The sequence below is a fragment of the Diospyros lotus genome, chromosome 12, assembly GCF_014633365.1.
Source record: "Diospyros lotus cultivar Yz01 chromosome 12, ASM1463336v1, whole genome shotgun sequence".
Taxonomy (NCBI): domain Eukaryota; kingdom Viridiplantae; phylum Streptophyta; class Magnoliopsida; order Ericales; family Ebenaceae; genus Diospyros; species Diospyros lotus.
Window position 1 is genome coordinate 26866666 of NC_068349.1, and position 72089 is coordinate 26938754.

A 72089-nucleotide genomic window follows, 5' to 3' on the forward strand; every position below is an offset into this window, starting at 1 on the left:
CGGAAATAATACCCAAAATATCAAAATATTTGCTCATTTATTTATTTAACCCCATTTTTTTTTCAGACCCATGATCGAGTCGTTACACAATGACACACCCACTCGGTCATTACTGAGTAGGTCCTCGACTGCACTAGCATTCTCACTCTGTCACTTGACTGAGTGGGTATATATCCCACGCGACGAGACCTTGAAACGCACTAAGACTTTGAAACGAGCTGAGAGTTAAAAATGTGACGAGACCTGAGAAAGCTTGAGTTTGGAAGCCACCCATAACTAAGATTGCATGTGAAACAAATAAGAGTCTTAGGCCCTATTTATAAGGGCTCAAGGGACAGAAAGGCACCAGAGATCACATGCGGGCACAGAAAATAAAGAACAATTGCACGCAAACAGTTTATAGAAGGCAAATAAAGTATGGTAGAAAATACGCAAGATTTTGCAGGGCCATATACTCTCTCACCCGACTCCCTTTTCCGAAAGAGCAGGGAGCAATTGATATGCCTTAAAAATTACACCTGTATCTGGTTGAGGGTGGGTCCAAGCGTTGAAGAAGAAATAAGATCGAACTAAGAAAAAAAACAAAAGAATACACTCAAAGCCAAGTAAAAGATGACCCACTCAGTCATGATCGAGTGGGTGGGGGACCAACCCTCCTCTCTTTTCATTACTCACTCGGTCATGACTGAGTGAGTAGGGAGACTCCTCTCCCCTTTTTGTTGCCTCACAAAGTGACCCAAGACATGATATTTTCATAAGGGGTGCAAGTGATACTCTTGGCGCAATCACCGCGCGTCTCCCCTCTCCCTCATCTATAAATAGGATGCCATGCCTCCAACACAACGAACGCACTCTTGGGCACTCTTAATATGTTTTCGCACTCTTGCTCTTAAGAATTGACTTAGGCATCGAAGGGTTTGTGCAAGGACACCTACCCGTGCCCCTAACGATGCTCTCATTTTGTAGACTCACTCAGTCATCAGACTCTCCCATTCATCAAAACTCACTCGATCATCAGGCCTCTCGTTCATTAGACTTACTCGGTCATCAGACCCTCATGCTCATCAGACTCACTCGATCATCTTACTCTCCCGTTTATCAGACTCACTTGGTCATCACACTCTCTTGGTCACCAAGACTCTTAGCGCATTGGTGATGAGACTTAGTGCGTTGGTGACGAGACTCTCATCTCGTTGGTGACGAGACTCTCAACGCATTGGTAATGAGACTCTCAGTGCATTGGTGATGAGACTCTCAGCACATGTTGACAAGACTCTCAGCGCCTTGGTAACGAGGCCTGAACGAGGCTCTTGTGGTTAACCACGCATAATGTATTCTCCTACGATTAAAAATAGATTGTTGTATTTTGGTAACAACAACCACCCATTTGGATGTAGTTAAGTTGGCGTTGTCATGTTCTCCATTAAAAACTGCATCCTAAACTGGTAGAGGGGGAATCTTAAGCCCATCCTTAGGCTATCCTCGTGAATGGATACACATCCCTGTGCTAGGTAGCCACAGAGCAAGAATATCAAAGGCCTTGTTTATTCTCTCCACATCCTTGTCGGGTAAAACTAAGAGCTTACACCTAGCAGTTATAGCCTCACTCCTTTTGTCCTAGACCTATGAACAATCTTAATCCTTACCATTTAATTACCTTAGTAAAAAATAAGATAGGGTTCAAAGTTCTTTGAAGGAGTTCCTCAAGGAAAGTTCTTCGAGGCAGACTTTTTCAGAGCAAAAATGGGATCCACGTATGGGGGACCACCTACTATATATTTATTTACCTCATCATGGAAGTTGAATTAACATTGTAATCGTTATGCTCGTGACTCTTAGAGGCAAAAAAAAAATCCGTGACTCTTAAGAGTATTCTCAGAACTCTCCCAAATCAAAGACTCACAGCATCTCCAGACGACTCATCGTCTCACAGCCTTCTTTTGACCATGTTATTAAGTCATCTTGCGTCTTTCTTCCAGCCATGCTACTAAGTTTTCTTTGGCAATTTTTCTCGCAATCCTTTTTTCAAATGTTGAAGCAATCGGCCTCACAACTTCTCCAGGACTAATTGATCCTAGACAATTGATAAACAAAATTAGAGTAGGTCTCGACTTATTTGGAACAACTCCCCCAAATTTAGTATACTATTCTCCCCAACTTTCAGTCAAAACAAAAAGTGGGGAGCCATTGTTGTAACGCCCCGTTTTTCGAGCGCGTTATAACTCGGGACAATTCTGGGATAATTTTTTTTTTCTTAAAAACTATTACTAAATCATATCACTCCTTATATATATCCCAAAATTTCCATTCATTTATCTCCAAGGAGAATTATCATAAATATCAAATGCGGAAGCTAAAATCGAACCTAACATCATAACATTAATTATAAATCAGTTCTTACATCACGGGAACATAAATTTCTCAACATGACTTAATACATAACATGAGTTTTCAACTAACATTAACCCTGAATAGGGTCTACATCAGCATTCCTCAAAACGTTCAGACTTTGAAGTAGCAGAATATCAATACATGAGCTACATAACATACATTCAACTCATCATACAACTCATCATGCACTTTGCTAAGTGCCATTTCATACCTCATTCATCTAGTTTCTGCTACAATCTCCATCTGGAACGTTTGAATATTCCAGGGGCAAAGCCGAAATTAGATGATGAATCATCTAAGTAAGGGAAACAAAACATTTAATGCTCATGTATGTATGCAATGCACATAACATCATAACTCTCATATTTGGATCGACTGCACCTTAAGATTACCCGTCATTTTTTCAGTCTCCCTGCCAGACCAAGGTGTATGGGTGCACCCTTGGCAAAGTAACGGAGCCAGTACCTAATCCCAAACCCATGCAACGTATGACCGTGAATCTCATCATGCTCATATGCATATTTTATCATCAAACATGTAAATGCAAACTTCATGACATATTCACATCAAGGCATGATAACATGATAAAATCATTTACTTAAAATCAGATTTTGGGGTCGAACAACTTACAAACCAAATGTTTTCATAAAACTAAATCCAGTTGGGAAGTACCACTCACCTTCTCAAGTTTATCGGGCTACCTCGATTTTCGCGCATTCCTCAAAATTCGCACATCACCTCGATTTGCGTGCCAACCTAAGAATTCGCACAGTCACTTCAACTTTAAGTCTCAAAGTATCCTAAGTACCATATTTATTTAAATAAGTATTAAAACCTATTTTTTATAATTTCTTGCATTTTCTTTATTTTTCTTTCTATTCTTCCTATTTTTCCTCAATAAATCCAAACTAAATATTTTCCTCACTAAATAATTCCTTAATAAACCAAACTAAGCATTTCTCAATTATTTCCTCAAAATTTTCTCTATAACCATTCATAAAATAATATTCCTAATTTGCTAAAATTTTCTAAGGAACTTTTACTCACCTTAACTTAGCCTCTCAGGCTGCCTCGGCATGCGTGCCCTAACCTCGAAACACGTAACTGACCTCAATTGTTGAGTAAATCCTTGATTCTCGCACACCACCTCAATTCTTGAGCATTATCTTGATTCTTGCGCATTTACCTCGATTTTTGTGCAACATCTCATTTTTCGTGCACCACCTCGAAACGTGTGCCTGAACCATTTTTCTTACCAAAATCTCCAGAATATTAATACATCTCCCTTATCCATTTTTCTAGAATTTTCGGGAGCTTCCTCATATTTTTTCCTTATTTTTCTTATTTTCTTTCTTTTCTTTTTCTTTTTCTTTTCTTTTCTTCCTCCTACTGTTCATCTTCTTCCTTCCGTTCTTCTTCTTCACCGCACCCGCACACAGTGCTTGCGCGCATGGATACCTCACGACCTTCCTCCGCCACGCACCGCCGCCTTCGACCGCCATCACTTCCTACTCGCTCCGCCCAACATCGCCGCGTCACCTCTCGCCTCTTACGCGCGGCCTACGCACTGCTGCAAAGGCTACCATGGCCGAGCTTTTCTCGGCTGCCATGGTTGTGGCCATGGTCGCCTGCACCAACACCGGTCGCCTCCACTCTTCCTGCGACCTTACTAGTCACCGTCGCTGCCCACTCGTGCGCCGCTCAGCTCCGTTGCCACACTACTATGGCATTTGAAGCTTCGGCCGTGGCTATTTGATGCCATGGCCGAATTCGGCCAACTTTCCCTCTCTCTTTATCGCTTCCGATCTCTCACGGCCCTTGGCCAAGCCGTCACTCTCTCTCTCTCTCTTGATCTTTCAAGCTACTCTCGGCCTCCATTTTCTCGCTACAACTCTCAGCCATGGCTTCCTTTGCTATTTCCAAATTATACATCACATATATATACATATATATCACACACATATTTATATAAATATATGTATTATATAACCTTATCTCTCCAACAATTACTCTGGATTTCTTGCCGACAATTGCTTGGGATTATCTTCAATTTTTCATCCGAATGCCTTTAATAATTGTTGCAACTTGCCCACTTCACGCGCGTATATATATATATATATTATACATATATTATATTTTATATATATAAATTACATATTGAAACCCCAATTTCTTCTCTATTTTACTTGTGAAATTCATTAATTACGTTTACATCCTCAGACATCCAATTAATTTGCGTCACGATACAAAAAATCCAAAATTAATAATTCAAGATTTACTTGATAAGGACGATTTCGTCCCTACGCCCTTCACTGGACTTTTGTTTCGTCCCAAAACCACTCCAGGGTTTATCCTTACGAGAAACCGGAGCCCCCTCAGGGTTCCGTTTATTTTTTTTGGAAGTCTCCTATAATGATTCGATTTTTCAGCCTGAATCGAAGCTGTATTTTAGCTGTACCAAAAATTGTCTCAATTCCGATTTCTTTTAACACCATAAATCCTATTTCAAGACGCTCATCGAAATCATATAATTTTTCTTAGACAATTACACTCCGAGGCATTTCCTTCAGTTGATTCGACACTTATAACTGTAAGAAATTATACTTAAGTCCCAACTCTTTTGATAATTTCACCTATGGCCCACGTTAAAATTACTTTTGAGCCCTTTTGAAAAATTTGGGATATTACAATTGTTGTAGCATATCCTTCAAAGGGAAGTTCTCTCGGAGAAGTCTTGATACTCAAGAGAATAAGTTCTCCTAAAATAGTTCTTCGAGGGAGGAAGTTGTCCTGGAGAACTATTACGTGCCATAAGAAGTCACTCGATTAAACATCATCTTCGAGTAGATCACAGGGAGACTCTTTTACTTCACAACTTTGCCCCCATATTGTCTTACACAATATGGCTCGCCTTCTTCAGACTCTCCTTTCTCTATTGGACTTTCTCTTGGGGGAATTTCTCACTAAGGCTTTTCTGAGCTTAACCCCAAGACAATCATGTGCGGCTAGAAGAATCGTGTATTATGCAATTTGAAGAGTCTCAATCGACACCTATAAATACCTATTGACCTTTTGAGTTTAGGGGGTCTTTTTTCCATCTTTTCATCTCTCAACACCCGTATAACTCTTGTTTTTATAGAGAATTCTCCACTTCTCCCAAATTATTTCCATTGCATACTTCATCCATACAACATTTGCATTTTTACTCCATCATGACAACATCTAACTTAAGCATCGAAGGGTTTGTATTGGAGAAATCCTCATGTGCCTTTTAATTGTTTCTTGCCTTGTAGACATTTCCTCCAAATACATATCAACTCTCCCGAACAACAGAGACTTCCTCCGGATAACCTTTTCTCAAGCTACCCTTATCCAAACCTCTTTTAGCTTTCTGTTGTTGCCAAAATACAACGATTAAAATTTGTGATGTGGGGTCCACTCGAGCTCGTTGTCGAGTGAAGTTAGGTTGCCATAAGAGAAGTTGCCTCAAGGGAGTTCGCCGCAAGGGTTTCGCCACTATCTCTTTCGCCACAAGGCTTCGTCACTAGCTCTTTCACCACTAGCTCTCGCCATAAGGTTTTGCCACAAGTTCTCGCCACTAGCTTTTGCCTCAAGGCTCCACCACTAGCTCTCACCACAAGATTTTTTCATGAGCTTTTGCCACAAGGCCTTGCCACTAGCTCTTGCCACGAGCTTTTGCCACAAGGCTTCACCACTAGCTCTCGCCACAAGGTTTTACCACGAGCTTTTGCCTTTGCCACGAGGTCTCACCGCAAGCTTTTGCCTTCGCTGCTAGGTTCGCCATAAGCTTTTGCCTTTGCCACGAGGTCTCCCTGCAAGCTTTTTCCCTAGCCACTAGGTTCGCCACAAGCTTTTGACCCTATTGATGCTCAGAAAATGGGTTAAAAGGCTCGCAGGAATCTTTCCCCGCGAAGACCCTCTGATGCCAAAGTCAGTCTCGAATCCCTATGTCTATTCACCAAAATAGTGAAGATGCATTCAAAATGTCTCAATTTTATCGAAGTTCCCAGTCCCCATCAATGTCCTATAGTTGGCTATTTATAGGGCACGATTCTCAAGGGAGGCTAGCGCTGACACGTGGCGATTGCTGAGTAGGGCTTAGGCTTGGTTGAGAAGAGGTTTTTACCACCACTCTCTAGTCGAGAGGCAGCTCACGGCATGATGCCGCAAGGCAGCCCTAGGCAAGCAGTCGCGAGCTGGCTGCCCTTAGCTCGTGGCGAGCAGCCGTTGGGGTAGCTCGCAACAAGGAGCCACAAACTGGCTGCCTGCAGCCCACAACAAGCAACTGCGAGTGGGTGGCTCGCGGCATACTACTGAGAGGTAGCCCAACCAACTTGCGACAAGCAGTCACAAGCTGGCTGCCTACAGCCCTCGACAACCAGGTGCGAGCGAGCGTGCCGCCACGAGGCAACCCGCTGCAAACAGCTCCATCCGCGAGGCTGGCACGCTACCACGGCCTCGCGGCAAGGTCCTTACCATGAGGTTCGCATGCGTCAAGCTGTTGCGACCTCGCGATAGCGGATCAGTTGGCGAAAATCCTTTTTGTCGCCAGTTTTTCTTCATTTTTCACTTATTTTTCTAAAAATTCCTCATTTTTCTCTCCTTCTATTTTCCATGGTACAACAATTGTCCCCCACTCTTTTGTTTTTTCTTTAGACAAAATTAGAGAGTAGAGATATCAGCTAAAGAGTCGGGTCTAGCACCTAAACTCAATCGAGGGTTCTCGAATACCCCAAAGATCTTACTTCGACTCGGGGCTGGAGTACTAAATTATCTCTGGACCACCATGCCTTCGATAGATAAGCTTTACTGTGGAATTCTTGTCAGGTGTCTAAGCTTGTCGAGAGGCCTAGGTGCTGGATCAGCCAAGGAGTCGGGTCTAGCTTGGGAGCATAGCACCGGACTCAGTCAAGGGATCCCGACGAGCCTGCGGGCACAATCTTTGGAGCATTTGGTGATCCCAGGGTAGGTCATTGTGTTCTCCATGTTTGTCTTTCATGATTAGTTTACCTTAGGGAATTTGGGTTTGGCTAGTGGTCTGGTGCGGGATTCTACCAAACATCCGAGTTTGTCGTGAGACCTAGGCGCCAGATCGACCAAAGAGTTGGGTCTAGCTTAAAATGAATAAAACCCAACTCAAGCGAGGGATCTAGGTGAGTCTGCGGGCATAGGCATCAGATGTTCTCATGATCCCAGGCTAACTCGTGGTCATAGGCATCGGATTGCAACTGGGTGACTCAATTCCGATAAGTGGGATCATGGTAGAACTGCCATAGCGTTGTTGTCTTTCCATGCCTTCCTTGGGCCAATCTACCTCAGGGGATCTGGGTTTGGCTAGTGGTCCGGCGTAGGATTCCTACTAGGTATCCGAGTTTTTTGGGAGACCTAGGCGCCAGATCAACCAAGGAGTTGGGTTTAGCCAAAAAGACATAGCATCGAACTCAAACGAGGGATCCGGGTGAGTCTATGGGCATAGGCATTGATTCCTCTAGTGATCCCGGGCCAGCTCATGGTCATCAGCACCAGATTGCCACTAAGCGACTTGACCTTCGGGAGCGATCTTATGCTAGAGCTATCAGGTGATCATTTCACTTCTTTTTCACCTTCTTAGGGCCAGTCTTCCTCAGAGAATCTAGATTTGGCTAGTGGTCCGGCGCGAGATTCCTACAAGACATCCGAGTTTATTAAGAGACCTAGGCGCCAGATCGACCAAGGAGTTGGGTCTAGCCAAAAAGGCATAGCACCTAACTCAAGCGAGGGATCTGGGTGAGTCTACGGGCATAGGCATCAGATGTTCTGGTGATCCCGGGCCAACTCGTGGTCATCAACACCAGATTGCCACTATGCGACTTGACCTTCAGAAGCAAGCTGTGCTTGAGCTATCGTACCTGCATGACACATACAAATAATCCAAGCTCATGGAGATTTTATGTGGCTCGGCTTATAGTTTTGCCTACTCCACGAGAATACATGGGATATATTCTTTTATTTATCGGGAGGTGTTATTACAATGGAAAGTTAAAAACAGTCCCAGCCCCCAGCTTGGTCAAGTAACGTTTTCGGTGACAGTCTTAACTTTGCGTCTCGTGCTTCGTCCCCTTCCCTGGGGTTAAAGCTGGGAAGTATCTCTCGGGGTGCATGGTATTCTAAGCTTTTCCTATCGCCTCACCTTGTAGTGTCGGTATTGTGCACATGTTGGGGCCTAACATCTTTTGAATTTTGTAAGGTCCTTCACACTTCAGCCTGGGTTTCCCTTCCTCTTCTATTACCTTCCCCTGCGTCCAAAATTTCCATTTGCATGATAAACTGTTTTGCTTAGTCGAACAACTCAGTCACAGAATTTGGCTTGGAGAAGGCTAAGGATCTTTTAAGAGAGGCGTATGTAGTTTCGTTTAACAGGGCTGATGCCCCAATCCGACTGGGAGATCCTTCACTTCCTACATCGCGGCTCTGAACCGTTCGACGTATTGCTTTAGGGATTCATTCGGCTTATGTTGTAAGCTCATTAGATATATTGCACTCTTATTCTTCAGGAGATAGGTAGAAAATGCATTTAGGAATTCTTTCTTCAACTGTTCGAATGATAGTATATGTCCTACTGGTAATTCAATGAACCACTACTGAGCTTCTCCTGCTAGGGAGAGTGGAAAATCCCTGCACCAAGTGACCTCATTCCATCCATGTAACATGGACACTACGACAAAATGCTGTAAGTGTTTCTCGGGGTCTTCCTTTCCTGAGTATACCGAAAGCTGTGGCAGTTCGAACCCTGATTGCACTGATTGCCTTTAGAGTTCCTCAGATAGAGGGAACCCTTTTAGGGGAGTTAACTTTGGCACCATCATTACCTACTTATACTCTAGCACATTTTTTATGAGGCATTTGATGTCAGACACGTTGAGTGTTTCCTGTTTCGCTTCATTTTGGCAAAGAGATAGGTCATTAGGGACTCCCGAGTAGGTGTTTTATGATGTCTCTCTATACATGAGAGCTTTTCTTACCCTCATGCTATTTTTTCTTCTCAAGTTCGTTACTTCCAAGACTTGACTATTCAACCCTGGAGTTTTGATTCTCATCCTTGTCGATGGGCCCTTGAGGGTTGTCTTGGGATCTCCGATGTTCTACCCTCGTATCGATTTATCCCATGTGGGGAACGTGAATGTCCGGCATTAGTTCACGTAACAAAGTAGTGACTTCCTATAGTCTTCTCATATTCTCCTCATTGTTCATCATGAGTTCATCATTCTGTTGTTTCAGCTCCTCAAAATTCTTTCTCAATAGTTCATAATCTGAAAGTAAGACCATGGGGTAGAGCTATTCTTGATGTCCCCACGAGATTTCTATTTGGAATTGAAGATTGTCCAGAGGAGTGTTGTTCCTGACTAGCGGGCACTGCATGTGGGACTTGTTCCTCTCGCCCCATCGCATATCTCCTCAATCTAGCTACGTGTGCTTCTCCTTGCTCTAAACCCTCCATGCCCCGAGTCTTGTGGTATGGTTGTATTCGAGCATAGGAAAGTTCCCAGAATGCACTTCGTTGTTAGGGTGATCTACTGAAAATTTTGGTACTGTAGAGTGCACCTGATGGGGGCCTTTAGTGGCTTCCATCCTGGTACGAGCATTCATTCGAGCGAGGTCAGGCAAGTTTGCCCAACCGGATGATCTTGTCTCTCTCGGCATCTTGTGTTAAAATTCACTTTTTGTTGTGTTTCCCATAGACGGCGCCAAATTGTTGCAAAAATACAACAATTAAAATTTGTGATGTGGGGTCCACTCGAGCTTGTTGTTAGGTGAGGTTAGGTTGTCATAAGAGAAGTTGTCTCAAGGGAGTTCGCCACTAGAATGCTCACCGCAAGGGTTTTGCCACTACCTTTTTCACCACAAGCTCTTTTACCACTAGCCCTCGCCATAAAGTTTTGCCACAAGGTCTCGCCACTAGCTCTCACCGCAAGCTTTTTCCTTCGCTGCTAGGTTCGCTGTAAGATTTTGCCTTCGCCACGACGTCTCACCGCAAGCTTTTACCTTCGCTGCAAGCTTTTACCTTCGCTGTAAGCTTTTACCTTCGCTGCTAGGTTCGTCGCAAGCTTTTGACCCTGTTGATGCTCAAAAAATGGGTTAGAAGGCTCGTGGGAATCTTCCCCCACGAAGACCCTCCGATGCCAAAGTCAGTCTCGAATCCCAATGTCTATTCACCAATACAATGAAGATGCATTCAAAATGTCTCAATTTTACCGAAGTTCCCCATCCTATCAATGTCTTGTAGCTGGTTATTTATAGGGTATGATTCTTAAGGGGTGGCTAGCGCTGACAGGTGGCGATTGTTGAGTGAGGCTTAGGCTTGGTTGAGAAGAGGTTTTTGCCGCCACTCTCTAGCTGGGAGGCAGGTCACGGCATGCTTCCACAAGGCGGCCCGGAGCAAGCAGCCGCGAGTTGGTTACCCTTAGCCGGTGGCGAGCAGCCCAGCCAGCTCGCGGTAAGCAGCCGCAAGCTGGCTGCTTGTAGCCCGCGGCAAGTAGCTGCGAACGGGCGTGCTGCCTCAAGGCTGCCAGCGACAAATAGCCGCGAGCCTTGCGGTTAGCCTCCAGCCCCGAGGCTGGCATGCTGCCACGGCCTAGTAGCAAGCTCCTTGCCACGAGGTTCGCATATGGCAAGCTGTCGCGACCTCGCGGCAAGCTCCACGTCGCGCGACTCGCGGCCAGGTGCCATGAGGCTTGCCTTCGTAGCTAGTCCTCGCGACAAACTGCCGTGAGGCTGGCAACTGCGGATCAGCTGGCGATAATCTCTTTTATCGCCAGCTTTTCTTCATTTTTCACTTATTTTTCTAAAAATTCCTCATTTTTCTCTCTTTCTATTTTCCATGGCACAACACTTTCCCATAGAACGAATCAAGCACTCTCATAACTCTGCTGACTTCTCATAAACAGGCCTTATATTCCCAGTTGGTTCTGTCAGCTTCTTGCTGAATTCCTGAAAATAAATTTTATTTGTTATATTTAGGCAACAACACAATAGGTAGTCGACAAGTTATTTTGAAATTTGAAAAAATAGTTGATAATTTTTCCAACTTTGAAAGGCAATCGACTATTTAATCTTGAAAAATTAATATAGAAGGCACACACTAAACCCAATCAACTTATTTTGGCAAGCAATCAACAGTTTGTTTCAACTTTGAAGAATCAGTTAATAATGTATTTTAACTTTGAAGAATCAATCAATAGTCTTAGAAAAGAAGTTGACAATTTTGCCGCTATATTCAATGTTTAAATATTTTTTCTTCTATTTTAAAATTATTTTGTTTGCCTTTTAAAATAAAAAAATGACAAGTTAAAAATCATTTTCAAAAACTATTCAAAATAGTTTAACCTTGATGAGGACTTGTTTTAAAATTATTTAAGCAACATTATTAAAGTTCAAAACTATTTTTAAGAATTGTTCAAAATAGTTTTGATGGGGACTTATTTTAATATTATTTAATTAATACTTATTAAATTTTTTGTGTTAAAATACTCATTATCAAAATCAAACTAACAGTATACTCAATACATTAAAATTACAATAACAACAATAATTATACATATCAATAAATAAGTTGCGCACATATAATGTATGATAAGTGACTAATTTACATAAAAATGACTATTTTATCCTAATAATAAGAATGTGCTGCACACAAATTCAACAAGGCATGCGTCACGACCAAATGTTTGATACAAAAGAAGCGGATTAATAATGCAGTTAATACGTGATGGCGCAAAGTGAAATATATGATTAGATTAGGGGGGGCTAGTGTGATTTGTCTAAAATTGTATCCGTTGAAAAAAGGAACAAATTCAGCTTCTTATCGTAATTTCTGAAGCGATGTCTCTCTCTCCTTGGAAGCGATTGCAGTGCTTGAAAAGTAGTGCTTTTTCATGAATATGATAGCCGAACATTGGATAGAATGTTAATCCACTAGCTATCACAGTTCATCTAAGAAGCTCTGAGTTGATAAATAATCTCCGGAACTATGTATTCGCAATCAACGAGCAAAGCTGACATCTTGATCTCAGCTAGGGTTTTTAATCCTCAGCCTTCAATTATCCTCCGTCATTCACATTTCTTCTCAGTTTCTCTTCGTAGCCACCGGAAACGCTTGAATCTAACCCAGCACTTTAGGAGGATCCCACCTTTTGTAAATGCCCCCCGTGCGATTAGTCAAAAATCGGATTCGACGTCCGCTTCTGAATCTGACAATACTGGTGCAGCTAGCGCGGATGATTTCATCACAAGGGTTTTGCAAGAAAACCCTAGTCAAGTTGAACCCAGGTTCTTAGTAGGCAATAAATTGTATACACTGAAAGAGAAAGAGGACTCGCAGAAGCATAGTTCTGAAATTACGGCTGGGCTTAGTGAAATTCTTAAGAAGCTGAGATCCAAAGTGGGAATGGAGGAGAAGAGCAGTGGTCCGAGGTCTGAGGCTGTGTATTTGAAGGATATTCTGAGGGAGCATCGGGGGAAGCTGTATGTTCCTGAGCAAGTTTTTGCCTCGAATTTGTCCGAGGAAGAGGAATTTGATAGGGAATTTAAGAGTTTGCCCAAGATGAGTTTAGAGGATTTTGTAAAGTACATGAAGAGTGACAAGGTCAAGATGTTGACTCTCAAGGAGGACACAAGTGTGTCCTATGGTTTTAGGGATTTCATTGTGGAGCTGAAAGAAATTCCTGGTGACAAGAGCTTGCAGAGAACCAAATGGTGCATATCTGTAGGCCTCCTTTTTATTTATCTTTTTGTTTGGAACTTTCAGTATTACTGAATTTTGTATTTGTAGTTCTTTGCTATGTAGCTCTTTGATGATTGAATATCTTGCTAGGGCAATGAAGTTGATTGAGCGCCAAGCACAGATTGTTTTGCAGGAGTACACAGGACCACGTTATGAAATAGAGAAGCAAACTATGGTATTGATTTATGTTCTTTTTTGTATTTCCTAGTGTCCATAGAAACATGAACATAGTTGATGGTACTCATGTTGTGAGGCCTGATTTTAGCCTGCCATATGAATTAGAGAAACAAACTATGCTATTCATTTGTGCTCTTTGTTTTCTTTTTCCTTGACATAGGAACATGTACAAGGCAATGGTAGCAATGTTGTAAAGTCTCTTTTTTATTGTCATGATTTCCCCAGGGAGATGCTTGTGCCAGAAAGTTTGTCTTAGTGTTCTACTTATTATTACCGAGAACAAGATTGATTAAAATAAAATGATAAAATTGTTTGAGCAATGAACTTTACTGTAACTTTGTTTATTATTTTCTCCTTTTATTTGGAGAAACAAAACTGAACTCATTACTTAATGTAGAAAATCTCTCGTTCTTAACTTTGAAATCTGTCTTTGCTCTTAACTTTTTCCACAGATATGTTGTTATTATGGACATTTTCTGAATGATGATTCTTGAACATACAGTTTTGGGTAATGTTAGTGTACTAGTGGTAATTGTCTTTTATTTTGATAGATAATAATGCTGAAGAATTAGTTCATGATAATTGTTGTCAATTATTAAGAGAACCAGACGGTGCTAGATCCTGAGTAATGCATTTGCTGGTTACATTGTTCAGTTCTGGTGTTGAATTATTAAAGCAGAAGCAGAAATGTTGACTTGAAGGATTGGTGCAACCTATAACTAATAAATTAGCAAGACAGTTTGTGAAGTTAGAATAAAGAGACAAATTTGATAGAACTCTAGGGCAAGGAATGATATTTGTAGAACACAAGAGCAAGGTAAGAAATAGATGTTTATATAGATGAGGTGGAAAATGGGAAAACTAAGGTGGTGTTCTCTTTGTGTTTGAGTTTTGTGTTTTGAGTTTTGAATTCATTTTGAGTTTTGTGTTTTGAGTGTCTGTTTTGAAATTTTTAAGAATGCGTTCTTTTTGTCATTCTGAAAAATTATTTCTCAAAACAGGAAACTAGAAAACGAGTTTACTTTGAAATTTTAAAAACGATTTTTTTTTGTTATTATGATATTTTATTTAACAAATTATAAATTTGATTCAAAAATTTTAAACTATAAAATAAATTTCAAATAAAAAAAAAAAAATCAACAACCTTAGAAATATCATTTAAAAAAATTAATACAAATAAAATATATCACATATTCAGTTTAATAAATAAATAAAATAAAAAATTTAAATAACATAACAAAAAATCAAATCAGCCGCAACCCATCTCATCTTCTTCGTTCTAGGGTTTTCTGTGTGTGTGTGTGTGTGTGTTGGGGGGGGGGGGGGGTGGTCGCGGTGGCTATGGCAGTGAGGGGTGCTGGTCGCGGTACTGTCGCGGTGGCGATGGGAGGCTGGTCGCGATGGCAGTGGGGGGGGGGGGGGGGGGGTCTGGTCGCGGTGGCGGTGGCTGTGGGGTTGAAGATGGCGGAGGGGGGTGCTGGTCGCGGTGGCGGCTGTGGGGTTGAAGGTCGATGACAGTGGTTGTGGTACTGGTCGCGGTGGCGTTGAGGGGCGCTGGTCGTGGTGGCGGCGGAGTTGAAGGTCGACGGCGACCGCGGTGGCTATGGCTATCGATGGCCAGAAGAGAAGAGCGAGAACAGAGAAAAGATGGGGGGAGAGAGGGGGGGGAGTGGTTCTGCGTGTGCTCGCGCGCGCGGGGGGGGGGCTATTTTCCGCGTTTTCAAATTGTTTTGTGTTTTCAGTGTATTTTCACTGAAAACGCTCAAAACAACAAAATGTTGTTTTGAATTTCCTTAACAAAATTTTTAGTTGTTTTTGAAAACGCATTTTGAAAAGTGACAAAGAGAACGCATTTTCAATGTTTTCAAAAACTAAAAATAGAAAACGGCCCGAAAACGGGAAAGAGAACAAGCCCTAAAATGCTAGCGAACACACGTACAAGAAACTAGTCATGGCATGGCATTGATTTTGACAAACTAAAAGAAAGTTACCTATGATGAATTTCTGGCATGCAATAATGACCCATGAGAGCAAAATTTTGGAGTTATGTTACTAAGTTGAAGGCTAAGCAGCACTGACATAGATACCAAAAGGGATGTCTACAGACATAGAAAAGAATCACATGGAAAAATAAGAATATGAATATGATAGGGATACAATAAAGTATGTTTTATTTATTTTATTAGTAATTTTTTATTTTTATAATAACCAAAAAATACTAAATATTTTAAAACTAGTATTCTATATAAAAATACCATAATATTAGTGTGTGTGTGTGTGTGTGTGTGTATACACTAAAGATAACTAGTTCAATATGAAGATACCATTCAATATATAATTATGATAATATGTTCATCATTCCTTAGGAGCCCTTAGACAAATCATTAAAAGTGTTCTCTACCCTATGAAGCTTGTGGCAATAAGGTCAAATGCATCCATCTCATAGGTGATGACACTTAGGTATAAATTTAATATACATGTTGTGATTGTTCAATCTAATGCAACTAAGCCTAATGCATCCTTTAGTGCTGGGGTGGTGGCATATAGGGAGAAAAGAAATATGCATAGAAGTAGAAGCATCTTGCATATTACCACATCCAAATGCTGAAGCATGAGGTAGTTTAGATGTAGCTTGTTAGGTTATGATTTGTATATAGTGTATACAATACAGTAAATTGTTATGTACCGCGTGATATAAGGGTAGTATTGCAGTAAAATGTAATGGAGGGACTAAATGTAATAGAGAAGGAATTTAGACGAGAGTTAGTTAGCGGCTTTAGGGAATGGTACAGAATTTGTTGCTACTATGGCAACTTGTACATTCCCCAATGATTGAAACAGTTATAGCACGTGAGGAGAGAATCCCGGTTATATATGGGTATTCTCTCTCTCTCTGGATCATTGAGAAATATTACAACTTAATTCTCTTGAACCCTCTCTCTTTTCTCTCTCTCTTCCTCATTTCTCTCTGGTTTCCCTCTCCAAACTCTCTATTGCTTGAGAATCCCTTAGTACTAAGATCCTTCGAACCTGACAATCTGGTATCAAAGCTCGCTCTTGGGCATCGGGTGGATACTACAATATTGACACAATGGTCGATGGGACGAGAATGAAGCAGATGGAGACCCAATTGCAGCAAGTGACGATAGCCATGGCGGAGATGCAGTCAAGGTTGGGATCCTTGGAATTGTCGATTGGAACTAAGGTGGATACCAGTATTGATCAGGCAACGGGGAGGTGGCGTGAAGAAAATCGGGAGCATAGTACCCTGCTGCGTGAGCAGGTGATGGAATAGATACAAATGTTCATACGAATGTTTGCATCACAACAGTTGGGGAGGCTGTCACCGGAATTTTTGCCCAGGGAAAGGACAGAGCCCATATTGCCTGGAATAGCAGTGGAGCAACGACAAGGGGGAACTTTGAACTTCGAATTCGAAACGGAAACCCTGGGTGAAAATAGGAGGTATGGAGTGCAGGCGAACCGAACCCAACCAAATTTTTTGGGGCCGAAATTGGAGATTCCACCATTTGAGGGTGAAAATCCAAGATGGTGGATAAGGAGGTGTGAAAGGGTGTTCTCACTGTATCAAGTTCAAGAACAACAAAAGATAACTTTGGTTGCGGCTTACTTGAACGATATAAGAGATGCATGGTTTTAGGGTTGGTTCACATCGAAGGAGGGGAGTCCCTGGCATGTATTTGCAGAGGACCTCTGTGCGAGATTTGGAGACTGAGATTTGAGGGATGTGATCTAGGAGTTCAATAAATTAAGGTAGGATGGGACAATGTAGGCCTATCAACTGAAGTTCGAGGAGTTGAGATTGCTAATGGTAATGCACCAACCCCACCTAACTGAAGAGTATTTTGTATCAAGTTTCATTAGTGGATTAGGAGAAGATGTGAGACCAATGGTAAAGATGATGCAGCCCTAGACAGTTAAGCAGGCTGTCGATAGTGCAAGGCTGCAAGAGATGACTATCGAGGCCATGTTAAAGAAACAAAGGAGTCAAATGAAGGGGTTGAGCACCAAGGGGTGGCAGCCCGAAAATAGGGTTGTAGGCAGGGATACAGGGCAAGGTAGCAAGAATATCCTGGCCTTGCTTTCGACAGTGACCCCAGTTGCAAATGGGGGAAGGATTATGGAACAGAGATGCCTAGCTGGTCTTTGCTGTAGGTGCGGGGACAAGTATTTTGTGGGACATAAATGTAAACGACAATTGTTACTGTTAGAAGCAGAAGAGGAGGAAAAAGAAGAAGGGGATGAGAGTATAGAAAAGGAGGAAGAAGATAGAGGGGAGATATCCCTGCATGCACTAAAAGGGTACGGGAGAGTTCGAAATGCTCCAATATTGGTGCTCATTGACAATGGGAGCACCCACAACGTTTTGGATGAAACCATGGCTAAGAAGTTGAATTGTGAAGTTTCTAGTTCTCATCCCCTATCAGTGATCGTAGCAAACGGAAACAAGGTGATGAGTCAATCATCTTGCTTGGGATTCTGTTGGGAGATGAATGGGGAAGAGTTTGTAGCTGATTTAAGGTTGTTGAAATTGGGAGGTTGTGATGTAGTGTTGGGAGTGGACTGGATGAAGGAAGTTAGTCCTATTAGTTTTGACTTCAATAAAATGGAGGTCATGTTTGAGAAAGAGGGGAGGAGGAAGACCCTAGTGGGCAGCCACGAAATAGGGGTGTGTAAAATGATTTTGGGAAAGAGGCTGCACAGGATGCTCAAGAGCAAGTTATCATAGGTGGCTCAATTTTATTTTCTATCCATACCATGGAATCTATCCCCGGGGAGCAAGGAGAAGAGAGTCACCTGGCGGAGGTGGTGGATAGCTCTCGTAATCCATGGCAAGTACAGGAATTTGACTCTCTTAACATGCTGTTAATTGAATTTAAGGACCTATTTTCTAAGCTAAGTTCCCTACCACTAAAGAGACCTTATGACCATACTATCAATCTTAAGCCTAATGCAGAGCTTGTTAACCTAAGAGCCTACCGATACCCTCCCAGACAGAAAACAGAGATAGAGAAACTCATCAAAGATATGTTACAAAAGTCCATTATTCAACCCAGCCCTTTGCATTACCGGTATTGCTTGTTAAGAAAAAGAATGGATCATAGAGGTTTTGCGTTGACTATCGGCAACTCAATGCCATGACTATCAAAAACAAGTTTCCCATTCCAATTGTAGAAGATCTACTTGATGAACTTAAAAATGCCTCTGTCTTTACCAAATTAGATCTCTGATCCAGCTATCATCAAATCAGAATGCGGCTTGAAGATATCCCTAAAACAGCTTTTAAGACTCACCAAGGGCATAATGCCCTTTGGCCGCACACGCCCCTACAACCTTTCAGTCATTAATGAACAAAATCTTTGACCCATACTTGCGTAAATTCATCCTAGTATTCTTTGATGATATCTGAATTTACAACCCTACCTTTGAACAGCACCTAAGCCACCTGAAAATTACCTTTGAGGTCCTTAGACTCAATAAGCTGTATGTTAAGAAGTCAAAGTGTACTTTTTTCCAACAGCAGATTGAATATCTTGGGCATATCATATCCAGTTCAGGGGTGAGCACTGACCCGAGTAAGGTGGTTGCAATGGTGTCCTGGCCAAGGCCTCACAATGTGAAAGGGTTGAGGGGATTTTTAGGATTAATTGGGTATTATCGCCAGTTCGTTAAGGGGTATGGCATTATCAGTCAACCCCTTACTGACCTATTGAAGAAAGATGGGTTTCGGTGGGATTCTAAGGTTGAGGAAGCCTTTTGCAAGCTTAAACAAGCCATGAGCAAAGTACCAACTTTAGGCTTGCCAAATTTTAATAAGCAGTTCATTTTAGAAACAGATGCAAGCACTAATTGGATTGGAGTAGTCTTAGTGCAAGAAGGCAGACCTATAGCCTTTCTTAGCCAAGACCTTGCCCCAAGACACCTCGGGTTGAGCATCCATGAAAATGAGCTTCTGGTAGTGGAAAATGGCGTCATTATCTTGAGGGGGGAGTTTTGTGATCAAGACAGACCATGAGAGCCTTAAATTTTTGCTCCAATAGAAGCTACATACACAGTTACAACAAAAAGGTATGATTAAATTAATGGGTTTGGACTATATGATTCAATATAGGAAGGGAAAGGAGAACCTAGCAACGGATGCTCTATCTAGATGTCCTGAAGATGGGAGTGTAGTTGCAATCACAACTGTTGTTCCACATTGGTGCCAAGAGGTGGCTGCTAGTTATACCTCAAGTGAGAAGACCCGGGAGCTCCTGTAGCAGTTGGTAGTTGACCCCGCTAAACCAGGTTACACTCTAACAAATGGGGTGATTAGATACTAAGGGAAGATGGTGATTGGGGATGAGGAGGCACTTAAAAAAGAGGATAGTAGAGGCACTGCATGCCTTTCCCATTGGGGGACACTCAGGTATTGTAAACACATACCATCAAGTCAAACAACTCTTCAAATGGCTAGGACTTAAGAAGGATGTTATGGAATTTGTGATGAGGTGTGACACTTGTAGGCGGTGCAAGTCAGAGAATGTAGCAGCACCTGGGCTACTCCAGCCTCTGAATATTCTCGAGGGTCCATGGGAGGACATCTCCATGGACTTTATAGAGGGACTGCCCAAATTAGAAGGTAGAGACTGCATTATAGTAGTGGTGGACCGTTTCACCAAGTATGGGCATTTTATGGGTTTGGTTCATCCATACACTACCTAAGAGGTGGCCAAAATGTTCTTAGACCAAGTGGTCAAACTACATGGAACACCTAATGCTATAGTCTCAGACAAAGACAAAATCTTTACTAGCTTGCTGTGGAAGGAGTTGATGGGATTATTGGGGGTGAAACTTAAGATGTCCAGTGCTTACTACCCTGAATCGAACAGGCAAACTGAAAGGGTTAATTAGTGTTTAGAGATGTATCTCAGGTGCACTTGTTTCCTTCAACCAAAGACATGGCACAGATGGCTTTCAATGGCTTAATGGTGGTACAATTCTAGCCACCATTCAGCCATAAAAAAAGGTCCCCATTTGAAGCCCTTTACAGTTACAAACCACCCCAATTACTAGCCCTGGGAGACAACTCAACTATGGCATCCCTTGACGCATACCTACAGCAGAGGCAATAGGCTCTGCGGGGAATTAAGGAAGAGATGGCTAATTCCCAAAATCGGATTAAACAATTTGCAGATAAGAGGAGTGAAAGAGAATTTCAGGTAGGTGACATCGTGTATCTAAAGCTGAAACCAAGACACCTAAGAACCCTACATCCTCACCCCGGCTCCAAATTGCATCCAAGGTTCTATGGACCCTTTTCAGTTATTGCAAAGGTGGGAACAGTGGCATATCAGTTACAGTTACCAGAAGGTTCTAATATACATCCGGTGTTCCATGTTTCACTCCTCAAGAAAGCAGTGGGGGCACAACCAGCAAGCTCCATCTTAGTAACTCTTCCCCAGGCTGAAGCTCCTACTCGAGAGCCTATAGCCATACTTGACAGAAGGGTGATCTACAGATAAGGAGCCCCAATCACCCAAGTTCTCATTAAGTGGTCTGATCTACACTCGGCTGATAATACATGGGAGTATCTTCCGGACATCTTGAACCAGTTTCCTCGCGTGACCAGCCTCCTTCACGTTTCTTGTGGACAAGAAAAGTTTTGTAGGGCGGGGTAATTGTTATGTACTGCGTGATATAAGGGTGGTATTACAATAAAATGTAATGAGGGACTAAATGTAATAGGGAGGGAATTTAGGCGAGAGTTAGTTAGCGGCTGTAGGGAATGGTACAGGATTTGTTGCTGTTGTGGCAGCTTGTACATTCCCCAATGATGTAAACAGTTACAGCACGTGAGGAGAGAATCCTAGCTATATATGAGTATTCTCTCTTTCTCTCTGGATCATTGAGAAATATTACAACTTAATTCTCTTGAATCCTCTCTCTTTTCTCTCTCTCTTCCTCATTTCTCTTTGGTTTCCCTCTCCAAACTCTCTATTGTCGAGAATCCCTTAGTCAGATCCTTCGGACTTGACATATATATTTACAGGATATAGAGAATATATGTAGGTTGTGCACACCATTCAACAGTGAAGGGGAAATATACATTGTTCTATCAGATAGCTAAACTAAAAGAAAATGATTAGGGCACCTTTTCTTCCTTTCTTTCCCTGCCTTTTTCTTTTGGCCTTTACCCCCTTTTGTGAGGTTGCAAGTAATGCTTTTTTTAGCAGCTTGTGTAAACTTTCTCTTTTCATTCCTTGCAACTCCAACCTTAGAAGATTCAGGTTTTCACCTTTTGTTTTCATTGACTTCCTTTCGATCTTGGATGCTGTCTCCACATAATAGTTGAACAAACTTGGTTCCTAAGGTATGGAACCTGAAACGAGAGAGTGATTTTGTGGAAATCAACTCATGCTTGATTTCTCATGAAAGATGAATTATATATAGCTTTCTATTCTATCACTTCCTAACTTCTAGCAGATGATAAATAACATAATTGAAAATATTTACAGGATAATTTACAAATTCTATTCCTATAATTTGTCCTTCTCGGTTAGGAGTCTTATCTTGTTTTTCTCTTTTATTTCTTCTCCTTTATCTTGATGCTCCAGCCCACAACCTAAGCCCATATCTCCTGCAGACTTCTTCTTTACTTTTGACTCTTTTCTACTTTGAGGTCCCCTCAGATCCTAGGACTCTCCAACAGCTCCCCTCAAGCTAAGGAATAGATATCTCTCATTCTTAGCTTGTTAATAAGAGGCTCAAAACCAAGTCTTGACATGGCTTTAGTTAACACATCTGCTATGTGCTCTGTTGTAGGGATATAAAGCAGCTTTATGCCTCCTCCATCAATTTCCCTTTGGATGAAATTGCGGTCAATTCTGACGTGTTTCATTCTATCATGCTGTACTAGGTTATTAACAATATATATGGCTGACTTGCTATCATTATATAGTCTTGTTGGTTGAGTCAGAGGTATTTGTAGGTCCTCCATAAGCCTTACTAGCCAAATAAGCTCACATATGCCTTGGGTTATTGCCCTAAACTCTACTTCTGCACTGCTTCTTGCTACTACCGATTGTTTTTTGCTTCTCCATGTAATTAGATTTCCCCATAATTTAGTGCAAAATTCAGATGTTGACCGACTATCTATTACTGATCCAGCTCAATCTGCATCAGAGAACCCTTCAGCCCCTCTTTCATCACTCTTTTGAAACAACAGTCCCTTACCAGGAATTCCCTTTACCAGGAGTTCCTTTTAAGTATCTCAATATGTGGTACACAACTGTCATATGTTGTTGAATTGGAGCATGCATGTACTGGCTAACAATACTCACTGCATATGCTATATCTAGGCGAGTTAGGGAGAGATAAATTAACCTCCCTACTAGCCTTTGATATTTGTCTTTATCAACCACCAAGTCATCATCCTTTTTCACATATGTCCAATTTCTTTCTAGTGGAGTATACCTAGGTCTGCAACCTAACATTTTAGTTTCTTTTAGGAGATCAAGAGTGTATTTTTGTTGGGAGATAATTGTACCTAGTTTGCTCCTCTTGCTACTTCCATTCCAAGAAAGTACTTTATTTCACCCAAATCTTTGACTTCAAATTCTTCTTTCAACTTCTGTTTCAGAGCTGCTATCTCATGAATGTCATCTCTTATAATAATTATATCATCTACGTACACAATTAAGATACACTTCTTTCCATTAGCAGCATGTTTAACAAAGAGAGTATGATCGGCCTCACATTGTTTGTATCCAAATTTAATGAGAGTAGAGCTGAATTTTTTTGAACCATGCCCTTGGAGACTGTTTCAATCCATAGAGAGATTTCTGTAATTTGCACACCTTGCCACTTTCTTCAGTATCAAAACCGGGTGGAATCTGCATATATATTTCTTCTTCTAACTCCCTATTTAAGAATGCATTTTTTATGTCAAATTGGAACAATTCTCGGTCTATATTTACAGCAATAGATAACAACACTCTTAAAGAATTTAGTTTTGCAATTGGTGCGAATGTCTCCTCATAATCTATCCCATAAGTTTGAGAGAAACCTTGGGCAACTAGCCTGGCCTTGTATCTATCCACACTCCCATCTGATTTGTATTTGATGGTGAATACCCATTTGCAGCCTATAATCTTCTTGTTTTCTGGAAAGTCAACAACTTCCCATGTGTGGTTGCCTTTTAGTGCCCTCATCTCTTCCATTACTGCCTTTTTCCACTTGGGATCATTTAATGCCTCTTGAATATTCCGAGGTATAGCCACTGTATCTAAATTAGTGGTGAAAGCCTTGAATTCGGGAGATAACCTGGAATATGTCAAGTAATTTGAAATAGGATGCTTCACACATGATCTTACCCCTTTTCTAACAGCAATAGGGAGATGCAAGTCACTGTCAACTGCTGTAACTTCTTCCTCATTCACTAGACTTTCCCTCGGTTCTAGCAGTTGGCTTTTTTGAGGAGCTTACCTCTTCTTGAGTAAACATGCATTGGCTTTTCTAGATTCAAGTCATCCCCTAAATCAGTTTCCATAGATTCAGCTGGGATTTGGGGTTCTTGAGGAGATGATAGGCTCGGGTAACGAGGTTCAAAGCATGCTGGCTGAGGATGATTAGCTGCAGCAGTTTGATCAAGACCATTATTGGGGTTAAGATGAGGTATAGGTAATGAAATAGGCATAGGTACTGCTGGATCCCAATGATTATCTTTCAACTGTAGAGAGGTATTTGAGTAATAGGACTAATTCTCCACAAATGTTACATCACAAGAGATGAAGAATTTTTGTGATGTAGGGCAGAAACATTTAAAACCCTTTTGGGTAGGAGAATACCCAATGAATATACACTTTAATGCTCTTGGTTCAAGTTTATGCTGATTTGGACTGGTTTGATGGATATACACCACACATCCAAGTACTTTGGGAGGAAGAGTATTTAGAATACAAGCATGGGGAAAGATGGAAGTGAGATTATGCAGTGGGGCTTGGTATTTCAGGACTTTGGAAGGCAGTCTATTAATTAGATAAGCAGCTGTTAGGATTGCCTCCCCCCAATATCTATTAGGCATAAAACTTGTGAACATAAGAGATCTAGCCACCTCAAGTAAGTGTCGATTTTTCCTTTCAGCTATTCCATTTTGTTGAGGGATATAAGGACAAGTGCTTTGATGGAAGATCCCATTGGTAGTGAGATATTGGGTAAACGAGTGAGAGAAGTATTCTCGGCCATTGTCAGTTCTGAGGATGCAAATAGAGGATTGGAAGACATTTAAAATAAGTTTATGGAAAGTTTGAAAGATTGCACATGCCTTAGATTTTTCTTTCATCAAGTATACCCAACTCACTCTTGTGTGGCCATCAATAAAGGTTATAAACCATCTTGCCCCATTTAGGTTTGGTGCTCTAGCCGGTCCCTATATATCGCTATGGATCAAATAGAAAGGTTTAGAAGGAGTATAGGGGACTGACTGATAAGTACTATGAGTTTGTTTAGCAAGGATGCAATGATCACACTTAAGTACCACTTTTTCTTTATTGAAAAATAAGTTAGGGTGCAACTGTTTCAAATAGGAAAAATTAGAATGATCAAGGCGTCTATGCTATAACAAAATTTCAGAATCTGAACTAACCATAAGAGAAAACCTATGAGAAACTTGACTAAGAGAATCCCTGTTATCAGAAAGCTAGTAAAGTCCATCCTTCTCCTCAGCACTGCCAATCACCTTCCCCAAGAATCGGTCCTGAAAAATGCAATATGAAGGAAAGAATGTTACAATACAATCCAAGTCTCTCATTAGTTTGCTTACCGATAACAGATTACAACTTAGGCTTGGCACATGCAACACTGATTCAAGTAATAAATCAGCAACACAAACACTTCCCTTTCCTTTCACCAATGATTGTGTTCCATCAGCCATCAAAACAATTAGATCCTTATCTCCTATCTGAAAATTATCAAGAGTAGTAGTAGAGCCAGTCATGTGGTCGGATGCCCCGGTATCTATCACCCAATGACTCTTATTCATTCTCCTAGCAATCAGAGAAAGAAATTGACCTTTTTGTGCTAGAGATGCTGAATAATTTGGTGCTGCCTCTTCTGATTCCTTTGCAATATGTGAGCATTGTAACAGTTTCTGTAAGAACTCAATTTGATCAGTAGTTAATCCCATTCCTTTTCCTTTTTCACCAGTGGGGACACTTGCTGCTACATAAGCGGATCTGTCCTTCTCCTTCTTAGGTCTCGGTTTCCAGTTTGGGGGTTTCTCATGCAACTTCCAGCATGTACTCTTGGTGTGATAAGGCCGATTGCAATGTTCACACCATTGCTTCTCCCTTGGAATGTCTTCCTTTCTTGCAGCAGTGAGAGCTGATCCTAAATTAGGTTCGGTTGTTGGCAGCATAACCCTCTTTCTGCTTTCCTTCCGTCTGACCTCGACAAACACCTCCCGGAGAGATGGTAAAGGCTTGGTACCCAATAATCTTCCTCTTACCTCATCTAAGTCTGGATTGAGCCCTTGGAGAAAATAAAAAATCCTCTCTTTTTCCAGCATCTTGCTATACTTTTGGCTATCATCTGCACACTTCCAGCTAGGATCATAAAATAGATCCATCTCCTTCCATAGTTCTACTAGGTTGTTGTAGTACTCAGTCACTCCAAGATTGCCTTGCTTGGTATTCCGGATTGCAATTCTAATCTCAAAGCATTGAGCTGTATTTTCGAGATCGGAATAAATTTCCTGAATAGCCTCCCACACTTCTTTGGATGTTTTGTAAAATAGATAGGGTCGGCCTATCTTGGGCTCCATTGAATTGATAATCCAAGCCATCAATATCAAATTCTCTATGTCCCATCTTTGATATTCTATTGAATTTTCTGGTGAAGTTTGGATTGTACCTTTGAGGTAGCTGTATTTCCCTTTGTCTTTAATTACTAAGGTTATGGATTGAAACCATTCTCTAAAGTTTCTTCCGTTCAACCTATGTTGAGTGATATGCAAAGTATGGCTATCCAGTGATAGGGTGTTGTTTGGCGCTCTAGCAGTTGAAGTCGCCGGTTGTTGAAGATCCGAACTCAAGGAAGACTCCGTTGCAGTTGGGGCTGCATACTCACGATCTTGAGGCTCCATTTGATTCGAATCTTTGGACTAGGAAGAGTCGAGCTCTGATACCATGAACAAACTTGGTTCCTAAGGTATGGAACCTGAAACGAGAGACTAATTTGGTGGAAATCAACTCATGCTTGATTTCTCATGAAAGATGAATTATATACAGCTTTCTATGCTATCACTTCCTAACTTCTAGCAGATGATAAATAACATAATTGAAAATATTTACAGGATAATTTATAAATTCTATTCCTATAATTTGTCCTTCTCGGTTAGGAGTCTTATCTTGTTTTTCTCTTTTATTTCTTCACCTTTATCTTGATGCGCCAGCCCACAACTGAAGCCCATATCTCCTGTAGACTTCTTCTTTGCTTTGGACTCTTTTCTACTTTGAGGTCCCCTCGGATCCTAGGACTCTCCAACAATAGCAAAAGCCCTCCCTAGCTTTTGACACACATCTTTGTGTCCAAAATCTCATCAAGCATCAATTACTTGCTTTGAGCGTCTTGCAACAGCCATCAGCTCTCTCTAATTGATCATGTAAAAATTTTGGATTCAAAATCAGTTTTATTTTTCTGACTGTTTTCTTCTAGGAGATCCTGTTCTAGAGTTGACAATATCCCTCAACTTAAAATAGAACAAGTCAAATGTATCATCATTCTACAAGGGACTTGGAATTAGTAGTTAAACATTGTAATTTTTCCATTGTACTATTGTGGTACCCTCATAAGTCCTTTCCTTGCCTCCTTGGCTAACTTTCAAGTAAAAGCACATTGAAATTCCTTAAAAAATAGCATTTATGCTCTACTGTTCCACCACATTTTCTCATAATCAGTTTTACCCATCGAACCATGGGTATAGACTTAATTTTCCCTCCATCTCATGTAATGAAGGGCAAGCAATCATCAAAAACAGCTAGCCATACCTTCTCATGAATAGATTTGAGAAAGGCATGCATTATGGCTCTGTAATACGTGTGGTTGGGAGTTGGTAAAAGAGAGTATGAGCTATTGAACCTTTGTTCTTGGACATATGCATTTTCAAGAACAAAGTTTTCCAAAAATTCACAATGCGCCATGATGGGGGAAAATAATCAACCTCCCTTGATCAACCCTATTTTGCCGCATACCAAAAACTAGTTGAACAAGTGGACCACTAAATATAAGACACATGGTGGAGATCTAATCAAAGTGGACCATTACCATGTGGCTATCCTCCATGTGGTGAGCACAACCTCCACAATCAATAAGCATGGTCTAGTAGAAGTGGCTTAAGCCCTTGAGCGCATGCCCAGACCATGCTTGGCCACGTCTCAAATGAAACACTAGATGAAAATCACGCTCGAGCCATCCTCGCATGACTATAAAAGCCCTCGACTCTCCGATTGCAGGTAGTTGTGAAGTCCTCCTCTACTCGTTACTCTTCTCATCCTCCTAAAATTGAGTACTAACTTGACCATCGGAGTGTATATAGGGGAGAATAGCCCCGACATCATAGGGAATCACTTCTTGTCGGCGTGGGTCCCACTCTTCAACGACATGAATTGGCTCCCACTGTGGGGCCTAGTCACTGATCCTAGGAGCATTCCCTATTTGGGCTTATCTTGAAGAAGCATGCCTCCATGATGAGCACCTTCTGCTCGGATTTAGCAAGATGGCCACCAAGGGCAAAGGATGATGAGAACCCTTAGAGGTGGTCTCCATCAGATCTTCAGGGGCTATCACTAGGTTGTTTGGATGAGGCGCTTTGCTTGAAAGGTTTGGAGTGCGCCTCTGGATTGGAGCCCCAAAAGTGGAGGCATTGGTCGTCTTCTTTTTCTCTGGTGGCACAAGAACGTCCTCACCTTGTTGCTAAGCTTGATGTTCATCATTTTTGGTGCTCTCAATCACTACTCTATGCGCACTAAAGAACCACATCTTATCAACCATTTTCATTGAAACAAGGAAGAAAGAAAGCAGTTCAATTAGATAAACACAATGACCAAGCAAAAGTTAGACATAAATGCTAAAGATGACTTCTAAGGCAAGCAGAGGGAAGGATGGAACCTAAGGAACGGCTTGACACGATGTTAAGACGAGGAGAGATAAGTTTGAGTGACAAGGCTCGATCGGAGATGAACTTGATGGCGTTGACATGCTCTTGCAAGCTTAGTTTCTCGATCTTGGAAAGGCGGATCTTCGTAGCGATGTCACGATTTGTTTTCCAGTGAGTAGGAAAGGGGAAAGGAATCCCTTCCTCTCATCGAACAAAAAAGAACCTCTCCTTCCACCTCTTGATGGAGGAGGGGTTATCAACTATGAATTTCATTCAAGGAGCGGTTATCAACTATGAATTTCATTTGAGGAGCGGCCATAAAGGTGTATCATGCCTCAGACCGATTGATTGTAGTGCCTCGAAGCATTTTCAAGAATAGTCAAGCATGAGGAAGGATAGACTTAGCTCAATAGCATGTGTGGAAAGACATATGAGGTTCCTCCATCAATTGGGAGCAATTTGGGAAGGCTCAAATCTAAGAACTTGAAGATAGTATATACAAGATGGGGGAGGGGGAGATGTATACTCGGCTCCAAGGCCTGTTTGTACACTATCAAACAGTTCAGTGGTGCATGGTGAGTAGGAAGGTTCCTCGGCACGATGTACTCATAACCCTTAGTAGGGAGAAGAAACCTATGTTCAAGAACCTCAATGGCCTCAATCTCGAGCATTGAGAGATCCTCAGTAAGGTCTTCGAGGAGACCCTCAGACTCTTAAGTCCTCGGGCTCCATTGCTACAAGCTTAATTGATTGAGAAGAGGCCTCAACTTTCTTGACTAATTTCACTCGTGACACAAGAATAGGCCTAACTCTACTTGAATCTGAGCTCTCAAAACTACTATTGGTTTTTGGATATGATGTAGATGCACTAAATGACCTATTCTGGGAATCACTAGATGAAGACATGCTTATTGGGGGAAAGACGAGCAAAGGAGATGGAATGACTGAATAGGAGATGCCGAGCAAGGAGTAGTTAGAGCAAGTATGGAGAAAGTAAGGAAATGAAATTGGAGTAGGGGAAAGCCTCTTATAGGGTTCGAGAAGGGAGGCAAACAGTTTTGACCCCCTTTCCCTTTCCTCCTGGAATAGTGACATGGTAGGATATGAAATATCCCATCTAAAATGTCTAAGCAAGAGAAAGAAAGAAGAGAACGCAGAGAGGTGCTAGGCAGAAGGTCGAACCTGAAAAAACTCTTACGCCTAAGCAAGATTAGCTATAGGAGTTGGGGGGCAAGTGATAGGGCTAAATAATCAACCTCCCTTGGTCAAGCCTATGTGCCACATGCCCCAAAGCTAGCGAAACAAGTGGACCACTAAATAAAAGGCATGTGGTGGAGATCCAATCAAAGTGGACCATCACCGTGTGGCACACTAGCATGACAACCTCTGCAGTTAATAAGCATGGTCCAACAGAAGTGCCCTGACCCCCTAAGCTCATGCCCAGGCCATGCTTAGCCATGTCCTAGATGGGACACCTGACAGAAATCATGCTCAAGCCATCCTCACACAAACTATAAAAGCCCTTGACTCTTTAATGGCAGGTATGCATTAAGTCCTCCTCTACTTGTTACTTTGCTCGTCCTCCTAAAACCAAGTACTAACTTGACCTTTGGATTGTACACCGAGGGAGAATAGCCTTGACATCACAGGGAATTACTTGGTGTTGGTGTGGGTCCCACTTTTCAACAACATCACGCCTCAAGAACACAAAAAGAAAAATTGAGCATCTTACTCTAATGTCATGTAAGAGTTTTGAAGGGTTGAGAGTCGCACAAGAAAAAATCTTGATAAAAATTAAGTTGGATAGCCTTGACTTAACAAAGGTAACCTCAATGCATGAGGCTCCCCCACTTTAGGTGGGTTAAGAGTAGGTCGTATTTGTACATTTAGCTTTACCCTTTCTTTGCAAAGAGGTTATTTCAACAACTCAAAACTATGACCTTCTAGTCACAAAGGAACAATGTTACCTTTGTTACCAAGGCTCTCACTCATAGCCTTTGACTAACAAAATAAAGAAAAACGAAGGGACTTAAAACCTCCTTTGTGAACAAGATGATTTGCAAAGGTTACTCTAGATGCAAGGATGATTCCACCTTACCTCATCAGAGGAGTTGCAAACTTAAGTTTGAGGAGATGCTTCTCAATCAATTGTCTGTGTCATTACTCAATCACTGGCTAAATCTTGTTTCCAAAGGCTATTATGGCTTGGTAACCAAAAGGATAAGAATCTTATTTATTGTTGCTTGAAGGCTTGTGAATGGATGAAGGAACAATGTCACAAGTTCAGTACTGCAGAAAGAAGCTTTGGAATGCTCACAAGTTGAGAAGACTTAACAATTTACAAGCTTTATTCAATCAATCATGGTGATTGCATGCTGATTATGGAGAGAATTTTAGTTCGAGCATGCATTTCTTGATTGATTGCCTTCTGTTCTAGATCTGGATGGCCATCTCTAAGAAATTTTGCTCTCATTGGCTTCCCGTAACAAATCAGTTTCCTTTTCTGTCAAGGATATGCCACATCCTGGCAACATTTTTCCAACGGTAATCCTGCAGTCCCTACTATCTGGGCACCTCTATCCATGCTTTGGCTACAGTGGCTATTAGACTGGATCTTCTGCAATGTGTTGTTCACCTGGGCATGGTTTTCCCACACTTATCCTACAATGGCTACTAGAATTCTTCAATCTTGGTAGAAGCATTGTGAGGGACGCCATGGTGCACCTTGCCTAGGGTTGTTTTTGGGAATCTTTGAAATGGCTGTCAAACCCATGCATGCTAACCTTTGGTCATTCTTTGTGTGTGTGTGTGGGGGGGGGGGGGGGGGGGGGTGCAGTTCAGCAAGTTTCAAGTAAAATCATGAAATATAGTGGCTAAAACATCATGTTTTGTTATTTGAATTTCCATTTACAACAATAGTCCAATGGACTTAACAAAAATATTTATCAGTTGGGTCTTATACCCTTGGCTGTTTTTCTTATTCTTTTTTTTTTTTTTTTGTCTAGTCTATACCCTTAGCTGCTTTGTAAGTGATATGTTTTGCAACTTGCAATTTATTACACATGTTTATTACTTAGCTACCATGCAAGCGATTTCTTTGTGTCTTGCAATTTATCACAAAATGTTTACCACCTCTCGAATGTCAAAGAACTTGCCTTGGGTGAGTGGTTTAATTTTTTTACTCCAAACTCCCTCTTTCTTACAGCTGAATCTTGTCTACAGTCTTGGGTGGGAAAATTGCCTGAATATCCTCATCCTGTGGCATCTTCAATATCAAGCAGAATGATGGTGGAACTTGGAATGCTGACTGCTGTGATGGCTGCAGCAGCTGTTCTTGTGGGAGGATTTCTAGCTTCGGCAGTGTTTGCTGTGACAAGCTTAGTCTTTGTGGTGGCCGTATATGTTGTATGGCCTGTGGCCAAACCATTTCTTAAGCTTTTCCTTAGTCTCGTCTTCAGTATTTCTGAAAGAGTGTGGGATAATTTTCTTGATATTTTCAGTGATGGAGGGGTTTCCTCTAAATTGTATGAAGTTTACACTTTTGGGGGTGTGTCTGCCAGTCTCGAAATGCTTAAACCAATCATGTTGGTGTTTTTGACCATGCTTCTTCTTGTCCGTTTTACTCTTTCAAGAAGACCTAAGAACTTCAGAAAATGGGTGAGCTTTACTTGCTTCCCATATTTTTGACGTCATTGCATTTTGCAATGGATTTGGTCCATCTCTTATTTGTGCATTCTCTTCATTGTACAGGATATATGGCAAGGCATCGAATTTTCTCAATCTAAGCCACAAGCTCGTGTTGACGTCAGTTTCTAACCATTACTTCAGTGTACCTTCTTGTTTAAACTTCTTTCAGAGTCAGATAAATCTTCCATTCTGCTTGTCATCATATATATATTTTTTAACTTTTAATTTATGATGTTCCTCTAGGGTTCAACTGGAGTTACATTTAATGATGTGGCTGGGATTGAGGAAGCGGTGGAAGAGCTCCAAGAGGTTTTTTTTTTAACTGCTTTTCTTTCCGTTCTGTGAGGGAACAATATCTTTCAAGACTCTTGTTCTTTTATTCAAAGCCACTTGTTAGAAAAAAAAAAAATGTTAATTCACTCTAATGTCAACTAAAGGGCAGTTCATTGGTAATTTTATTTTTATTTCACTATGTATAAATTATGGAAAACTAAATAATTGTTTCACTTGCTATTGTGCACTATCAGGTGTTTATTTGGTCCCGTTAATTTTTAGTGGTATTTTTCAACCCTTTGCTTCTTGTTTTTATACATTCCCCCTCCCCCTATAATGATTGTGTGTCGGATTCTTGGTCCTCTGTTGCAATGCTACAATTTCAAGAATCCTCTTTTGCAATGCTACAATTTCATTTTCGTGAATGAATATTACTTTTCTGTCTAACTTTTAGACTTTAAACTCTATATCAGCTTTACAAACCTAATAAATTTTACTTTATATTCTCCAATTAGTTGGTGAGGTATTTGAAGAATCCAGAGCTATTTGATAAAATGGGAATAAAGCCTCCTCATGGAGTCTTATTGGAGGGCCCTCCTGGATGTGGGAAGGTTGGTAATTTTGTTCGATTTTGCAAAATTTTGGCTGTTAAATTTTCTGAAATGTTGAAAATAGAACTGCTGCTTTCACAGACCTTGGTTGCCAAAGCCATAGCTGGTGAAGCTGGTGTTCCATTTTACCAAATGGCAGGGTCAGAATTCGTTGAAGTTTTAGTTGGGGTTGGTTCTGCTCGTATCAGGGATTTGTTCAAGAGAGCTAAGGTGATAATTTCTTTAGAGTAGAAGATAACTTAATTGTTATTATACTCTGCAAGATGAAGTATTTATGAATAGAACGGGAATTCTAGAAGAAAAGAAAATTATCTGTCTTCTGAAATGTTAGATTATTCATGCACTTCCCCTTGTTTGAGTCTGTATTAAATGTGTGAAAGGAAAATGGTAAATGTAATTTGTTTATAGTTATTTGTAAATATGAGCAGACTTAATTACCTCGTTTCTATCAAGTGTGGCTCAAATTTTCAAATATCAAAGAAGAATTAAACTTTGCTGTCCTCCTAAATATTGTCTATTATACTTATTTGCCTCTTGTACCGTACCTCCTTGCATACAATACCAATCTAGATAAAGGTCTTCTAACATTTGGGTCCTAAAGAAGAAAAAATGGAGGTTGCTTTGAGTTTGATGGATTAATTATATCCCCTTAATCTTATTAATCTTTTATATTGGTTAAATTATTTTTGAACCAACTTCTTTTATATTTGAATGTAAATTGGGTTCCTGGAATATGTTTCACTTTTTCTCATTCATGGTCTTGATATGAACAAAAGATTATTTAAATAATAGGAGGGCATTGGTTTTTGGGTGTATATTGCATGTTTTCCTTTCTCATATAATTTAATGTGATATAAGGTGCTCATCAGATGCATTGACTTCATGGCAATTTATATACTTAATTTTGAGGTCATTAACAATGTATAGATTCCCTTTGCAGGTAAATAAACCTTCAGTAATTTTTATTGATGAAATTGATGCATTAGCTACAAGGTACGAGAATTCTTGTCAATACATTCTATAAGTCTCTTAAAATTGATATTTCATCATTTCCATGTTTTACAGATATCAATTTCAAATATCCCTTTAAAATTAAAAAGGCAGTTGTATAGGACAGTTATAAGATTATCTTTCTTGTATGGCTTGAAATGTTGTGCAATTAAGTATTAACTTATGCATAATATGAGTGTAACTACAATGAGTGTGTTACCGTTGATGTGTGGTTGTACAATAAAAAAACAAAATTAGAAATGATATTATCCATAATAAGTTGGTGTGGTGTGTATTAAAGATTAGATGCGCAAAATGCAATTAAGATGGTTTGGATATGTGAAAAGAAAACAAATAGATGCACCCATGAGATGAGTGGATGAAACATAAGAAATTTGTAACTAGAGAGATAACCCCCAATAAAACTTCATAGGAAGCCCTTGGGTACAACGTGGTGTATATTAATTGTTATATTGTTATATAGAATATATGGCCATAGATAGAGATGATGGAGAGATAAAATTCATGTAGTCATCGCTACATAGTTGGATTAAGGATTATGATGATGAGACATCATATTCATATACATGTACTAGCAATTCACCTTTGCAATACATGGAGTAAAGTAACTTATATTTTTAATGAATACTATGTTAAATAATCTTATACATGGATGTATGTAGGTTAAATGGAATTATAAGTTGATTTATTAATGGATGAATTCTAATTATAATAATAAAATGTATTATGATTTTCCTTTGGCTAAATTATAAAAAAAAAAAAAAAATACTGAACTTTTAGGCTTGTTACAGTTTTAGAGAGAAATTTTAATTTTTGCAATTCACTAACCAAACTTTTAGGTTTGTTACAATTTTATAATGAACTTTTGATTTTTGCAATTTACTTATTAAACTTGTAAGTTTGTTACAATCATAGAATTCCATTAGGAACTCTTAAGCCTTTATAGTGAAATGATGACTTCGTGGATGAGTTGGACAAAGAAAAATATGATATGAATAGTAATGAGGCTTTTAATTGCCATGCCATTTCTGCAACATAGTTCTGATTTTTTATTTATAAAAAACAAAACAAAAAACTGAAGAAAAAGCCACTCACCGTCCACGTCACGTTTCTTTTTCTTGTCCATCTCATTTGCCAAGTCATCATTTAACAGTAAAGGCTAACAGTTCCTAATTGCATTCTATTGTTGTAAAAAACTTTTAAGTTCAGTTGGTGAATTGCAAAGATTAGAAGTTTGTTATAAAATTGTAACAAGCCTAAAAGTTTGGTTAGTGAATTGCCAAAATTAAAAGTTAGTTCTTAAATAGAAACAAACCTAAAAGGTTAGTTTTTTTTTTTTTTTTTTTTTGTAATTTACCATTTTTCTTTTGTCATACTTTAGTGAATTTACTATCAATTTAGGGGCTGCATCAATATATTTGTAATTATTGTGTTTTTATGCTTACAGTGTGCTAACCTGGGGAACTAGTTTATATTTATATTCATGATCATAATGTTATTTAATTTACAAAATATATAAGTAGATTTTTTATCTTATAACAGAATCAAAATTCTGTTTCAGTAAAATGATCTCTGTAATATCTAGATTTACAAAATAACATTTTCAAATCTGTTATTTACTTATGTGTCCATCTTGGCCAATAGCTTTATAGGAACTAATTATTAAGTTATTATTTGGCTAATTAATGTTAATAGCAGATGAAATAATGAACTAATGCCTGAATTTCTGAAGGAAAAAATCAGCAAAAATAATAAGGAAAATGCTGCAAGTCTCGGGTGGGTGGCTAAAGATGGATCAATCATCCAAGAAGATGAAAAGATTATCGAGGATGCTACTCACAAAATTAAGGAATGATACTTAAAATAAAGAAGTGAATGTTATATTCTGCAATTATAACTCCCTTTGAAGTTGAAGAAGTTTCGACAGATGAATTTAGGACTAACTTTGTTATATGGCACAAAATGATGGGTAGTAAAGCACCACCATGTTTGCAACATGAGTGTAACTGAGTAAAAATATTAGGATGGATGTGCAACCATATAAGAAAGGACAAACTTAAAAATGAAATTACCTATAATACAGTTGGAGTGGCTTCTATCAAAAATAAGATGTATGAGACGCAATTAAAATAGTTTAGTTAGTGAGAGACAAACTAGATGCTCCTATGAGGAAAGTAGATTAAATGGAAAAAAGGATGTAGCAGAAGAGTTCAGAGTCTCAAAGAAAGATTAAGAAAAGCTTGATGGGAAACTCCTAGGCATGATGAGTTATAATGACCTTAAAGAAGTTATGCCCATAGATAGAGATGATTGGTGAGTTAGAATCTATCTAAGCCAACCCTACCCCAGTGAGATTAAGGTATGGCATGTTGATGTTTCTGTAATAATGATTTTTATGTGATACTGATTTGAATTATGAATGTCATTATCAGGGAAACATAAAGTTAAAATCATAGTAATAAATACTTGTTAGGTGATTCAGGACATTGGCAGTTCTGATTATTTCTAAGCAGTTTTCAATTTCTTCCATTTAATGTTTGCATACCGACAACACAGTGACATCTGTTAATCTTTATGTTATGATTAGACGTCAGGGAATATTCAGTGAATCCACCGACCACCTATACAATGCTGCTACTCAAGAAAGGGAGACTACATTGAACCAGCTTTTGATAGAACTGGATGGATTTGATACAGGCAAAGGTGTTATTTTTTTGGGTGCTACAAATCGTATGGACTTGCTAGATCCTGCACTTCTTCGACCAGGTCGTTTTGACCGTAAGGTTAGTATAATAGGCTAAGCTGGTGTTTGTGGTTCTGCATCAACTTTGTTTACAATGAGTGGGTGGTTATGGTTGTTTTCACTGTCTCCTGTAGATAAGAATTCGTCCTCCAAATGCAAAAGGGAGATTGGAAATTCTGAAAGTTCATGCACACAAGGTTAAATTGTCAGGATCTGTTGATCTGTCCAGTTATGCTCAGAACTTGCCAGGTGTGCAGTTTTGCTGATATATCTTTGGCAGTGTAACATTTCTTGTACACAATAAGCCAGATAAGGTTGCTTCAAGCAATAGTAAATGGTTCTGTTCTAAGTATTATTTATGTCTATAATGTGTGTAACAATTACCAATCTCTATTCCGTGGTTCATTAGTCGCATTTATGTCCAACATGTGAGTACCCATGTCTGAGTTATATCCCCAAAGTCATCACAAGGAATCACATTTGCAGGCGGCCATAAGGATTCATGTTCATCATGTGTTTGCGTTAAGATGGAAGATCATTATAGTTCTTCCTGGTTTTGAGAATTGCATGGCCAACTATAAGGATTATACTTGAACCTGTTGTTTCAATACCTGAGCTACCGTCTTCTGGTTTGTCAGGATGGACGGGAGCAAAGTTAGCTCAGCTGCTCCAAGAGGCTGCTCTTGTGGCAGTAAGGAAGGGACACGATTCAATTCTTCAGGCAGATGTGGATGACGCAGTTGACCGACTTACAGTAGGACCTAAACGTGTTGGGATAGAGTTGGGTCATCAGGGACAATGTCGCCGAGCTACCACAGAAGTGGGAACTGCAATGACTGCTCATCTGCTAAGGCAGTCTGAGAATGCAAAAATTGAATTCTGTGATCGCATATCAATTAATCCTCGTGGCCAGGTCCTCTCTGCTACCTTTTTACCTTCTTTTTCTTTGTTATTTTTGTTTCTGTTTTCCTAAAAGAAGTGGCAACACAAGAGGAAAAAGGAAAAAGCAATGGGGCGGCCAGTTCTGCTAATGTACTACCCTGTTGGACAATTATCTTTAGAACTCAAAAAAACTTGGTTGATTGAAATCTACAGAAACTTTATTAGACGTTCTACAGATCCAACCAGCAAGAGCATCTGCAGCAGCATTGCATCTAGGAGTGTTTACCAAACTACATTCTTTATCTTGTAGGGGGTAGAACTTTCAAGCATAGCTAACATGCTGATAGTAGGCCTTAACTGATTCCAGTAAAAGCCACAGACAAGCCTTAATCTCCACTGCCACAATATTGAGCAATTACACCAGCAGCCCTATAGACATTCCTGATAGCAACATGAAAGTTAATCTGTAAGGATTGTGGGAACTAATAGACAACATGAGTAGATAATCAATCAAACTCATCATCAATCCCCAATACCAAGAGTCCATCCTTGAGACAGAAGGAATAGTGATCTTCAATATTTGAGCCATGCATACCTGATCGAACGATTGTTGAAAGTTCTCGGTTTTCAATCCTTAAAATATCCCAATTGATCATATTGGCCAACTTGATTGACTTTGGGGAACAATTCTGGTGACCTCTAGGTATAAACTGAGGAAGATTAGGAACCCAAGGAGCAGCCAATACAAATATTTTGATAGCTTCTCTGTTCCTTTCTTTCATTTGCCCATTATTACTGCGAGGTCCATTTAAGATTTTGATGTTCACTTCTCTTGTAACCATTGCCTTTACTTTCCCCATTGGCTAATCATAAAATTGATACAAACTTCTGTAATGCACTAATTGATGGGCACAACTATATCCATTACAGTAGTCAATATATTTACTGTTGGATTTATCAACTCATTTCTATTTCCATGATTAGAGACTGCTGCTGTGTTGATTTCTGTGCAAATGGGTATCATGTTTGGTTGAATGAGATTTTTAGACATCATTCATTTTGTTTCTTATCATATATTTCTTATTAGTGAAAGTTATATGTGCAGACGTTGTCCCAAGTTGTTTTCCATAGACTTGATGATGAATCATACATGTTTGAGCGTCGGCCACAATTGTTGCACCGCCTTCAGGTGGGAGCTTTAGTTTAGCAGGCTTCACATTCACTTGTTCTTTTTCCTTTTTTTCCTGAATTTATTTATATTTTTCCATCATATTTTTTATTTAAAGGTATTACTTGGAGGGAGAGCTGCTGAAGAGGTGATCTTTGGACAGGATACATCAAGGGCATCAGTTAACTACCTCGCTGATGCTTCTTGGCTTGCTCGTAAAATTATCACAATGTAGGTTTTCAAGAATTTATTCCATTTTAATGATCTCTCTTTCATTTCCATTATTAGTGCTTCTCTTCTTCCACCAGATGGAATCTGGAGACTCCCATGGTAATACATGGAGAACCACCTCCTTGGAGAAAAAGAGTTAAATTTGTGGGCCCAAGGCTGGACTTTGAAGGATCATTGTATGATGACTATGGCCTGATTGAGCCCCCAATCAACTTCAATTTGGATGACGAAGTAGCAAGGAGGACAGAAGAATTAATGCATGAGATGTATGGAAAGACGGTCACTCTCCTGAGACGGCACCATACAGCTTTGCTGAAAACTATTAAGGTATATAGTGGACATAGAGGTCAAGTTTCTGTCTTCCAACTTTATTTATGTATTGTTTACTTGTTTTGGCCAACCACTCACACTTACGCTTTTCACCATCAAGGCATGCTGTTGAAGTTAAGGAAGACACCTGGGGACACTAGTTTGTAGTACAATTCTCTATTTAGTGTCAGACTAAACTTTGGTAGTGAAAATTTTGAAAATGTTAAAAGGTTATACCCATGACGCTGTAGATTATCTAATTCCAAAACAAGAAACACAGTCCTGCCACGGCAGCTGGGGCTCTGTTACCAGTGAGCTCTCTTTGATATGTTGCTAAGACAAGTATTTTTCACATATTCAGGACCCTTTCCGCTTATGAAGGGTATTCTATGAGTGACATTGCAAGCATGAACCTATACAACATTTCTTGTTATTCAAATTATACCCTGGAAATAAATGTCTTGGTTTAGGAGTCGTGTTATTCTCTCGCTAGAGGGCTGCATCAAGAAGTGCATCTAGCATAAAACTTTGCCACACTGCTCTTTTGCATAGAATTGTATTGTAAATGTGACTTTTAGAAGTCAATTGACATGAATACCAACTCCAACTTGGTTAAGGATAAGATGCACTTGGTGGTGGTGGGGGTTTGGGGGCCATGTTGATGCGCTATTATATAACTGACTGATCAAGGCTGCCGTTCATTTGTGTTTGCAGGTTCTTCTTAATCAGAAGGAAATCAGTGGAGAAGAAATTGACTTCATTCTGAGAAGTTACCCGCCACAGACCCCCACAAGTCGTATTCTGGAGGAGAAAGATCCCGGTAGCCTTGCATTCTTTAAAGAAGAACCAGGTCGAGAGGTGGAGTATAGCTTGATGACCCCAGTTCAAGGAGAAAGATTGTGATTGATACAACACTTGGGGGTGTTTGATTGGAATTGTTTTCTATAAAAAATGTCATTAATGAAAAAAATTTCATGCTTGCATGTTTGATTGCTTAATAGTTTTTATGAAAAATTTTCTTGATATAACATATTAAGACATGTTTTGATCCATTTTTCATAGAAATTTGTAACTAGGGAGGAGGTGGAAATTATTTTTGTTGGGATTTTGTAAAGGGCTGGCACACAGGTCATATTGTTTATTTGTTGACGTTGAATATTGTTGTGATCCATCCCCTCCCTTTGTCCATGCTCTCTCTTTGTTTGTGTGGATGCATTATGATCAGGGTTGCCAGAACCATACATGAAAAGAGTTGTGTGCGCATCTTTACTTATATTGGCTGGCTGTCTATCACTGTTGATTACACAATGGGGACTGGTTCCCTTGAGAATACCTATTCTATTCTAGTATACAAGCATATGAGTAATACTAAACTTTTGAATTTATTAAAAAAAAAATCATTTTGTTTTCAAGAGTGGTTCAATTGATGATCCACCTATTAATGGAAAACAAACTTATCCATGATCTTACTTGATTGTCAACAAGACTCACTTTGCGCCCAAAGATCTTCACAAGAATCTTCCAAACCAAACCATATAAGCTCCCAAATTTCTCAACTATAGTTTTTGCTAAACAAAACCACTTCACTATTAAACTTGCATTTCAAGCATGTACTTGCCCATTATATGTATATATGTATATGTATATGTACAAAACAAGCAGCCCAAAAACACATTGGATTGGAACCATGGCAGTCCCCTCCAAGCAGGCAAGGCAAAATGGTCCCAAGAACAAGGGGTGGGGGGAATGAAAAAATACGCATCGTATCAGAATACAAAGGGGCGAACTTGCTATTATTCTCTACCAAAGTATCATCTCTCTTTTATTTTGTATATATGGATCTTATTTTCTCTTCTTTCCATCACACTAGTCTATTGGTACTTTCTTTCCGTGCGTATCTGTTTTGTCTGTGCTGTATGATGTTAAGCTGCATTGCTGACTGCAAATACATCCAAAAGAGAGAGAGCCTGCAAAATTTAAAATTTAAAGCAATTTAGCATTAACTGCATTGCTGAATTGAGAGAAATTTCCACTTATAAAAGAAGGAAGAGCCTCTATAAAATTTGAACTCATAAATATGCTCTTTATTTATTTATTATTTACCTCTGGAATGCTGAGTTCGAGGCGGAATTTGGGGCCATCATAATGATGGAGGATTGGTCTGAAGGAGTCCTCTTCCAATGGCTCACACACTTCCCTCGTCACAACACGCACCTGAAGAAGATTGAGGAGCAGAAGAAACAAAAATTTACAGTGAATTGGTTATTCCATTTGTCAAATTACAGCAGAGCCAGAGTTTCAGCAAACAAGAAAGAAACTACTTATCATCACTCCAATTAGCATACCTGAGCGGGGAATCTCGATTCACCGGGGTTCTTTTTGTCCTCCCATGCTGTCGGATCAATATTTGTTCCTCCAAAGCTTGCTGCCTGAGAGTATATCATAAGCAACTTTGTTATGGTGCACAGATCAAACACTAACTAATTTTAGAAGTACAAACTTGAGAAGATGAGGATTAATAATCTCTGGATGAAATATTGGACCCTGCAATCCAGTCCGTGCTTGATGCTCTAAATATGCTTAGTCATGGACAATTCAAAACACTTTGGAATAGAAGTCATTTTGAGAACTTTCCAAATTTCAAATTTGTTTAAACTGCGAAACATTTATGAATTGGGATTCATTCCAAAGCAAAATATGATACGCGAGTACTCCACAAACCGGGATTCCAGTCTTCTCTAGAGTGATTTAGAGTCCTCACCAACCAGACTTTAAGGAATTGCTTTTTTTTTTTTCTTTTTTAAGTACTAAGTTCAGAAGAATGGAAGAAATACAAACCTCAAAAATCCCATGAAGTTGGTGGGTGGAATAGTTGTACAGGAAAAGGGGCAAGCCTGGGGTAATTGCTCGGACTGAGTCCCGATAGCGCGGAGGCAAACCTGGGAGATTCATTGAAAGAAAACACCAATTAAGAAAAGCATGTCATAAGAAGCAGAGATTAATGCTAACAATTCTTAATTACTAAAGATATTAATCAAATTAACAAACTTTTCAACTACTACAAATCATGGAAGTAAAACCCACATATTCTAGTAATATACTCTACTTACAGAAAAAAAAAAGAAGAAGCTTGATTTCGTTTTGCATGAGAAATTGTCCTTAAATTATCCAATAATGATCATACATGTAACCACATGCAGATTGGACCCAACTCTTCCATTCACTTTATTCAAGTGTTAATAACCATTTCAAACTTGGAATTCGAAGCATTTATCACTAAAATCGACTAATTAGTTGGATAAGATGCGATAAATCGATCTAAACCACCAATCCAGACCACAAGAAGGGGTCTAAAGTTCTGAAAAGCCAGAAAAGGAAAACAAACTGCATAGGAAGATAACGGGGGAAAACGTACCAAAAAGCTGCCTTCTGAGATTCTCTTGCATCGTATCGTTGTTGCAGACAAAGATATAGCCACCGATGGTTTCATTTCTTGGCAGGGCCTCAGATGCTGGAAGCGTCTTGAACCTCTTTTCCACACTGTTTTTGTCATTGTTATCTTTGTTGTTGTTGTTGTTATTCCCGTTCCTGTTCTTCTTCCCACTCTTTAGACTATGGTGATTTTGATGATGATGATGATGGCGATCATCTTCACCCTTACCAGTCCCACTCTTAATCCCCTTGGAATTGAGAACAACATTACCGTTGTTGTTGTTATTGTAATTCAAAGTAGGCGAGTGCTTTGAATAAATCCCTTTATTGAACCCACCGTTAAGCCCAATCACGTTCTGCTGCTGGGACAACCCGCCTCCAATCGGTCCAAAACCAGACGAAGCCAGCTTCCATCCGTCGTTGAACCCGTTGAGATCGGAGCCACCAATCTTCCAACTATGGTTGAACCCATTAAAATCCAAATCATTCTGCTTAAAATTGTTTGAGGAATTGGAGCCACCAATCTTCCAACTGTGGTTGAACCCGTTAAAATCCAAGTCGTTCTGCGTCAAATTGGTGGAGGAACTATCGGAGCCCCCAATCTTCCAACTGTGGTTGAACCCGTTAAAATCCGAGTCGTGCTGCTTCAAATTGGTGGAGGAACTATCGGAGCCACCAATCTTCCAACCGTGGTTGAACCCATTAAAATCCGAGCTGTGCTGCTTCAAATTGGATGAGGAATTCCAGCCATCGCCATGATTATTAACATCGGAGCCGCCGACCTTCCAAGAATGGTTGAACCCATTGAAGTCCGACGAGTCCTTGGGCCTCAGATTGCTGGGTGGGGTGACGTCAGGATTGAGCTCGCCGCCGACCCTGATATCGAAGTTGCGTCTCTCCTCCGGCCTCTTGAACACATAGGAATTGCTCCAAATGGAGTCATTGAGGGAGAGATTGACCAAGTTGTTGGTCTGGACCCTGAGCTGATCGCTGAAATTCCGGAAGGATTGCTGATTGTTGTCCATCTCAACGTCTGCTAATTAAAATCCGAAGTCAAATCGAGAGAGAGAGAGAGAGAGATGATTTGGTAAGTGTGTAAATTGGGTTTGGTTTGGGTAGATTGATTAGATAGATGTGTGGAGGAGCGAGTAAATGGATGAGATGGGTATGGAAACGGAAGGGATTAGAGATATATATATATATACACACAGATATAGGAAGAGCGAGAAGAAAGTTCCGGGAAGGTTGAGGGGGAAGATAGCGTGGAGGTGTTTTTAGTCAAAGCGGTGTTTTTTGTTTAATGGCAGTGTAGTTGAGCGAATAAGAGAGCGATGACGAAGACGCAGAGAGGACAGGCACAGGGAGTGAAAACGCGTTTTGTTAACAGAGAGAGAGAGAGAGAGAGAGAGAGTAATATGTATCGTGGGGAGGAAAGAGTGGGGCAAATGGCAATGGGTCGCGGTCGTCGGGTGTGGGGTTGTCTCAGACTCAGTATCATTCTAGAAGGCCTCACCGTTCACATTTTGATTTGATTTGGGCTCTTCTCTCTCTTTCTTCTCTTTGCTTAGCTGTTAAGGCAAGCGCTCCTGTCCTCAGTCATTACCCGCTATTTGTACACGCGTCGCCACTGCGTGTCACCCCACCCTACAAGGCGCCGTGCCTGTTGTGGCCTTTTTCTTTTCTTTTATCGTTATTTTTTCTACCCATAAAACGAAAAGGTTTGGGTGGGTGGGTGGGTGGGTGAGACAGGAAGGAAGGAAGGAACCAAGCAAGCCTTCTAATTGGACGGGAATTATTAATAAGCAGGGTTTTTCCTTCCCCCCCCCCCCCCCAAACTCAACCCAAAAAAAAAAAAAAAAGTTACCTTCCTCGTAGTAAGACTCAGACATGAGACAAAACTTTAGGAGCTGTGGAAATTTTTTTTGTTTTCTATTTTTAGTTTTTATCTCTATTTCTGTATTTTCTTTTGTTAAAAATTAAAAAAAAAAAAAAAAACGTATTCATCCTTGTTAAATATGAAACCAGTTTTAATCTTTAGAATACGAGAAAACATATTTAAAATTAAGATTGCAATCGAATCGAGTTAAATCAAACTTTGTTGAAGTTAGGCTTGGATAAAACTCTGCTCAAGCTCGAATTCGATTCATATGAACCAAGCTCGTTAAAAGGTTGACAAGCAAAACTTGAGCTTGAGCTCGAGTTCAAACTCTACATAAACTCGAGGTCGTACTCGTCAAAATCAATTATTTTGCTTAAATCTAATTTATTATTTTATTTTTGCAACGACCCGCCTCTCGAAACCTCTGTTAGCATAGTAGATTTGTGAGAGAGTCATTAATAGAATGATACAAAAGCAACTTAAATCAAAGCACCATTAACGTACCACATAAGCTCTCATTTTAGACACTACAACATAGAAGTAAGCATATAGATTGAGATAAAAGATACATCCTCTGAATATAATGCATCAAGCCACTAACACAAAATATACATATACCCTCAAGGCATAAGAGCCTAGCTAGCTCTGACAATTCAACCCAAAAATTTTCAAGACCTTTACATAGGTGAGATTTGTACATATCTATTGAAATAAAATCAGCCTCTATTAGACTCGCCATCAGCCTTATCTTCACCTTTACTTGGAACGATGGAAAGTAAAAGTGAGTCACAAGACTTAACAACTATATAAAAAGAACAAAAAATGGTTACGCCCAGACTTCTCCTGAACATCATGCATATCATGTCGTATATTAAAACACGCCCTAATCTCGTATACATAAACGACACACAATCCATATCATGTCATATGTCATATCACAACCTATGCCATATGATTATGTATCATGATACCCATCCGTAACATAAATGCATGGATACACATATATAGTCCTTGGGGTCCACGAAAGATGCACACATTGGCGCCTAATACCCTATATATAAACTTTTCAGTAGCCAAGGACAGGCTACCAAATTAATAACATGAGCCCAAGGCTCCCGTATCACATCTACCAACATCATATCTACCACCGTCATCATTACGTGCCAAAACACTCACAATCACATCACGTCAAGCCCCCGTGTAGCATCTCGGTAATTAGCAAACAGATAATATTATTAATTACTATATTTGAGGTGATTATTGAATATTTGTGTATTTAAGGGGGAGATATTAATTTAATTTTTTTTAAATAAATTAATGGGAATTTATGGTATTTTGTGGGTGTAAAGGATAAGCTGGGAATCGGGATAGTTGACTAGAATGAGTGTCGCGCCAATATGCAGTATGGGTGGTGGCAGCCAAGCGGTTGAGCGTGCGAGTTGCTGGGAGGAGATCAAGGGATCAAATCATGATGGGTGCAATGCTGGGAGTGTTGTTTTTAGTAAGGCAGCCTCAAAACCTCAAAATAATAGCCTAACATTAATGGTTGCAGCTAGCGTAATCAGGAGACTTGCGGTACAGCTGGTTGCTCGTGCGCATGCGCATGAGGGGGAGCTGGGATCGAATCCAAGGGGGAACAGGCACGCACATGGCTGGTTTCCAGAAGAAATCTGGAATTTTCTAGCAAGGAGGCGCCCAAAACGGCGCCGTTTTGGAGGGTGGAGGTGGTCCTGATAGCTGCCACGCGGCGGCCTCTGGTAGCCTTCTTCTTTTGGGAGCATTCGGGGTGAGGGGATTAAGGGGAGAAGGAAGGCACACAGAAGCTGTAAAATCAAGAGAAATTCAAAGTTAAATTTGGTTTAATGGAAGTTTAAATAATCAGGTAAGTAAGTAAATATATATTAATAATTTTGTATGGTTAGAATTTAATTTTATGTGTGATTTTATTAATTTTGAAAAGCTATATTATTTTATAGCATGTATTAGTTTGGCGGCATAGAATCTACTAATGCAAGCTTCTTTACTCCCTTTGTGAGTCTCCTTAGATTTATAAATTTCATCTCTTTCTTTAACCCAATTTGGTTACAAAGATTATTTGTGTGCATTATGGATATTTATTACGCGGATTAAATTAAATAGGAGATTTTTTGGGGTATTATTCAATAAGTGCTTACAAGGTATTATACTACCCTATTTCCTTAGGAATGGTACCGAACCTATTTGGGATTAAGTTCTTAGAGAGTTAGCGGGATTTAGTTGTGGTTATGATTTTTCGTGGGTGTGAGTCGTAATAACAAGAGGCATGAGCTATCATTCGGTTTGATGCCGTGTTGATCATTTGGTGACACTAGAGTGAACAAGTCAAGAGTGACTGTCGACTGGCTGTTCTTAGTCACGGATTATCAATCGGTACTGAGTTATTGTCGATCAACTCTGTTATTATATAATATATCATATGGGATTAAACTATTGTCGATCAACTCTGTTATTATATAATATATCATATAGGATTAAACTTACATTCATTGGAGTTCGTGTTTATATGCAATGAGAGTATGAGTATTGACATGAAAAGGTTTGTGTGAGGGTGAGACAGGAAGGAATGTAGCAACCCCCCACCTCAACAAAAAGGTAAATAAATAAATAAAAAGATACCTTCCACATAGTAAGACTCAAACATGAGACAATAAATAAAAAGATACCTTTCATTCATTAGGGCTGTGGAATTTTTTTTTTGTTTTCTATTTTTAGTTTTTATCACTATTTATGTATTTTTTTGTAAAAAATTAGAAAAAAAAAAAACGTATTCATCTTTATCAAATATGAAATCAGTTTTAATTTTTAAAAAATAAAAAAATATATATTCCAAATTAAGATTGTAATCGAATTAAATTAAACTAAATAAACTTGAATAAAATTCTGCTCAAATTCAACATCGAACTCGATTCATGTGAACCAAGCTCGTCAAAAGATTGATGAGCAGACCTCGGGCTCGAGCTCGAGCGCTTGCCAGCGAGCATGAGTTCAAGCTCAACATATTATATTACTTAAAGCTAATTTGTTATTTTATTTTATTATATACATATTATATTATATTAAATAATTAAATTAATATACGCAATAATTTAAAATATATTCAAATTAATTATGTTATTATAATAATTTTAATTTTGATAACTTTATATTAAATAATATATTTATAAAATTATAAATAAATGTATTACTATTTACTATATTTTATAAAAACCTTGTTATGTACTTTTAATTGAGTATGTTTACTAATCTCTAATCGAATATGTTTGCGAGTTTTAACGAGTCAAATTTTATTGAAGTGAAACTTGATTCGTTTATAAATCGAATTTTAAATTTAGGCTAAAACTCGACTTATTTACTTTAACAAACGAACTTTTGTTGAGCCGAACACCGAGTCACTCGCAAACGACTTGGCTCATTTGTGAACATGTTCAAAATCAAGAAATTTTTTATTTGGAAACATTAACTGAAAATAAACAAATCAAAATTGAAAACATTAATTAATAAATTAATGTTAATTTATCAAAAACAACAACCAAACAAATCCATTTCGGCTGCAAAGCTGAAAAGGCAACTCATGGTAGCGATAGATTTATGACAATTGGTGGCATGAAGTTAAAGAAGAAAGGTTGGCGACAAATTTGCCACGATCGGCAAATTAGGATATGTGATGATTGGTAGCAACGAGTTTGCAAAGCAAAAGAAAGAAGAATAGTCGCTGGAGGAAGCTAAAAAGTCTGCAATGATCGGTGACTCTTAGCGACGGTTAGGGACTCACGACAAGGGATTTGCAACGATGGCAATGAAGGACCTGTGAATCTGAAGAGGAAATTTGTAAGGTCAGTGCAGAAAAAAAGAAAGGACGATGACATGCACACGATGAACGATAAAGACAAAAGCAACGATCGGTGAGGCCTTAAGAGTGTCTCTGTTTTACTACCAACCAGGCCAAAGCTTTATTAACATAATTAGTAGAAGATTAATCACCATAATAATAATAACATAAAAAGGAATAAACATCTCTTAATTAACCCTAGTTAGTCTTCTTACTCCACCAAACACTAATCGTTGTCACCTCCTCTTTTGTTAACAACTTAACTGCCTGCCGACAATCTCCAACATGGCCTGCTAGGGTGTTTCCTAGCCACATCCATATATATATATGCCCACCCACACCTTCCATTGTTCAGTCACTGCCTTCCTTACTCTCTTTTCCTTGTCATACTGCCACCTTCATAATTCCCATATCTACTTTCTCATGAATGTTGGCTGTCATTGTCCCTCCTTACTCACTGATCCTCTCTATCTGTCAATAGCTCTTTTTGCCATTGACAACCCCATGCCTCTGTCCAACTCTCCCATTTGTTTCTCTTTTTCTCATCTATTTGTCTTTACTGTTGCATATAATGTTTTGCATTTGATATGATTTTGATGATGAAAAATAATTGTATTTTGATGATAAAATTATTTTGTTAATGGTTATTAACTTGGTACTCCAAATTATTTTTATATGTTCTATTAAACACCAAAATAAAAAATTAATTTCATCATGCAATCTAATCTCAAAAATCTTGTAATAAATTTTTTATAACATTTGAAATATTCTGTTTTATTTGGTTAAAATGTGCAAAAAAAATTATTTAAAAATATTTTTTATCGTTGCTACAGTTACCTACAGTAGCAAGTATAGTAAGCAAGATTTTACGAAAATAAATTATAAGAAAGCCTATAGAAGACACAATTGCAAAATTTGTAGGAGTCAATTTTCTATTTGTTCAAGTATGTAAATAAATCGCGAATACAGTCCAGGTAATAAATGCCCAAATTTCCTTCGGATCCCAATTCCAATATGATACAATGATGAATTGAATCTATTTGTAATCCACGTAAGATAGGAACGTAGATCACAAGGATTTGAATTCAAAACAATCAAGCAGACACTTATTCTCTTCATTTTGAAAAATAGGGAAGGTAGTTACTTAGAAAAACCTTACGTCCCATATTGAATTTTCAACAATGTATTTTGAATTGAAATGCGGAAAAACCTATTTAAATGAAGAAGTTCCAATCCTAGAGGGATACTATCAATCACTTAACGTCCATCCAATGCATCCGTTATGGTTATTTCGTATCCCTCTTTTTCTTTTAGTAAAATTTTGCTTACTATACTAGCTAAATAATATTACTATGGTTCAGGAAAAAATAACAATATCTACTCGAACACTACAGTGGAAGTGCATTGAATCAAAGGCAAGCAGTAAGTGTCTTTGTTATGGACGCTTTGTTTCGTCGTCACTTAGGAAAGGTCAAGCCAACACCATAAGCATTGCGGTGCGAAGAACTTTGCTTGGAGAAATTGAAGGAACATGTATTACACACGTAAAATCTAAGAAAATACCATACGAATAATCTATCATAATAGGTATTCAAGAATTAGTACATGAAATTTTAAAGAATTTAAAAGAAATTGTATTGGGAAGTAATCTATATAGAACTTTTGATGTGTCTATTTGTGTCAAGGGTCTTTGATATGTAATTGCACAAGATCCCGCTAAGCATCCACGGCTAAATAGTTAAAGTGCCCAACTCATAATTGCCGAATTCGTAGGTTCAATTCCTACTGGATGCATGCCAATGGGACTCTCCAATAAGTCTATTGGAATAATGAACAATAATCTGACTCTTGTGAATAGTAGCTATAAAAATGGCTAGTTTCTTTTGGAACTATTGTGATGTCTATAAATACTACTCAATGATGCACTTAAGACCACTAATGACCTAGAATAAATTTATTTGAGCTAACATTTGTTCTCCATTCCACTTGTGCTTTCATTTTTCTCTCAAAATATTTTGATTATCATTTGTATTATTTTGTTTAAGGCTTGTGTCCTAGCTTGTGAGCTAGAAGACCTATCGGGTTTTGGTAGGAGATTTTATATTCTTAGCAATGTATGCTAAATGACCTATTGGGTGTTGATAAGAGATTGTAATTTTTTAGTTTATTACTATAGGGCCTACTTGAGATCAAGTAGGAAGTTTAGTGGATTGCTTTAAATTCCTTAGTGGGAAGCTAAGGGAATAGATTAGGCTTAGTTTAGCAAAATCATTATATATCGTTGTATCCCTCTTGCATTTATTTTTGTTGTACTTCATTATTGTCTTGTTTATTTTTCAAAACCTCTCAAAAAGTTTTAAATTTTTCAAACACCCAATTCACCCCCCCTTGGGTTATGGTACTATTACTATATGATTATAACAATTGGTATTAGAGTCTAGTTTTCAAAATTTTCAAAAATCTAACAACCTAAGGATAAATATCCATATATGGCAAACATTTTCAATTCATCCCAATCCGAGGGTTAAAGCACCACTCGTCCACCTTTCTTTGATGGTTCTAACTATGGTTATTAGAAGAAACATATGTTTTGTTTTCTTATGTAAAACACAATCATTTTGTAATCCATCAAGAATAAAGTTAAGCTTCTAGACAAGGAGAAAATGGAGGTTTGGATAAAAGATGTAATATCCTAACATTTTGAGAATAATAATAATTAATTTTGTATTTAAAATATTTTTAACATCAATTAGAGATTATAATTAAAAAAAAGTTAATAGGTTTAGAGTTAGTGCGCTAAGTTGGAAAAATAAAGATTAAGTAAATGGGCTTAAAGTTAGTAGACTAAATTGAAAAAATAAAGACTAAGTAAATGGGCTTAGAGTTAGTAGGCTAAGTTGAAAAAATAAAAGGCTAAGTAAATTGGCTAATTAGTAGGCTAAGAAAATAGGTTTAAAATTAATGAATTAAATAAAAGAATAATCTATTTAGAAAAAGATTTAGTGAAAAATAATTAAGGTGACAAAATAATTAAAGATAGTAGGTGAAATAATTGAGAAATGTTGGAGACAAAGTAGGGTGTGGACAAATAATTAAAGATTATGAGTGAGATTTAGTGGAAAATAATTAAGAAATGTGACAAAATAATTAAAGATAGTGGGTCACTACAATTATATTAAGCTTAATTCAACATCCTATAAATAGAGGAAACTTGAAAGGTTTGAGAACTTAAATTAGAAGGAGAAATGTTGAAAGAAATATTTGAGAGTGAAAAAGAGATTTGAAAAAGAGGAAGAAAAAACAATAAAGAGAGAGAAAAATACCAAAAAATTCCTAAAAAAATCCTATAGACTGAGTTTAGTAGTTTGTGTGAAAATTTGTAATAGAAGGCGTTGTTGGATGCGCAAATCGAGGCTTCGTGGCAATATAAAAGAATACTGAATCGCTCCGCGAGAAGGTGAGTTATTTTCAAAAATATGAGAATGATATTTTAGAATTTTTGATGACAAAATTGGAAGAGAAATGCATGATTGGTATTTATTATGAATTTTTTAGGTAATAGATGCTTGAAAATCAAAGAGAAAATGAGAAATAAATAGAATATAGATTCTGAAAACTATGAGGAAATTTATGGGGTTTGGGAATATTGTTTTAGGAATTATTACGAAGAGAAATTGAGAAAATTTTATGAGAAATTATTTATTTCATAATCTAGAGGAAACAATAGAAGAAAATGGGAGAAATTAGGAAAATTAGAGAAAATTATAAATCTGATTTTCTTAAGTAATTATAATGCCCAGGATACGTCAAAGTTCATAATTAAGTATGATTGGAAGTCCGGCATGAATTTTGAGGCAAAATTATGTTAGGGGTAAAATTATCTTTTTGCAAGGTAAGTGGTACCTCCCAACTGAATTTAGTTTTATGAAAATATTTGATTTGTAAGTGGTTCGATCCAAAACCTGATTTTACGTAAATGATTTTATCATGTTGTCATGCCTTGATGTGAGTATGTCATGTAGATTGCATTTACATGTTTGATTTATGAAATATGCATATGAGTATGATGAGATTCATGGTCATACGTTGCATGGGTTTGGGATTATATACTGGCTTCGTTACTTTCCCAATGGTGCACCCATACACCTCGGTCAGGCAGGGAGACTGAAAAAATGGCAAGTAATCTTAAGGTGCAGTCGACCCAAACATGAGAGTTATGATGTTAGCATTAAATGTTTTGTATCCTTACTTAGATGATTCATCATCTAACCTGGGCTTTGCCCCTGAAATATTCAAAAGTTACAGATAAAGATAGTAGCAGAAACGAGGATGAATGAGGCATGTAATGGCACTTAGCAAAGTGCATGATGAGTTGTATGATCAGTTGAACGTATGTTATGTTGCTCATGTATTTAAGTTCTGCTACTTTGAATTCTAAATGTTTGAGAACTGATGATGTAAAACCCTATTTAGGGTTAATGTTAGTTGAGAACTTATGATTAAGTCATGCTGAGAAATTTATGTTCTCGTGATGTAAGAGCTGATTTTTTATTAATGTTATGATATTAGGTTCAATTCTAGCTTCCGCATTTAATGTTTGTGATAATTCTCCTTGGAGATAAATGAATGGAAATTTTGGGATGTATAAGAGCAATGATATAGTTTAGTCTTAGTTTTAGTAGTATGAGAAAAGAAAAAAAAAATTATCCCAGAATTGTCCTGAGTTATAACGCGCTCGAGAAACGGGGCGTTACAATTGGTATCAGAGCGAACTTTAAGAAAACTTAGGAAAGATCATCAGGAATCCATGAACCTGAGGTTTAGAAAAACTTAGAGTTAGAAATCTCTATTTAGAGATTCAGGGATGGATAATCGAAGTCTCAAAAGTTACTGGATTTAAGTGTGATGTAGTGGAAGTGCATGTCCAGGAAAGTTCTGGCTAAGGAAAGACTTAATATTTAAGTGTGTCCGTTTGTGACCCACCTCTCTTTCCTGAGAATTTACCTGGTGTACTATTCATGAACATACACGATTCTAGTATACGACTACTATTTTCAATAAATAGTGGAAGTCTAATGGAAGCTGAGGCAAGTGGAATAATCTAGCTATTAAAGTTAGTGTCCGATGATGAGATTCGAGTGTAAGGTTGACTCAGTAACCGTGATTATGAGAGATTTAGAGACTGTCGATTTGAGGTCATTAGCTGAAATCATTGCGATAACTAGTAGTTATTTAATCATGGATGCTTAGTATGATGTGACATAACCTAGTTGTTGAGTTAGCATCAAATGATAAGTATTTTCGAGAATCATTTAGAGTATCGAAAATAATATGTAGATCAAGAACCCTAGGATTTGGGTCAAGGCAAAAAGATAAGATATCAAACTCAGATATTTCTATTCTAAGGATAGGAAGATAGTATTAGCTAAGATGATGGGCCCAATTCCCAATGGACAAAGGAGCGAGGTATGCCACTAACATGTTGAACAAGTTTGGAAAGAAATCAACCCAAAATAAGATGGACCATTTGGTGAAGACACGATCCAAGGAAAGAAGTAATGTCTTGAATGTCGGTTGTGTCCTATTTAAAAGAATTGCATCGAGGTTCGTGGTTATCTTGTGAAAAGGTGATGAGTTGAGCGTTGTGAGGTTCGAGGGGTAGATTAAACTCGATGTCTAGTATGGCAATGCTTAGTGGGATCATGAGATAGGTCATATCAACCCTAAGGGAGGATGATGAGAAGCCTAGTTGGCAGAATTTGCGACTACGGTTTAATGTGCCAAGTGGGATCGGGATTCAGAAATCTATGAGGAAAGATATGTGAATGAGTGCAACCACTTAGGGACCTGAATTATTATGAGATTAAGATACTCTAGGGTAAAAAGTCCTTGGAGATTTTTGAGATTTGGTTGTTTCAAAATTATAAAAGATCGTTGGAACCAGATATCATGGTCTGATTAAAGGTTTTCGGAGATAAATTGGTTTGAGATTTCTGAGGAATTCCTTTAAATGGTTGATTTTAAGAACCATTAAGCATCTAAGAATTCGTGAGAAAAATTTATAGTTTTCAGGAAGAAATCTGGTAAGAATTGGAGTCCATAAGTGACGTAAGTATCTATCCGCTTTAGATAGTGAGACATGTATGGATTGTTGTGTTGATGATTGAGTGATTCTTTCGACATGCTTGAGAGAAAGCAAGTAATGAAAAATGTGCTAGAATGTATTCCCAGAAGATGTACAGGGATTAATTCTTGATAAATAAGTTTGGAATTTTCATTAATAACTTGAGGTTATCTGATGATCAGTTATGTGTGGCTTGACTAAGGACGTAAATTATCAGGTTTTGAAAGAGATGATAATTAAGAGCCGATATTTAATGAATTATTAAACAGCTGCAAGAGCCTGAAATATTTATGATTGTTATGCGATCAAGGATAAAGATATATGAATGAGACATTAGAGTATAAAAAAATATAACATTCAATACATATGTTCAATACAGTTACAAAAGATCAAGTCATACAATTACCTAAAAAAAAAAAAAGAGAGAGAGAGAGAGAGCTAGATCCCAAAATGTCGCCAATACTCAATGCTGCTGATGACTGCCAAAAACGTCGAGTCCAAGCTCATCGACGTCGTTAGGAAGAGGCCACTGACTACCGCTAGTTTCACCGGGGTGAAATAGAGTAGTCTCTGGAAAACTAGAGAGTGTGGCATGTTCGGGCATATTAGGATACTCAGGCCACTGACTACCGCTAGTTTCGCCGGGGTGAAATAGAGTAGTCTCTGGAAAACTAGATAGTGAGGCATGTTCAGGCATATTGGGATACTCAGGCCACTGACTACCGCTAGTTTCGTCGAGGTGAAATAAAGTAGTCTCTGGAAAACTAGAGTGTGAGGCATGTTCGGGCATATTAGGATACTCAGGCCACTGACTACCGCTAGTTTCGCCGGGGTGAAATAGAGTAGTCTTCGGAAAACTAGAGAATAAGGCATGTTCAAGCATATTGGGATACTCAGGCCACTGACTACCGCTAGTTTCACCAAGGGTGAAATAGAGTAGTCTCTGGAAAACTATGGAACGAGACATGTTCGGGCATAATGGGATATTCAGTCCACTGACTACCGCTAGTTTCACCGGGGTAAAATAGAGAAGTAGCCTCTGGGAAACAAGGAAGTGAGACATTCTCTGAGATAATGGGATAACCAAAGCTCCCGAATGGATTTGGATCATCCATGGGTAATGATCCATGCGAGATGGGTCTAAAAATGTTGGCAAAACTCGGATCAGGTTCTAGAATAGGGTTTGGATGAGGTTGTGGGTGAGACCAATTTTAAACCGGTTGAAGATATGTAGAATAGTTTGAAAATAGTAAATTCTGCAATAAAACTATATGGGCTTGCAAGTCAACAACCTGTTGTTGGAGATCGACAACCTGTTGTTGAAGGGAAAAAATGTTGGACACACAGCTGAAAATAAGATCTTGAAGTCGAGCTAGAGCTTCCATAGTGAGTGTAATGGCTGCCCTATGCCGGTCACTTATCAGAAGTTAGGCTAGGAGTTTGAAGGCATTACTGGTACCAAAGACCTGATGGATGGCAGAAAAATGAACAGATGCTCCCTCATAGCAAAAGTAAGGAGCAAAGACACACAATGAGGAGCATCTCTTACTCAAGACTTTACATGCACCACATGGAAACCTGGGTCCTGACATGATTTGTAGTTGGATTTGGGTACTGGCTAGATCTAACCAGATATGGGGACAAATCTAATGGATCAGATCTAGATGAATGGGATAGATTTAAGTGGATCGGGTCGAATTAGATCAAATTTAAGATCTAGATTGTAGGATTTCAAAACTAAGGCTAGGAGAGAAAAATGACAGACCTGAAAAGGAACAACAACAGGCAAGATTCGAGGCTAGGCGGCAATCGGTGGCAGCACAAAGAAGCAAGCGTAGGAAGCAGCGAGGCCGGAGCTGGCCGACGGAGGCAATCGATGATGGCAGCGGGTGGGCGCAATGGTCCGATCAACGATCGCACGGCTACTGGAGGCGGCCAAAAGTTGCAGCCATGATGGGGCGCTGTGCGCGTAGAAGGTTGAGGCTGTGGAGGCGACGATCGGCGATAGAGATAAAGGACCGAGGAAGTTGGCCGAAGGCGGTTGCAGGCGGAGGCCGGGCTATGCACGGTCGGTTGGCGTTCACAGAGAAGAAGAGAAGAAGAAGAAGAAGAAGAAAAGAAAAATCTAGGCACGCGAAAGTTGAGTTCGGGGTCTTCGAATATTTATAATCCCAACCTTATGTTTCCAAGCATAGAGTAACATAGATAGGTAATCGGGTAGGTTCTTCTCTAGTTATTCAACCAATCTGGTGCTAAATATCAAGGATGAAATTTTGAGATTTATAATATATGGCAAATTTCGAGGTGTTGATAAGAGATTGTAATTTCTTAGTTTATTACTAGAGGGCCTACTTGAGATCAAGTAGGAAGTTTAGTGGATTGCTTTCTTAGTGGGAAGCTAAGGAAATAGATTAGGCTTAGTTTAGCAAAATCATTATATATCGTTGTATCCCCCTTGCATTTATTTTTGTTGTACTTCATTATTGTCTTGTTTATTTTTCAAAACCTCTCAAAAAGTTTTAAATTTTTCAAACACCCAATTCACCCCCCCTTGGGTTATGGTACTATTACTATATGATTATAACAATTGGTATTAGAGTCTAGTTTTCAAAATTTTCAAAAATCTAACAACCTAGGGATAAATATCCATATATGGCAAACATTTTCAATTCATCCCAATCCGAGGGTTAAAGCACCACTCGTCCACCTTTCTTTGATGGTTCTAACTATGGTTATTAGAAGAAACATATGTTTTGTTTTCTTATGTAAAACACAATCATTTTGTAATCCATCAAGAATAAAGTTAAGCTTCTAGACAAGGAGAAAATGGAGGTTTGGATAGAAGATGTAATATCCTAACATTTTGAGAATAATAATAATTAATTTTGTATTTAAAATATTTTTAACATCAATTAGAGATTATAATTAAAAAAAAATTAATAGGTTTAGAGTTAGTGGGCTAAGTTGGAAAAATAAAGATTAAGTAAATGGGCTTAGAGTTAGTGGGCTAAATTGAAAAAATAAAGACTAAATAAATGAGGTTAAAGTTAGTGGGCTAAGTTGAAAAAATAAAAGGCTAAGTAAATTGGCTAATTAGTAGGCTAAGAAAATAGGTCTAAAATTAATGAATTAAATAAAAGAATAATCTATTTAGAAGAAGATTTAGTGAAAAATAATTAAGGTGACAAAATAATTAAAGATAGTAGGTGAAATAATTGAAAAATGTTGGAGACAAAGTAGGGTGTTGACAAATAATTAAAGATTATGAGTGAGATTTAGTGGAAAATAATTAAAGATGATGAGTGAAATAATTGAGAAATGTGGGAGACAAATTAAGATGTGGACAAATAATCAAAGATAATGAGTGAAATAATTAAGAAATGTTGAAGACAAAGTAGGGTGTGGACAAATAATTAAAGATTATGAGTGAGATTTAGTGAAAAATAACTAAGAAATATGACAAAATAATTAAAGATGATGAGTGAAATAATTGAGAAATGTGGGAGACAAAGTAAAGTGTGGACAAATAATAAAAAATAATGGGTGAAATAATTGAGAATTGTGAGAGACAAAATAAGGTGTGGATAAATAATTAAGGATTTTTAGTGAGATTTAATGAAAAATAATTAAGAAATGTGATGCTCGCCTTCATCTCCATCTCCAAGCATAGTCCGCCATTCATCGCCAAGCATTCTCTACTTGATGCTCCAACCACGCTCCGATACCAATCTGTAACGCTCCACTCCCACTTACGGGTGTTACTCGTGAACAATTACCCGAATTGTCCACCTGCCCGGTCTGAGATGAAGGGCGGACTATGTTTCAAGAAGAAACGCCCTAGGTGGGAACTAGGCTCGTCCTTCCCTTCCCTTAAACTCAGGATTTTCTAGCAGGATTGGGCTTTAAACCACACTACGTTTGGTTAAAAAGAAATCTCGCGAAGACGCTCAATCATTATTTTCTCATTTGAATTTAATTCTTTTTCGACCAAGAATTTTACCGGGCTCCAAAAATCACCATTTAAACCAATCAATTGATGGATCACCAATTTTGGAGGAAAAACTCATCATTTTAAAATTCCAAAATTTCGGCATTTTCTTCAAAAATGCCCGAAAAATCCCTTTACTTTGAAAATTCCTCCGGGGCCCAAATTCAATTAAGAAACGCCCCAAATTTCTCAATTTTTTTTTAAAAATTTGGCCGACGGGGCCCACAGCGCCCTGCTGGCGCTGGTCGTGCCTGCCCGGGCGCGGCCGCGCCGCCGCCTGCCCGCGCACGGGCTCGACCGCCCGCGCGCTCGCCCGCACCCGGGCGCGGCTGCCTGCGCGCGCGGCCTCCTGCGCGCGACCGCCCTTGCCCGCGCCCGGCCACCCTTGCCCGCGCTCACAGCCGCCCAGCAGCCTGCTGCTGCTGGCTGCCCCTTTCGCTGCTTCTGCATTTTTTTTTTTTCTTGGGCATTAAACCCACACTTTCTAGAAAAATAAATTAAATAAAATGCCTCACTTTCATCCAAATTTTTGCCTTTAATTCTCCATAATTAAGGCCTAAACAATATACTTGATATCTCCACAACATACATCAAACACCCACTATTTTCCAACCATAAATCATAGGATTTAACTTCTTAGTGCTTCCCACCATACACACCAAATGAGACCTCACTCGACCTAGGCACCAACGTGCCATAAGCCACTATCTCATTGTATAAATACAACATACACTTCAACTAACAACAAATTTACATTACACAAATCAAACACATAAGTTTCCACAAGCCAAAATATACACTTGAATTTTCTTCCATGCTTTCCCATCCCATTTCACCTTGTCTTGACTTTACCATGCTTTCACAACCTACATATGAGGGTAAAAACCTCATGAGCCATTAAGCTCAATAAGGGTGCTTATGCAATAAGTATGAACATAAACATAAATCATGTAATGGCATGTGCATGCAAATGTAGTTAGGTCTTCCATGCTCTCACAACCTCTCAAGGTTTGAAGCCTTAACCTACCCCTTTCCACCATGTATCTTAACAATCCCTATGGCCATAGCTATTATGTACATGAGGAGCATGCTTAATACAACATGAAAAGTTTATAAACATACTTACAACCATGCAAGGCCACCATCCCATGGGGCCATCCCTTACCTTTTCCATTTCTTTTGAAGCTTTAAGAATTTCCTAGCTTCACTTCTAACTCTTCCCATTGAAAGAATCTAGCCATATAATGGATCACAAAGTATTAAAGAAATTTCAAGAAAGGAAATTTAGCCTTAAAATGGCCAAGACACATACTTTCTTACCTTTCTTTCTTCTTTATTCTTTCTTCTCAATGGAAGACTTCTTCATTGCTTTCTTTCTTCTTTCTCTTCAAATAGGGAAAAGTTTGAGAGAAAGGCTCTCCTTCTCCTTTTATAGGCAATTATTTCCTTTATTCATTTTGATTTAATTCTTTAGCAAGAATAAATCCTAGCCCTTGGATTTAATGTGAGTTGGAAGAACCCATCCTAGCCATCCAAATAAAGCACAATCCATGTGCTCTTGTCTTCTTTAATCTCCACCATTAGATTTCTTTTACTTTTGAAGACTAGATCTCAACCATTCAAATCCCTTTACATGTGGCAATCCATGTCACTTCTCTTGAATCATCTCAACTATTAGATTTTCAAGACTTAATCTCCTCCCTTGATCAAGTCTTCCATGCCAAAATAGCTATTTTTCTCATTTATTTTTAAGGGGACTAATTTCATGCCATCACTTGAAAGACCACTTGAGAGACATAATTCATTTCCATAATGAATTAATTAAATGCCACCATTTTCCAACCATTAATGCATGACTATTTTCTTTTCCTTTTGCATTTTCTTTTTAAGCAACATAATCATGTCTCCCATTAATTGCAAGAATGACCATATTCCAATTTCTTTTGTAATTAATTTAATCTTTCATTTATCTTGGACACCACTTTGCCAAGTGTCACTCCATGCCACCAACCTTGGCTTCCAAGACTAAATCTAAACCATCCATGTGGCACCCCCATATAAATACACCAATTTAGGAAAAAATTAATTATTTCCACTCCCATAATTAATTTCCTCTTTTTCTCATAATTAATTCCTTTATGGAATTTCTCTCCAAAATTACCAAAACACCCTTTGTGAATTTTCAATCCCATTTATCTCCACATAATGTAAAATGGGAACTAATTCACTTCCATACTTAATTCCAACTTGGAATTATCTCCAATGTACCAAATTACCCTTTATTGGACTTCACTATCCAAATTACCAAAATGCCCCTCTCATAGGGCATCCTCAATCTCAAGGATCCAACACCTTCTCATGGGCATTTTTGGAATTTTCTCACTTTCTTTCTCATTCTTTTAACACCGGTAACACCGGGTGTTACAAGGAGACTGGAAAAATGACAGGTAATCTTAAGGTGCAGTTGACTCAAACATGAGAGTTATGATGTTATGTGCATTACATACATACATGAGCATTAAATGTTTTGTATCCTTACTTAGATGATTCATCATCTAACCTAGGCTTTGTCTCTAGAATATTCAAACATTCCAGATAAAGATAGTAGCAGAAACGAGGATGAATAAGGCATATAATGGCACTTAGCAAAGTGCATGATGAATTGTATGATAAGTTGAACGTATGTTATGCTGCTCATGTATTTAAGTTCTGCTACTTTGAATTCTAAATATTTGAGAAGTGATGATGTAAAACCCTATTTAGGGTTAATGTTAGTTGAGAACTTATGATTAAGTCATGCTGAGAAATTTACATTCTCGTGATATAAAAGCTAATTTTTTATTAATATTATGATATTAGGTTTGATTCTAACTTTCGCATTTAATGTTTGTGATAATTCTCCTTGGAGATAAATGAATGGAAATTTTGGGATGTATAAGAGCAATAATATGGTTTAGTCTTAGTTTTAGTAGTATGAAAAAAAAAAAATTTATCCCAGAATTGTCCTGAGTTATAACGCGCTTGAGAAACGAGGCATTATAAAAGAGGACAAGCAAAATGTGGAGATAAATACAAGAGGTATAAATATTTTATTCTGTGCTCTATGCCCCGAGGAGTTCAACTGGGCATACACATGCTCAACAGCCAAAGAGATTTGGGACAAATTGAAAGTCACTTATGAAGGTACTAGTCAAGTCAAGGAAACAAAGGTAAATTTACTAATTCACGAGTATGAACTTTTTTCTACAAAATCTTGAGAGCCAATTAAGGATATGTTTACTAAGTTTAATTATATTGTCACTCGTTTAGAGGCTCTAGGAAAAACTTTTTCAAATGGGGAGAAAGTTAAAAAAATTCTTATACTTAAAGTATTGATTTAAATGCTATGTCTACTGCTGAATATTTTTTTAAGCCTCTCTTGAGTATTTTATGGGCATACTCAAATTCTAATTATGAATTTCTAAAAGCAGTTCAACTGTATGATGAAAATTGCTTAAGTAAATATATCATAGACTTGAGTAATAAATCAAGAAACTACAAGTTAGTTAGTTAATCAATAGTTGAATAACTAAGGAATATTACTCAAGTAGTATATGAAAGCTTAGAATTTGAAATAAAGATTGAGAGAGTAGTATTTGAGTAATTTATTTCTCTAAATAGATAGAATGTGTATAGCAAGCACTTCTAATCACGTGATTAAATTCACAGTTTGACTTGTCTTCCAAATTTGTGTTCATAAATGAGTGTCCTCGTGAATTGAAATGTGTTAAGACACTCGTTACTTGTGCAAACATGTAAGCTTTAAAATTCATTAAAGATGGTTGTGTATATGTTGAATATCAATTTGATGTAAATTTGTGAATAACAAGATTGTTTAGATTTGTGTTCATTTTGTGTAATGACTGGCATTTTGGAAGAAGAGTAAATGGGAAGGAATAACTTAACTAGTTCTATGTTGGTTTAATTGTGGCCAACTAATTATTTCTGGGCTAAGTGAAAGATTGCATGTGATGTTTAATGGTCAAAGTAACTAAATTTGATATTGGAAGATCAAAATCAAAGGAGGAAGTCATTGGCAGTCGACAGATGGGCAAGGCTCTTGATGACTGATTAGTGCAATGGACACTATTAGTCGATAAATGGTGTTAAGGTTATCAACTGTTTGAGGCAGAGGGTGTCTAAGGGGGAGTTTGGCTTTTGTCAGTGGCCCATTCATGTGGTCTGTCGACCGTTCAGAGGGAGAAATGGAGGGAACAGATAACCAATAGTGTTGAAGTTGTCGATCAATGGTGAAGGCAGGCCTCAGGTTGTCGACTGATTTCAGTTGAGGCTCAATTTTCTAAGCCGTCTAGTATATAAATCGGTGAGAGAGAAAAGTGGTAGAAGCTTGGAGAAGTTGGTGGAAAGGGGGAGTTGCATGAGGCGATTCTTCTTCTCTTTATCTTCCTCATTTCTTCTTCTTCTCTTTCTTTTCTTTATGTTGCGTGAAAACCCCAAGAAGGGGGTGGAAGTGGACTCTTAGTTAAACCATCTTTTCTCTCTGTGGCCTTGTTCTTCGATTGGATTCACGAGTTGGATTTGTTAAAGACAAGTTTTTCTTCCTCTTTTCCATTTAAGAGGTAAGATTCATATCTCTTTATTTTTGGATAAAGTTCTTTTTCCTCTTTATCTTTTGGGAGGCAAGTTCTCTTTCTTCTTTTCTTTGAAGAGGCAAGTCTTATGTTTGGAAGGTTTTCCATGGAAAATCCTTCATTCTTTTTCATGTTATAATCCTATGATATTGCTATTCAAGAGATTTGTTGCAAGAAAATCCCTTTTTTGGTGGAAGGGGCATGTATTTGTTGTTTACACGAAAAGTTTGTAAATGTCTCTTGTTTCTTGTTGATTCGAGTCGAACTCTTCTTATGCCTCAAATAGGGCCTTGTGTCATCCTATATTTCTTGGAAATTATGCTTTTGTTGGTTAGGGTTGAGAACATGCAAAAATTTGGTGTATTTTGCATGTGATTAAGCTTGGTCTAGGTCATTTTTATTGCTGTCTGTTGACCACCTTACTTGGTGTTACGGGTATTTTTCGCTCTACTCCTTATAAGCTTGGCTCGACCTAGTAGGCCGGCCCAATCACATGAATCCTAGTAGACCTCGAACTGAGTTCGTCGAAGCAAGCACGCACATTGTTAGAGCCCGAGCTCAGATCGTGGGACCAAGTGGGCTTCATACGAGCCAGCTCCCAACTACGTTTCAAGCGAGCTCCCAACGACTCTTGCAGCTCGCTAACCTGACTAATCAGCTCGCATAACGAGAAGGTCAAATGCCAGACAATGTTAATGGGCTAGGAGCCGTCCCAGCTGGGCCAACCTAGCCCCATCCTCTCGGCTCATTTGCTCGGTCCATGTCAGTCCCATCCTAACCCCTGGCAGCAACATCATTATAGCCATTTCTAAATTTCTGCACACTCGCCTTAGATCACATCCTCATTAATGATGGATCCCATCCACATTACTGAGGGTCCCATCGGCACCTTGCCACTGCATGGGCACCTCCGCTGGCGCCGAATATTCTGTCCCATCACCTGCAGACGTACAACACATGCAGAGGGACATCTCCTCCTCCTATATATCAGTCATCTTTCCTCAGAACCATGGTATGCTTTTCCTGCCAACTTATTGATACTCTGCATTTCTTTACTCGCTTACTTACTTAAGCATCGGAGTATTTTGCAGGGGCCGACCGGGCGGCAGATCAACAAACCGAACCAAATAACCCATTTTTTCTCCCTCTCGGATCCATTACACCAGTGCAGGCCGATGAATCACGATCGATCAATTTCGAATGTCGACATTTTGGCGCTAGAAAGAGGGCCCGCTCTAGTAAATATCAATGCCGAAAACGAGAAATACAAGAGATTTCAAAGTGATGACCAACCAACCTGCAAATCATGTTAACCAATTGCCAAAAATTCCATGAGTTGGGGGCACGGTTGCATCCGCTTCTATGCCCCCTTCGGCTGGATCCATCCCTGGCGTCCTCGGATGGTGTCCCTACCCGCCTGTGGCCCCTACCTCTGGGATAGAGGCGACGCAGGCCTGACATCAACGTCAAGAAGCATTGGAGAATACCGTCATGTAGCTCGCTGACGCGGTTAGGGCATTGGCCCAAATATAAGTCCAGACGCACAGATGTAAGCAGGGATCATGCCACCCGTGGGAGCCCCTCGACCTCTAGGTGGAAGGCTTTCTCCAAACAAAAGAGAAGTCGGAAGAAACCCATGGCGAGCTGGATCGGTCCGCTCCTCAAACCTGCACTCTCAAAGGACAGAAGAACGACGACGCCATGATGATGAACCAGAGGTGCATCCCACTAAACGAAGGTCAGGTGGGAGTCCTTACAGAGATCGCTGTGAAGATGCTTATGAATGAAGTCGACAACGTGGGGATACATGCTGGGGGGATAGCTCAGTCGGAGTTAACCTTAGTTACGCTGCTCACCGCAACTCCCCCTGATCGTGAGCTGAGGAGGCGACCTCTTACACGGGATCGCCATTCCCCAAAGCAAGACCCCGCGCGGGAAAAAGAACCCCTCACAAGAAAAACAACCCCTCACGGGGCGATCTGCAAATCAGGATCTCGTAGTGGGGGAATTACTGCTAAGGATCCAGTAGCTGGAGGTGAGACATGGGGCACATAACTGAAAGGAAGGCCGTGAAGAGAGGACCCCATTCTCTAGGAAAATCGAGTTAGAGCCTCTCCCTGGCAGATTCAAGGTCCCTAGTATCCCTCAGTATAATGGGGATAGCGACTCATATGACCACCTGGATGCTTTCAATGTTTAGATGGACCTACAAACTTCCAGCCCATTAGCAAAATGTCGAGCTTTCCCATCTGAGCTCCCACTTTTGCCTTAATATCATCAATGGTCATTTTTGCGATCTACTCGCACTGGTTAGCTCGGTCGTCGGCCTTCTTCCGCTCGTCCTTAGCCGTCTACAGCTCTGTCTCGGCCGATTTCAGCCTGTCTTGGGTCCTTCGCAACTCCTCCCTGGCCTTATTCAGTTCACCAATAAGTTTGTACTTGGCAGTCTCCCACATATCCTTCGCCTGACGGAGCTCCTCGTCGAGGTCTGTCTTGTTCTGATGCACCTCTCTCAGCTTCAAGTCGAGGCCATCGATCGTCTTCAGGGCCTCTAGCAATTCGGCAGTGCGAGACCCCATCTCATTCTCAAGCTTTTCCATCTTGCCCTTGAAGGAGGCGGATGCTGCCTAGAGCCGCCCCTCGAAATCCTGTTCCATCTTCATGGCCTTTATGGCAGCAAGAGATGTCTACAAGACACGCAGGGTTAACTCGACACACACAAAAAAAGGGAAGGGAACTTACTAGAAAGTTGTGGCGAGATATGTAACGGTCCCCGTCACCTCGTCCCGGTCCAGGGTCCTGGTAGACGTACCTAGGATTTCGGGCATCTCATCCAGAAGGGCGTGAAAGTAGACCAATCCTAGCATCGGCTCTTGGGTGGACCCTTGGGTCGCCTTTTCCTCCGGGACTTTGGCCTTTTTTCCTTTGTCACTCTTCCGCTGCTGGTTCGGTCCTCTTTTTATCCCGACAGCAAGAATGTTAGAAGCTTCCCTCGCGACCTCCATCCCTCGAGCTCCGCTGGAATCGCGATCATGAGAGACAGAAGCTCGCTGCCCTGTTTGCTGATGGGGGCGTTGTTGTTGATGTGTTTGCTGAGAATGGGGTCATTTTCGTTGCTCTTGCTACTGATGTTGATGCTTTGGCCGCTGAGGTAATTGTTGTTGTTGAGAACGCGACCGCGATTGCGGCTGGTCTGACCTCCCACCCTTCGAGCTCGAGCTCGAAATTACGGACAAGGTAGCACCCGATCTAGCCCCAGATCTCTTTGGCGCGACAAGATCGAGATCCACCATATCTTCGTTTTGACTGTTTTCCCTTCTATTGCTGCACGACTCAAAAATTTGGAAGGCGGACGGAAGGACTTTCGCACCTAGGACTACAATGTGATTCCCCTTGATAATCTCGGCGTTAAGAGGGGGCGCGAGCTCTTTTTCTCTAAGCAGCTCGTCTGTAAGCTCGAGAGCTTCTAAACCTGACCCTGCAGCGACAAGCTTGTCATGGATGTCGGTCTCCTTGGTTGACAAAATTGGCCTCCTGTTCCTGAAATCTACATCACAGAATAAGAACGTCAAGATACATCTATAAAAAGTAAAAGACCCCGTGCGAGCTTATATGCTCTTACCTGGGGTCAATGCGAAGCTAGGGCTTCTGAGTGACGAAAGCGAAGGGCAAGAAACGAAGAACCAACTGGCCTTGTAGTCGCCCACGTTGGATTTCCCATTCGCTCTGCCTTGTGGAAGGACGACCTTGTATTGAGAAGGACGAGCTGCCAGATAGTATAGCTCGTCCTTGACATTCTTAAAAGAAAAGAGAAATTTTACTAGTCTTGGTGATGGGGAGGAAAGTTGTTCCTAAGAAATAAGACGATTAGGGAAGCGAGTCGTGTATACGAATTTGGTGTCAATGGAAAAGGTGCAAGTTTAACATCATTCAAAAGGCCAAGAAGGTATGGGGCTACAGGGAACCTAAAACTAAACTCAAGGTGCTGAGGGCTAATGGCTATATAGCCAGATGGTGGATAGACTGCATGAGAGCTCGAGGCGAGAATATACACTCGGCAGTTCGTCGAGAAACGAAACTCCCGAGCGCAAGTCCCCACCTCAGGAAATTTGGCTTTGGAGGGGAATCTTTTAAAAACCTCACACCCCGTCCTTCCTTCAGTGACCTGCTCATGGACCTCCAGGTCAGCTTTGGAAGAAGTCACATCAACAACCTCCCTAGATCGCGAGCTCGTCTCCTCAAAGTTTTGCGACTCCATCATAAGGCAATCTTCAGAGGTTAAGGTATCGTCTTCCCCTATGATATGGTTGTAGCGCTTTTGAACTGAATTCTTTCAGACAGAATCAGACATCTACAAAGAGAAAGAAAAGACAGTCAGGTCGCAGGTCGCGAACTAGACCCCAAAGAACTGGAAAAGCCCTAAATTTTTTTCCATATTTCATAGGCCACGCGCTTTGCAACAAGGTGTCGCCTAAGGCGAGGGGGCTGCAACTACGAGTCTGGTATCCCATAGAAGACTAACCCTAAAGTCTTTAAGCTTGAAGGCTTGTTGAACACTTAACCAACCAATTCGAATCGACCCCCCCAGAAAACGGAAGCGACACCAACATAATCGGGAAGACCAGAAGGACCATCGACGGCTAACTGACGATGGGCGTACTAAACAAAAGAAAGAGATGAGAGTCAAAAGAAACTTACCAATCGTCGAGTCTCTCGCCGACGTGAACTTGATGCAAGTCTCGGGCAGAAATGGTCGACGCCTGAACAGTTGCGAATGGAAGACCTGGTCACCGTAAATGTCTCAAGAGCAGAAGAAAGACAAGGAAAGTGAGAGCAAAAGCAAGAAAATTCAAAATAATGTGAAGAGGGAAATAGTAAGGGTTTTCCTGCCATTTATATCTCTTGGTTCGATCAATCTCCGCCATCAGATCATTGTGACTTATGGAGTGCTCTGCATCTGTCGGCTGCATGATAGCCTATGGGTCCCACAGGCACAATCATGCGTAGCAATGGGGAAACGTGGGCACTAAATGCACCGCAGACAAGACGTGCTGCATGAAACGATGTAATTTGAAGCGATTGGACAGAAAGCTGAAAGATAGATTGACAGATGGAATAACTGGTGCGCATCAACTTCCAGTCTGAAGATCGCACTGCGAGCTGGGAAGCTTAATGTTACGGGTATTTCCCGTTCTACTCCTTATGGGCTGGGCTCGACCCAACAAGCCGGCCAAATCGCATGAAGCCCAGTAGACCCTGAACTGAGTTCGTCAAAGCAAGCTCGCACATTGCTAGAGCCCGAGCTTAGATCACAGGACCAAGTGAGCTTCATACGAGCAAGCTCCCAACTACGATTCAAGTGAGCTCCCAGCGACTGTTACAACTCGCTAGCCTAACCGATCAACTCGCATAATGAAAATGTCAAATGCCAGAGAATGTTAATGGGCTAGGAGCCATCCTAGCTAGGCCAACCTGGCCCCATCCTCTCGGCTCATTTGCTCGGTCCATGTCGGTCTCATCCTGGCCCCTAGCAGCAACATCATTACAGCCATTTCTGGATTTCTACGCACCCACCTTAGATCCCATCCTCATTAATGACGGATCTCATCCACATTAATGAGGGTCCCATCGGCACCTTGCCACTGCATGGGCGCCTCCGCCGACGCTGAATATTCTGTCCCATCACCTGTAGACGTATAACACATGCAGGAAGATATCTCTTTCTCCTATATATCAGCCAATTCTCCTATATATCAGCCAACTCTCCTCAGAGCCATGGTATGTTTTTCCTACCAACTTGTTGATACTCTGCATTTCCTTACTCACTTACTTACTTGAGCATTGGAGTATTTTGCAGGGGCCGACCGGCTAGCGGATCAACAAACCGAACCAAATAACCCATTTTTTCTCCCTCTCGGATCCATTACACCAGTGCGAGCCGATGAATCATAGTTGACTAATTCCGAACGTTGACACTTGGTTTGTCAACTGTTTAATGAATGTGTTATTCGTGAGCTTTTTGCATTCTACCGATCGACAGTTTGGCTTGGATCTGTTGACCGATCAAGAAGAAAGTCTTTTGGTGATCGACATATGCTTCTTGTTTGTCGGCTAATTTTCCCCTGTGGTCGCTCAATTCTTCTTGTAATGCTTGAAATCCACCTTCCATTCTTCTTGGTTGTCATTCCTAGAGGGTGGGAAATCTATAATGTGTTCATGTATGCCATTATTGGTTTCTATGTTATGGTTGATCTATATGGATATGGGAGGCTACAGCGCTGTATGATGAGAAGAGGCTACAAATATGTTAATGGATATCTCTTCGCCTAATAATCTCAATCTCTATAAATAATGAGTGATTTATCTAATTAATATATGACCAAAATTCTACTCAAACTATATTTTTATTACTTCTACATTCTTTCTCGAAAATTAACTTAAGCATCAAATGGCTCGTATTAGAAACACCCCAAGCCCATAACTATTTTCTATTTTGCAGGCTTTTTGAAGATTAAAAACTTAAGGTGAACACTTATCCAGAGTTATAAATTTATTATTATATTTAAATAACAATAATAACAAAATTCCCTTCTACACCAAACCAGCATCAAAATTATTAAATAATTATACCAAACCTTAAATTTTTTTATTAATCGTCATTCAAGCTTTTTTTTTTTATTTTACCATTTTCTTTCAAAAATAATTTGCTAATATTCCATAGAATTTTGGTAACATCCCCAATTAAGTTGTGTAAATTACCTTAATACCCCTTTGCTCAATAATGGCCCACCAAGGTCATTTTCTAAACACCCATTACAAGTCCGTTGTTAGAAAACGTGAATGAATAAATAAATAGAATTCCTAATAAAGAAGAAAGTAAATTACTTCAAAAATATAATAAATTGATATATTAAGACACGAAATTAATAACATATTGACAGCAAACCAAGCAGTTAAAACAACAGATGCAATCCTCGGGACTAATAGTCATAATAATATCTTCAAACAAAAAAAGAAAAAGAAAAAAAAAAAAAAGAGTTTAATCTTTAGATGAGGTCATGGCCCCCAATTCAATACTACTGTTTAATTCATTTGATCTGTGGAAAGGTGGCACCTCCCACAAATGAATCTCTATCACAGCACACATCAATCAAACTCCCTAGACCAAGATCTAATTTTATATGTTCCAAGCCCTGTTCATGCCCAAATCCAGGTTCATGCCCAATCACTCGTCATTTTTGGCTTCAAGCAAGAACTGAAGCCAGTAACAACACTCTGAAGACATATATACTTACTGCAACAAGTCTAGTACAGGACCTTGCCATTTCTCACCAGGAGACCTCCGAACCCCCGCGCCAAATCGAAATACGACAGACGTCCCCAATTGGACACCCATGACAATTCAAGCAAGTATTTTCTCCCAACTCCATCGATAATGACTTGTTGATGATGATGATGATAGCATGTGGTCCAACCCATGCATGTTGCATGAGGTCAGTCTTTCAAATACAAGTGCCCAACGCCAACACTTGGGAGGGGATTAAAGATGGAATGTAGGTTAGGTTCCTCACACCAATTAGATTTGGACTTAAATATGTATGGTAAGATAAAATATAGAAGAATTCGCTACCAAACTCTGCATGGAACTCTTACTTTATCCAAGAAAAAATTCCCATTCTAGTCCATACACACCATTTTAAATTAAAAATACATACAAAAGAGAATCCCAAAAATAAGAAACTAGTTGCATCCTTTAAGGTTCCAGATATCGGACTCATATGAACTCAAAGCTGCTTGGACATGCACCCACCCCAACAATCAATTTCCCAAGGCCATGTTTTGTAACCCACAATTGAGACTGAATAAAGCTTTGAGCAAACAATATTGTAAAAGCTAGAAGAAGAGACTAATGGCAAACCAACATTAATGTGCTGCTAAATCGTGGACGTATCTTACAAAAACATCACAGGATTTGTAGACTGCACCTACAGAAAAGTCTGAACCAATAAACCCATCCTTCTGCCACACACAAGAAGCTTCAGCAAAATGCAAAATGGCATAAATTTCTTTTTTTTTTTTCTCAAAAGCTGCAGGTTGGGGATGGAATATGAATAATAAACTGAGGGGATGTTGGAAATCTTTTTACGAACCTAGAGAAAATGATTTCACAATTTCATCTTAAACGGTATCAATGTCATTCCTCTACACTCCTAAAGAATCCCATTGTCACATCCTTCCATAATATGTCATCATATCTTCCATATCTGGAACAGCAATAATTGCATGCTTATAGGTTTTAACCTGAAACACATCACTACCAAGTGAAAAAAGAAAGAGGAAATCCACTATGGAATTAAAAAGGTTACCATAAGAGAGAGCAGCGCAACTCAAACTCAACATTCAAGTAAGCATTATATTTGTGTGATACATAACACAGAGAGGATAAAAGATGAGACCCTTGAAAAGCTCATCATATAAGCAATAACTTTCGGTTTTAAATCAATGTTCAATCAAAGTTATGGGAGACCTTCTGATAGAGATCTAAGGAAATAACCCATTAATAAGTCTTAATATAGCGCAGACTCTTCGTTTTAGGTGCCGTACCATGTCAAAGACATGACAGACATAAGTATAAAATATGCCACGATATTTGGACAAGCTAAATAGTTTGTCCTAGTTTCCTTTAGTATAATTTTCACTTTTAGACATGTATAAGCCATGCACACATCATACTGTTACAACCCAAG

At 39.4% G+C, this 72089-nt stretch overlaps 2 protein-coding genes across 2 annotated transcripts; one reads left to right on the forward strand and one right to left on the reverse strand.

The window, feature by feature from the left end:
* The first annotated feature begins 12252 nt into the window (after nt 1-12252).
* LOC127786911 (probable inactive ATP-dependent zinc metalloprotease FTSHI 1, chloroplastic) lies at nt 12253-40593 on the forward strand. The gene is made up of 15 exons (XM_052314669.1): nt 12253-13143; nt 13262-13346; nt 31728-32162; nt 32256-32309; nt 32436-32501; nt 32981-33076; nt 33158-33286; nt 34017-34069; nt 36675-36870; nt 36965-37079; nt 37469-37743; nt 38818-38901; nt 38999-39111; nt 39189-39438; nt 40135-40593. Exons 1-15 carry the CDS (start codon nt 12419-12421, stop codon nt 40321-40323), a joined length of 2865 nt encoding a protein of 954 aa, XP_052170629.1. The 5' UTR covers nt 12253-12418; the 3' UTR covers nt 40324-40593.
* Nucleotides 40594-41002: 409 nt separating this feature from the next.
* LOC127786912 (DCD domain-containing protein NRP-B-like) lies at nt 41003-44217 on the reverse strand. The gene is made up of 5 exons (XM_052314671.1): nt 42836-44217; nt 42259-42359; nt 41766-41849; nt 41524-41634; nt 41003-41387 (listed from the first exon to the last, which is right to left on the reverse strand). The coding sequence occupies exons 1-5, from the start codon at nt 43875-43877 to the stop codon at nt 41343-41345; spliced, it is 1383 nt and encodes a 460-aa protein (XP_052170631.1). The 5' UTR covers nt 43878-44217; the 3' UTR covers nt 41003-41342.
* Between the last annotated feature and the right edge of the window lie 27872 nt (nt 44218-72089).

Bases quoted from the DNA above. Each gene is read 5' to 3' on its own strand.
- LOC127786911 (XM_052314669.1), top strand. From the start codon at position 12,419: ATGTATTCGCAATCAACGAGCAAAGCTGACATCTTGATCTCAGCTAGG. The intron at 32,310-32,435 runs GTCAGTTTCTAA...ATGTTCCTCTAG, and splicing joins AGCCACAAGCTCGTGTTGAC to GGTTCAACTGGAGTTACATT. The intron at 37,080-37,468 runs GTGTGCAGTTTT...CTGGTTTGTCAG, and splicing joins TTATGCTCAGAACTTGCCAG to GATGGACGGGAGCAAAGTTA.
- LOC127786912 (XM_052314671.1), bottom strand. From the start codon at position 43,877: ATGGACAACAATCAGCAATCCTTCCGGAATTTCAGCGATCAGCTCAGG. The intron at 41,635-41,765 runs GTATGCTAATTG...AATCTTCTTCAG, and splicing joins AATCGAGATTCCCCGCTCAG to GTGCGTGTTGTGACGAGGGA. The intron at 41,388-41,523 runs GTAAATAATAAA...TAAATTTTGCAG, and splicing joins TCGAACTCAGCATTCCAGAG to GCTCTCTCTCTTTTGGATGT.